We start from the raw sequence: 72089 nt of genomic DNA, 5'->3' as shown, positions 1-72089 counted from the left end.
TGGAAGAACCATGTCCGGATCACCGCGAAAATCTACTCCGGCATAAGGAAAATCCTGAATCGCGAAGACCTGGGTCTCCAACCAGTGAAAGTAACCAACAGGAAATCGAACAACTCCCACTCTCTCATCAGGATGCCGGGCCATCATCGTAACCCATCGTACCAACCTTGGCTCCCGAGGTGGCCCAACCGGAACAGTGAGATGCTGAGGGATAAGCATCGGAACTCTCTCTAGGGCAAAGCTCACAACTAAAGGCCCATACCCAAAGGTCTTTAGTTGCCTGTTCTTTACCCTAGTCAGTTGGCCCTTTATGTTGGCCAACACAGCATCGCACCAGTTGAAAATGGTGCCTCGGTAGCAATCTATCGCCATCCGCATTTGGGACCCGGTGGCAATGTGCAAGGCGGCTGCGCTGCAAAGTCTGGTAACTGTAAAGGCAATTACCATAAGTTCAGGCAGGGATATATATTTGATTTCTATCCCTCTCTCCTGGTTTTGATTATTGCACCACTCTAGCCGGAGGCTAGCAAGGGATTGGCCACCCGGCCTAGTCCCGGAGAGAGTCAGTTGCTCGCCCCTATTAGGCAAACCAGTGAGAAAATATATGTTAGAGGGCTCTATCTTGAGCTGGTGCCCTCCGATGTAGAAGCATTGTTCCTGGATGTTCCACCTTTCAACCAGCCACTCTAGGAATGGCACTTGGGCCCTCATGCCAGCTATGGCCCAGTACTTGTAGAGACCGCATGCCTTCAAAGCATCAATGGAGGGTTGATGATTTATTGCGGCCAAATCAACGTCCTCGTGTTCTCTTTCATGCCAATCAAGCATGTTGTGCACCCTGCACATCATAAAACATCTGTTAGAGTCCATAAATTTTTAAAATTTTGGTCTATTTTGGAGAAATAAGGGTTTCAAAATGCGTTTTGCGCGGTACGCACCCTGGCTTTTAGGGACAGAGCGTATGTACGCAGCTGCCCTTAAGGCCGGGTGCGTACGCCTGATATTTTCCCCATTGAGAAAATATCGGGGTACGCAGGTCAGCAGTGCATGACCTGCGTACCCCAAAGGGCGCATCTTGAAACCCCAAGGCCTCCAAAAAATCAAATAAAAACCTAAAAATGAATTCTAAATGGATGGAAATTAAGAGAAGGATGTTGTAGAATACCTGGTGAAACGGCGTTCGATTCTGACGGTCAGATTCTCCACAAAGTCCACGGGAAGTTTCTTGTCAAAAGCCCTTTTCTCTCCCTCAACAGTAAAATGGTAAAAATGACATGGTAAAAAGTCTTTTTATAGGTTTTTTGGGTAAATAAATGCTAGGTTTGTTTATTTTTCACCATAAAGAGATATTTTTCAATGTATTTTTTCCTATCTTAAACAGGTATGAGTAATGTGTTGTTTTTGTGCAGGACAAAGGGACTTTAGGGTAAACTATCATTTTTCATGAACCAAAAATCAGAGTCATCTTTTAAGCCCTTTTCTGACTCCTAAAACATGAAAAGATTGCCGAGCGTTTCTTTTACACTCGTTAAAATGGAATTAAAATACGGTCCTCTTATAGCCCTTTTCTGACCGTAAAAACACGAAAAGATTGCTGGGTTTTTGTCATTTCAAACTAGATATCGGAAATAAAATGACTTGTCCTTGATCGCTTTTTACTTTTCAGGTCAACGGCACTAAACATGAAAGTACTCCTTGGTCGCAAGATCAAGCGGTTCTCTCAGGTATTATTTTATACTTTTTCGGGCTTGGGAGACACAAATTTACGAAAAAGTTCACTATGGAGTCTTCTTTAGTTTTTTCAGACTCTTTAAAATTGAAAAACGCCGAGTTTCTCCTATACTGGACTCGTTAAAATTTCACAGTAAAGGACCTGTTCGATTACAAACAGGAACGGACCACTCCTTCTTAGGGTCCGAATCTAAACTAAGTTGGACTCATCCGAAGGATGAACTTATAATCAAGCATATGGTATCCTCCTCAAGCTTGTAAAAAATAAAGAGGTACTTGCCAGAAATGGTGGGGGAAAAGAGAGAAGAATGAACCTATTTGTTATCCTTTGTTACAGAAGAACCTTATCACCACTCTTGAACACGACACTTTTTATTCACCTGGGTTGGGAAATCCTTTGCCTTAAAGTTGATCAAACCACTTTGAAAGACTTCAACCATTTCTGGGTATTAACTTTGGGTCAATCGTTACCACACCATCTGTCGTGTCGTTATGTGTTCAAGAGGTCTCTGCAAATAAACCATTCATATGCAAAATACTTGTCATCCATTTTGACCATCCCTGAGTCAGTCCTTACAACAACATTTCTTCAACTTGAACAATGATTTCGTGTTGTGGGTTTGCCTGCAACGGGTCGCTTTCTATCGACATCAGCACATTATCTAGAAAGATGACTTAGAGATCGTCAGTACCTTGAGGTCTACATGCATCAATGGCAGGTTTCTCGCCTTTGACGACAGTTTACATCATTGACTTTTGATCAAAGGACTCCGTGACGTGTTCGACAACAACCCATTCATTCACATTTCATGGATTGTACTGGGTACTTTGAGAACCATTGACATCACTGGTGGTCTCTCTCACACTTGTTAACAGTTTACATCATCGACTGGTAATCAAGTGGTTTCTACCATTTTCGACATCAACTCATTTATTCGCATGGATAGAATCGTACCAAATCGGGAAGTAGAAATGAAGACCCTGGATCTAGTTTCCACCATCCAGGCTGCGAGGAGTTTTGTATTCATTATATAGTAGACCAATCATAAACAGATGGCTGCGTCCATATTGTGTCTACAAAAGTCTATAATTATGATGTACTGCAAAATCATTCCTGTATCAGAGCAGTAGTTAGATTGTTAGTTAAAGTTTTCAATCTGAGTATGGGAATGCCTACCTCAGCGATGATATCATCTTATATATGTATTTTGTGTTGAATATTTGCAGGTTATGAACGGGCCCTCCGCAAGATACTCCTTGAAATGATAAAGTACTTCACCCTTCCTAGATCATATAAAACTCTAATCTACTACAGGCTTCGCACTTTAGGGGGCAATCTGTTACACTAAAAAATGTCACCATGACTATTTGCAGTTTATATGGCTCCATCACCTGTCATACTATCCTCCTTGGCAAGTCTCATGCCTCTGCTTTCCATGTCAAACTCAAAGAAAGAGAGAAAAGTCATTTAAAGTCAAGTTATCTCTGGTACGCAGTTTCTCTCAGCCTTACCTGCGGGTACGCAATAAAAGTTCACAATACCTGCGTACTTGTACGCTCTGTCTGTAAAGCAATGAGTGCGTACTCCTGTAAAGGTCAATAAGCGCAAGTTTCACTCCAAAAACGTTACTTGTGGTTATTTCTAGAGCATTCTAGAAGCTTGTTTGACGTGTATGGAGCGCCTCCAGATGGTTCATGTATCCCTATAGAAGAGGAACTTATCCCATCAAGAGGGGAGCTAACCCACCCAAAATAGGGGCTTATCCCATTGATGGTGGACCTGATTAACTTCCTCTACAACACTATAAATACATGCATTGGACCAGAGGGAGGGGAGGTTGAAAGCTGAACATTCCTAAGGGTAGATGTTGCTGGAATTAGGACTTCCTTGTAAAAGCTTGTGAGGAGAGATTACCATCTTTACTTGTTTCCATTGGGAGGTGGGTGAGCTGATCAGAGTAAGGGAGAACTCTTGTGGACCCTGGGAGGAACTTGCACAACACCAAGGCTCAGGTTGTAATGGTTCCTTTTGTTACCTTTTAATACAAATTAGTCCATTCTTCTCAACAATTTGTTATTTATGAGTTGTTTCATATACTCCTTGGTCTATATGTTAAATATGTTTTATTTTATGTGATATTCAGGTGCTATTTAATCATTTGATTGTTAGTGAATGCAGGTTTCGAAGAGAAGGAGGAGCTCATCCGGATCAACGAAGCTGGACTACTACAACAGCGTTGGATTACAGGTAGGATCTAAACACTTGATTTCTCATATTGTAAAAGCATATTTAGGGAAGGATTGCTCTTATTTGTCTTGTTTGTCACTAGAAAGTCTTAGGCTTCTAGGAAGGTCGGTTGTGTCCACACTAACGACTCTTTCCGCGTGACAGTCAGGGCCCATCAAGCCAATAACCCTGGAAGGTGTTACACCATTCATGGGCCTACTAAGGCTTGTTATTATTCCCTTCAAATTATTTTTTCTATAAAGGTCGCTCATCCAAGGCCAATTTTACCCCGTATTTTAGTACTTTTAGAAACAATGTTTTGATTTATTTCTACTTGGTTCCTACCTCTAATTTTCTTCCTAACCTGAATCTATTAACCAAGGGTAGGCACCAACACAAGTTTCTTTTTACCAGGGTACGTGCATAGTTTCTTACCTTTTATCTTCAATATCCAACCCTCAAGCAGTCAGGTATGCAACTAAAGATAGTAGCACTGTCTTTTGAGAACCTCCCCGACAATGATGCCAAAATGCTAGGACAATTGATTATTACTAAAGAATCAACTAACTACCACACCTTCAATTAGCAACCTAAGGATTTGTCTGGCTATTTCAAGGTTGTCAACAAAGTATATGCAATATATGGTTTGGGAACTAATACTAACTAATTTTCTAACAATAAGCAGATTAATTAGAACGAAAGAATCAATTCCTAACTTGAGGCATACATTCAAAAGATGTAGCTTTCAAGTAGACTGTATTATCTATAAATCATTCAAAAGTATCGAATTTTGATCACTCTTCATAGGAAACAAGAAGGAAATTTATCAAATGTTAAGATACTACTTACAAAACAACAATTGCAAAATCAAAGGAACAATGCTACGAAACCATACTCATGAAACAAAAAAGAAGGAATATCAAGGGGAGAAGTAAAACTAGTATAAAAGCACCAATAATTAAGAGATAACATTTAGGAAACGACAACAAAACAAAAACAATTACAAATCAACTATTAAAGAACAATATCTACAAATGAATATCACGACCATTAATATTATCTCTACTCAAAAGAAAGCACATGATTTGCAATTAATCTAGCAGATGAATGATCAATGGAAAGAGATAAATGCAAATTTAATAATGAAAATGAAGACAACGCCTCATCTAAGATTGGGCCCAAAATACTAGAGTCAGACTGTCTTGTAGAAAATATTAGAATGGTGGATTAAATCTCAACACTAAAAACTTGCATTGTATTATAAAAAAAATTACAATCAACGCTTTTAATGAGTTTATCAAATGGATGAAAAATTATCAAAAAGCTTCCTTTCGGGATATAATTCCCTATCTTTATGTCACAGTCGAGGGAGATAAAAACAATATATATTTTAACCAAGAGAAATCATAAGAATCTAAATATTCTCAGGGTTCTTGTTTTTAGTTACAAAGAGTCTTCATATTGTCGTGATAAGAAAATTAAGGGCTTTATCCCTAACAAATTTATTTAAATAAGAATCAGGCTCACTTGATCTGCCATGGTTGGTTGAGAGATCATCATGCTATCCTGATTTTACCATGAACAACTCTAGAAACAACATCAAGTGTCATCTGTCCTCGTTATATCACAAAACCCTCGTTCATCGAAAAGATTCAACCATGAATAAATAACGCTTTTGTAATCAAAATAGTACATGTAAAAGGAAAAATGGTAAAAGTAAATAATTTCTTTTAAGTATTATGTTATATGAGTTAATATATCATAAATATAAGAAAAAGACGAGAAGAAAACATTAAAAGTAAGGAATAGGATAAGGGAATCATGACAATTGTGGCCTAATGATCTCTATCTCTATGAACTACACAAGCATTATCATCAAGGACTGCGAAGCACTGTCATCAAGGATTGCACAATCACCCTCTCTAGAGACTGCAAAGTCACTCTCATTAGGCACTGCACAATCACTATCGTTAGGCACTATTCAGTCATTGTTATTAGGCACTGCACAATCACTGTTATTAGGCATTGCGTAGTCACTATTATCAATGATTGTTCAATGCTTTACTTACAAGGATACACATTGACTGCTAGGCTTGCTTAGAAGAAGTTCTCTATGTAGGTATCACAAGATAAACATGTAAAAGAAGGTCACTTCGATACTTAGAATTATTAAACGAATATTTGAACATTTGAACAACATGACCGAGCACAACTTTAATGGATTGAAACGAAAGATGTAATGACCAAAAGAAGTCTCCAAATTTTCTATTTAGTCAAAATTTGGAGGGTGTTGTAGTAGCAACAACAACTAGCTAGTCAAGAATGTAGATATTATAGAAAGACAAATTTTCACCTCCTGTGGAATGTTAACTAGTTCTTGAAAGGAAAAATACCTCCAGGGTATGTATAAACTATCTAAACTAAAACTTGGGTATAATAATTAGTTTGTTAACAATTTTGTTCAAGAGGAATGAAACAACTCTCAAAAAGAGCTTCCCGATTAATTAATGAGTGGAGGAGAGACCCCAAAAAACATAGAGAAGAAAAATCACATACATATTCTATACAATCCATAAATCCTCCTTTCTACCATGTTTCCTCTATGCTATGTAAACTTTTTTCCTATTAAAATGTGTCACAATTTCAATTAGACTAGGTCCCTCTAATCCATAGGGTTGTTGATGGGTTTCCTTTAAATTGGACCAAAATGTTGTCTGATAATGTTCCCATTTGTTGGGAGCGCTATCCCCCCCCAAGGCAAGTTTTGGGCTTAAAGCCCAAGTTTTGACTAATCCGATGTAAAGACTCTGCAATTTTTGGGCGTAGAGCGCGAAGTTGTAATTGAGTCATAGGGTTTTCCACCCTTACTTTCGTAATGTAGTGTCGGCTTGAGAAGTTCTACCCATGGTTCACGGACCATGGGATTGTATAAATAGAGCAAGGATCTAAGTGTAAAAGAAGAATCAATAATCAATAGGAGATCTATTGATGAAGCATTGAGTCTAAGTGTAATGTTGCGTCTTTGGGTCGTAGAGTAGGAGAAGGCTCTGCAGCTGAGTGCGCAGAGGTCTAGTAGTCTGCAGCTGAGTGCACGGACCCCTGCAACTAAGTGCGTAGGGCAGGCTGAGTCCGTAAGAAATTGAAGCATTAATAAAGAGAAGTTTTACAATAATTCTATGTATCTTTTTCTATTTATGCATTGAAGTATATTGGGTATGAATTGCAAGTTTATTGTTTATTTGCTGCGCGAAATTATATGAATGTGCTAAATAAGTGAATATACTATAAAATATCTGTTTACGCGAAGATAACTAACTGCTATAAGGGGATAAGTAAGATCTGCAGTGTGACTTGGGGAAATAGCACAGATCGCTACTTTAGCAGTGTGAAAGCTCCTCAGCCCCTAGTTAGGGATGCGCGAAGTCAAGTATAACAAGGCACGAAGGCCTCGCAGGTCAGGAAAGTACATGAAGTGACCTGCACAAAGATATTCACAATCGAACTAAATTGACCCCTCAGACATCTCAAGGGTGCAGAAACTTGGTTCCAGCATCCACCCATACTGCTTCGGGTGAGACCTCAGTATGTGCTCCACGAGCTGTTGCCGAAAGGGCCAGTAGTACAGGGATTTGTTTGGCTAAATAACTCCAAACCTGGGTCAGGCCCCATCAAGCCAACAAATGGTTTCGTTGTCGGGACCGAAATCTGCATAGAGATGTCTAATGTCATATCATTGGAATCCAACTAAGAAGGAAATTGAAGGTTGGTTGGAAAGGAGGATTCACGAGTTCGAGGTGTAGGAGAACAAAAATCCATGACTATCAAAGGAAGAGTCGTTAGAGTGCTACATGTACAAAAAGATCCGTGAAATTTTCTTTGCATCTTTCCCTACTGAGCTATATGAGTGGATAGTTGAGCTAGAATATATCCAAGGAAGGTGGAAGCTTGACAATCCTATTGTGTGGACCCCAGAGTTGGTGCATATATTGGAAGCATCAGAGGATAAAATTGTGTGTGCTGTTGATCACTAGCTCGATTGAATTATAGGAGGATTCATTACTGAGTTTGCGGTAGATACTTTAGTTAGCTATAGTGAGGCTGAGCGACGCTTTCTCAAAGGACCTTGAGGTAAGTACATAAAGTCTCTGAATACTTGGATTAAAATGTTATTGTGTGAAAAGAGGGTTATTCAATTACCTTGATGTTTGGAGCCATGCGAAGTGGAAAATCCTATAGAAAGGAAGGAAGTAAGGGACCAGAGAATAGCCCTTTAATTTCACCTCTGCGAGGGGACGAGGAAGAGCTCGCAAAGGTCTCACCACGAAGTTCGATCAATTTGATAAGGTAGAGGATTCCGCGCATACCACCTCCACCCACACCACCACCTGCTTCACTACCTTCACCTCCATCTTCACCTGTACCACCTCTGCCACCACCGCGAGTCAATATGGAAAGTGCGATAAAGTTGCCTGTGTTCAAGTGATTAGGAAATGAAGATCCATACCAGTTTTTCTTTGTGATAAGAGCCATATGGGAAGCGCAAGGGGTTATAGATGATAATATAAAGAAAGAGACACTAGTTAGCACTCTGCAGGATCACGCGTTGACCTGGAATATTAAGCATTCTAATGACAATCCGAATGCAGGGATCACGGATATCCAAATTAGGTTGAACAGAGAATTTATCAAGCCGAAGTTAGAGGTGCAGTCGATCATTGGGTTCAAAGAGATCACAATGCTACCAGGCGAGACTTCTTGGGAGTTTGATCAGAGACTGAAGTGCACAATTCACGAGGCTAACATGACTTTGACAGATGGATAGCATCGCGAATGGTTTGTTGCCTCACTAACGCCGCATTTGAGGAATTCATTATCGCAACAAAGGTTAATGACTCAGGTAGAAGCCTTGGAGATCGCGATGAGGCTACATGAGACCCCGATATAGGATCCTAACTTGGGAGTTGAGCAGATCCACGCACAGTTGAAAAAATTATACCTTGAGATGCAAAATCTGAAACAAGACAAGACAGCTTACCCAGAAGTGTGCGAAGAAGTATGGTTCGTAAAATGCAAGGGTCAGGGTCATGACAAGGACCACTGCACGGTTTTCGTGAATTACCTCGCGGGAGGAGGACCGATGCCGTTAAGACCGGAGGTACAAGCAATATCTAGTGTTGCGCCTGCTTTGTGGTGCGCAATTTGTCAAATAGGAGGAAAGGATGCTACAGACAATTTCCATTTATTACAGAAGTACACACAGAATTTGCAACAGTTGTTTTGTAATTTTGTAGATCAGTTGGACATGATAAGTGCACTTGTAGAAGCTATGAGTTGATGATGGATAGAACTCCCACCTATAGAGTTCAGGCCGAAACACGACCCCTAGACCAGAATGCAGGAGTGGCGTGAACCAGATTTCAGGGGCGCGGACGAGGCCGAGGTGGAGGAGGACCTGGAAGAGGTTGCGGACAGCTGATATGCTACAATTGCGGAGGGCCAGGACATTATGCCCGTGATTGTACAAATCCAACGCGTCCATCATGTCTGTATTGTACCTTGTTTGATCACGAGACGGAGGATTGTCCTACGCTAATAGCTAGGCTACGCGACAAGGGAGCGCTCCAACCTCCCCCAACTCAGAACCTGCAGATGATGAGGTCTGAGTCGTGCGAGGAAGATCCAAATGTGAACATTGTGCTCCAAAGTGGAATTACGATGGGAGATGATAAAGGAAAACAACCTGAAGATAGTACTTGGGTTCGCAAGGCTCCGATGAAAGAACAAGAGTTTGATTTGGAGCACGCTAGGGAAACCTTCATGGAAGCTAAGGAGAGCTTCACTGATGCCTTCACTTCAGGAAGCAAAGATAGATCGGAGTCAGAAATGGACCCATCTATGCTTACAACATTTCTAGAAACATGCATGAAGCTACTGCGTGACAGTAAGGCTATAAATGGATTGCAGGAACTCATTAACAGATGCGTTGGGACCGCGCCAGGAGAGCCACGCGTAGTCCAGAAGATTGGAAAGAATGCGATGAGGATGGGAAGAGAAATGAGGTTGACCACATAGATTGGAGAATATGAGATGGACCAAGTAATTCTAGACCTAGGATTGGACACGAATGTTCTGCCGAAGCAGACATGGGAGCACATGGGAAGGCCTACACTGCAATGGTCTCCTATCCAACTGTGAATGGTGAACCAGCAAAAGATAATACCTATGGGGAGATTGCAGGGAATCACTGTGGATATTGAAGGGGAAAGCGCACTAGCAGACTTTGAAGTGATAGAGATTGTTGATGACAGCAATCCCTACCCCGTGCTCTTAGGAATCGATTGGGCCACTGACATGAATGGGGTGATTAATTTGAAGAAGCGCAAGATGATTTTTGAGAAAAATTCTCTGTGCATAGTCGTACCTTTGGACCTTGTAGAAGAATCGTGCTACATAGAGCCAGTGCATGACTATGAAAGCGACGACGATTTGAAATACATCTACAAGATAACCACGCAAGAATAAGACTGGGTAAATCTCACCGTGGATGGGCGAATCTCATGGGAGCATGAAAGCTCCTGTATGTCAGATTCGGATGAAGAGATAAAGCGATGGCAGAACCGGTTACATGAGGTAACGATGTTGAACTGTAACATGATGACATGGTCACTACACTGCATCTTGACAAAAATGAGAGATTTGCCTACTTATGATGGATTAGGTGAGGTAGATTCTTTCTTTGATAGATTTGAAAGAGAGGTGTCGAAAAAGTAACGTTTCTAGGCTTTGAAGTGGGTACTGCCCGCTACGCCCGTGAGGTGGTGGGGTACACACCAAGGAAGCTTTGAGGACTGGCGCGAATGCTGGAGAATGATGCACATGCATTTTGGGAAGACTAAGTTGCAACTAACAGATAAATACAATGTAGGGGATGGTCCGCATGCGCATATGTCCAAATGGGTATAGGCATATGGTAAACAACTTGCGTGGATGCACATGGACTTCACATTGGGGAACACGGTCAATAAGCATTAGCTAGGGAGGAAATTGCATGAACGGTCCCTCCATTTGGAATGACAAAGTGTGGAAAGAACGAGTGTGCAGAAGGTTACCCACGCTGAAGCATTTAATGAAGTGTGAAGCACTAAACATGGTATACAATGCGCAACGAAACAACGTGCAAGAAACTGACAGGATAGACACCTTTTAGGCTGGCCTATGGAGCAAACACTGTAATTCCAATGGAGTATATTATGCCTAGTCCGCGCATAGCAACGCCCATGGATATGATGGTTCGCAGAGCCTTAGAAGAAGGTATTGCACAATTGAACATAGAAGAACGCTTGGGACCTGATGAAGAGATCCAACAGAGTAATCTCAGGCTCCAAGAACTAATGAATGAAAGAGCTTGGTTAAGGGAGAAAAGTGCTCTAATTGAAGCAGAAGTTAAGAAGCTTGAGGAAGGAATAAATAAGGATTTTCTCGAAAAAAAAATTGTGGTAATAAAATGAGATGCGCATGATTATGTTGACAAATTTGGGGACTACCGCCAAGAGTTGATCAACTTGATGCCTTGGATTGGACCATATATTACTAGAGGGATCACCGATGGTGGCGCGATGCAAATGGTGAAGTGCATGGTGCAGACATTAAAGATAAAAGGCGGATTTTTTCCAGGAAAAGTGATTGATGGTCGATTGAAACCGTATACAGGTGGTCTAGCCACCTAACTAGCCATGGGAAGCACATTATTAGCACTCCACGTAGTTGAAAGGAGGCGCAGGACTATAAACTACTCTACCCAAGAGCAGTGCGATGTCAAGGCTGCTGGTGGGCTCCAGTATTGTAGCAATAATGCTACAACTCCTGGAACTCCCTTCTTTAATTTTATCAACCCGGTAGTTCGTAACAAACTTGGAAGCGACGGTGCTGTATGCACAAGTACTAGCTCTTGTCGCAGCTGTCACTTGGTCAGCTGGCACAAGTCCACTAGGAGCTTAAGCCAACTTCTATGAGCTCTTAGAAGAAGCTTTTTAATTGATGGATGAAAGCTAACTTGAAGGAAGCTAATCTAATTGCAAAAAGAAACTGAAAGCCAAAAAGAAACGCAAACCCTAGCAAACCCTAATTCTACCAGCTAGTCCTACTGACGCAAAAGAGAGCATGCAAACTACTGAAAGAGATTCTATTACTTCTATGAAGGTAAAATACATGTGTCTAGACTACCTCTATCTGAAGAAAACATCTTTTTGTATTTTTGATTAAGTTGTTGGAATTATCATGCATGTGCTTCTAACTATTTTTGACTGTGCAGAGGTGGATCAAGGAGGAGAAATGCTTGGGAAAGGTTGGGAAGGTTCAGAGAGGGTCTAAGGGGTCCCTGACACCCTTCCAGAGAGTCTCACAAAGTTTGGCTGCCAAGAAACCATGTTTATGAGCTTCTACAGGAAGTCTGCAGGGGTTCTACAGGATGTTTAGGATTTCTACAGGATGTTCTGCAATTCTTCTACATGATGTTCAAAAATGGGATTTTGGAGCATGGATGGAGGGAAAAAGATGATGGAATGAGTATGGAGGTGAAATAGGGGTGTGAAGAGGTCCAGGACTTGGGGAATGGAGTTGAGGAGAAGGTGTAGATGTTGAGATTTGTTCAAGGAGGGATGAGATGATGTTGCACAAGAAGATGAGAATCATGGCAAAGTAAGCGAATGAGGTAAATGTAAGGTAAGGGTTCTGAGTGAAGGATGAAACAGGTAGGTTGGATGGAGTATGGGCAGGTAAGGAAGGATAACAGGTAGTCTGCAAGTGGTTTTTTAAACTGAACAAACAAAGACATGCAAGAAAACAAAGATCTAGTTATAAAACCTATGACCTAGTTACTTCACTCTAATCTGACCTAACAGCAAAAGGAAATGAAAAAAAGTTTATTTGTAGTGAAACCATGTGAAACAACTATGAGACTAAGTGATCATAAACCTAAGCATGCATCCAAACTGATATCAAGTTCTACGAACGAGATTCAAACACTAATGATTGCATGGTGAAGCAAATAAAGTGTTTTTGTTTGGGACAGCATGGTTACTTCAACTCCAGCCCTTGATCCAATAAGGAAGAGGTGAAACCAAAAGCGTTTGCTGACCCTTTTTTGGAGCTTCTTCCTGTTATTATCCTACCAATATATTCTAAACATAAACAGCTACTTTAACCATCAAAAGAAATCTAAATAACGAAGCAAGATCTAAATCTAAATAGCAGATTTTATTTTAAGAACGCAACAAACACATAAAGATAAACGAAGGAGGTACTGGGTGCTTGAGATGGGCCCAACCCCAAGAGCTACAGCCTCCTAAGAGAGATTTAGAGCTGGTGCAAAGCTGGATTCATCTTTATTGATCAAGAAATGAAGAGTTACATCAAAACTATCCACAAGAAGAGCCTGAACATGAGCTGAAAGCAAAGCTAATCTATTGCATAAAAATCGAACTACAAACTAGCTAACTAATGGCTACAAAATGACTAACCACTAGCTCCTATCTACTGGCTAACTAGCTAACATCCACTGGCTAACCAAAATGAGGCCCTAAGGCTTCTTATTTATACAATTTGGGGACCCAACAGTCCTCCTAAAATTTAGGGACTCGGCTGCCCAAGACTTGTAGTTAACAGCAGTCCTACTTGACTTGCTTGGCTGCCCTTGTGTTGACTGATTCGGTGGCCCTTGAACTCCGAGCTGATGGTGGAGAATTCGAGGTAAGGGCCCATAAATGAAGGGGACACCTTCCTACAAATCCTCTCCCTTGTCTTCCCACGAATTTGGCTGCCAAGTGCTCATTAAGACCTTCAATTTTGTCTCCAAATTGACCAAAAAGGCTACACAAAGCACCCATTAGACTTGTTGGCATAATGACTAACCAAATTCACTCTATTAGCATAAATATAATAAAAAACATGCAATAAACTAATGAGAATGGTGGATTAAGTCAAATTAGGAGGTTGAATGAGCCCAAATAATTATCCATTTTTGGGGCTCATCATCACCCCCCTACTGAAAGTGTTGCTCATCCTCTGAGCAACTAATCTCTCTCCTCATCTTTGATGGCCCTGGTGGCTTCTTTGGCTAACATCTCAGCCGATTCCTCCTTTGGCTTCCCTCTTTTCAAACTTCCTGTAGAAACAGTTCGCTGGCTTCCTGTAGAAACAGTCTGTTAACTTCCTGTAGAACCAATTTTCTCTGACTTTGCTCGCTTGGCTGGGGGTGCCTTCTCCTTGAACTGTGTTGCTGCCTGAAAGCTGACGAATCCAACACAAATGGAAAGTCTAATGTATTATAACAGCACACAAGTACAATGAACTTCCCGAGAATAGATATTGCATGCCAAAGCTGGATGGGAAAAAGTGTTTCCAGGCCTTTAACTGAATCAAATGGCATTCTCAATCTTGGATTTGAACTCTGCTAAAAATTGATAACAGAAGCAGAACAGAACATAAGATAGATCAAGGGAAGAGAAAATATGACTTGCTCACATATCACTGCTATGAATCAGCATTTCCCTTCAATCTGAAATTGCTTCATTGAGATCTTGATCTTGCTATGAATGTAATTATGCCAAGACTTCCAACGCTGAGACTGAGGTTGTCCTCATTATTGCACCATTATTACATCATCATTGAGACCCTCATTTTTGCTTCTTTATCATATCCATGAAGTCTACCTGAAGGTTAGATCTCCATGTGTGTCTAAACTGTGATTGCAACTGTGGAATTTTATTTCAAATACTCATTGAGAGATATCAAATTACGATTCACACTGATGTATGCAGGTAATATAAATTGTATGCTGAGATCCTTGATCATAGGACAGATCCTTCAACTTCATCTCTTTGATGAAAACACTTGCAGGTTGACAAGATGATGTTCATACATATTCCTAGGTTTATACATCCATAGATATTTCCTTTAATCATAGGTATGCTGAGTATCACATATATTCGTTGTGATATGTCTAGACAGATCCGAATATAGATCCGAGATGTAACCCTTGTTATTTCTGCAATATATATACACAATCTTCTCTGTCCCTCAACTGCAAGTTTCACAGTAACAATCCTTCCATCAATGGTTTTGTTTGGTTCCTCACGAGCTCACTTAGTAGCCTCCACAGTCTTGAGAGTCACAAATGCAAATCCCTGGTTGGTTGCTTCCCTGCAATGCTATAGAGCTCTGTCTAACCAACGCTAGGAGACCTTTCAAACAAGTCAAAGCCACAGATGGAAGTCTTTTAGCACATCATCCAATTGCAGAGACTGCATCTGCGGCAAACTTTCTATCTGGATCCCTAATATAGTCCTGAAACTCTAGCAATATTGTATGAATAGATGATTCTGTTGCAATGAGAGACAAGATCTCCAGCTTGATTGCTCGCATATGGCATGTATCAGAAGATTGAACAAAGAAATCTTCAAAGAATGGCTCAAATAAGGAGGGCATTGCTGCAACAAATGTTGCCAGATTTGATAGTACCACATACTGTGAGTCATAAGAGGACCTGAGAAGGAACAAAAGCAGCTTCACAATTCTTTTCACATCCTTGACTGGAGCCATAAGCCAATGGACATTCTTTTGACTCCATAACAAAGGCAATGTGCATTGCAATAGAAGTTTCAACTCACTATGTAGCTCAATAGTAGGAGTAGCATCATCTGACTCCGATGAATCACTGCTCAAGGAAGTCGTCCTTTATAACTTACGTTGATCATTTCTCAAGTAGCTTGAAACCAGGCCCTGTCCTTCCATTTTTTGACCTTCCTCTACGTTAGAGGCACTGCTTCTGCCATATCCGTGGTTCATAAAACCCTCTGATGAACTATCAGAATTTTCTGTTTCGATGTTTAGTCTCTTTGAATAACCTGAATTGAATGCGGCAGACATTTTTGAAATTTCATGTTTTGCAACAGCATAACGTAATAAAATCTCAATCAAGATAATCTGGCCCATATGAACTGTTGTGCTATCATGAACTGCAGTGGTTAACTATTTGTTCTCTGCTTGAAATCTCATCCATCAGTTGCACTGGAGTTTAGACTACCCACACTGTCTGTGTTTTTTTTAATTTCACGTGCATGACTATCCACGCATGCTGCGTGATTTGCTCGTGAGTGCTAGAGAACTGGACGTCAAGTTAACCTTCCTATATTCGTGGCTTAATTTCACCATTCCATTCGTTCATGCAATGCTTAGACTAGATTCATGCAATAGATGAACAAGGTTTAGTCACGTACCTGGAGTCAAACGGCTGCTTGTGAAGCTTTTTGCTGCTGCATGCTCATGGTCTGCTGATGCATGCTTGGATCCTTTGGTTGCATGAGGGCTTGGCTGATGATTTTTGATTGCTTTTCCTTGTGAAGGTGTCCTCTGACCAGATCTAAGCTGCATGCATTTGTTTCCACGTTCAGATCTGCACGTTCAAGCTGCTGCTGCTGCAATGACACAGAACCAGAACTTGTTTTCGCCATTGCTCCCAAACGGTAAACCGGATTGATCTGAAACTTGCTGAGCATGTTCCTATCATCATTATTCATCTCCCATAGCAAAATCGTGATCAATGGATGCACGGATTTCGAGAAAAAATGGAAAATGGCTGAAGATTTCAGAGATCGATTTCTCGGAAACCGTGCATCGGAATCGGCTGAAACTGCTTGGGTAGGTTACTATCACCCATGTGCATCTCCCCATGAAACAGGTTTTGAAATGGATGCACGGTTATGGAGAAAATGCAAAAATGGCTGATCGTGATGGAGGCTGATTTCTTGGAAACCGTGCACCAGAATTGGTTGAAACTGCTCAAGCATGTTGCCATCACCCTTGTACAATTCCCCATAAAACGGTTTGTCAAATGGATGCATGGTTTTCAAGTTGTGGCAAAAACAAATTTTGTTCTATGGATTTTTGCCTCAAGGCTTTTTGCAAATGTTTGCATGGAAGGAAAAACTGAGCTTGGGCTGTGATGTAGGTATGGAGATGATGGAGGAGGAGTTGGAAGATTGCATGAGGACTTCTGAACCCTTGAGGAAGCTACCATGTTCGCCAAACCACTTTTTGAAATCCATGTCTAGTTTCCCACAATTTCTACAGGAAGTTCCTGTAGAAGCACAATGAGAAGCACAATGAGGTGGAAAAAATGATGGAGAAAGGCAAGGGATGGACACACAAGTGCTTGTAGGCCTAATCAACAGATTCCCACCATCAGATTCCATTTTAGACTTGAATTTGGTTCGTCCAAAGGTTCTACAGGATGTTTCCTGTAGAAATATAGAGCTTCCTGTAGAAGGCACAAGAAAAATTCCTTTAACCTTGATTTGAGTGCTCCTCCTGTCATGAAACGTCCTTCTTGCAACTTGCAATTAGCCAATGGAAATTAGTTTTATTTTTCTTTTTCTTTTTCTCTTTTTTTTTTGAAAAACAACTAGGGCGCCTCATGGAGGTTTTCACCCTAATTGCCTGCCCTGGGCGCCTCCAAGGAAGGTTTTCACCCAGGGATCTTATTCCTTTTTATTTTCTCTTCTTTCCAACCCATTGAACGCCTCATGGAGGTTTTCAATCAATGAGCCAATCTGAGGCGCCTCCGAGGAGGTTTTCACCTTAGATTTTTCCTCTTATTTCCATTTTTTTCATTTCTTTACTTTTTTCCTTTTTTTTCTTTTTTTTTTTCTACCCTACCCTACTTGAAAAACAAAATCATTTTCAAGTATAAGAATACTTCCAATGGAGCCATGTGCACATCGAGATTAGAGAAAAAATGATGTGAAGGCTTGAAATGCATGCTTGGACAACTATCCGGACTTTAGAGACCAAATGATCTGACTTTGAAGGGATCAAACATAGCTGAGAAAGAGAGTACCGTTGCAACTTAGTGATCGTCTGAAACCATATCTCAATATAGCTTTGATATCCTTGGTTCTTTTGCTGATCTGGATCATTCTTCATGTCACCTTCTAACATGACTTTCTCATCTTCCTCTTTTTGCTGATCTTTATCTTGAGTACATGGAGGGTTTGATGGTAACCATGAAGGAACTCTCTCGATCTCTGATTCTGATCTCTTCTCTTCATCAAGTGCAGCCCATGGTTCTTTGATCTCCTCTTTGGAATCTTCTTTTTCCTTTGGTCCTTCAATGTTGTCAATATAATCTCTGTTTTGCAACACTCTTCCTGAGCTTTGGTGAACATCATTGAGCTCAAAAGGAGTCATTTGCACATGTTGTGCCTCAGCTTTGCAATTGGGTTGAGCTACTCCATTGTATGGCTTTGGAAATGGTACGGGTAGTTGAGTGGAGGTGTGAAATTGAGATGGAGATGGATGGCATTGTGGTTGGGTAGGCATTTGGGGTTGCCTTGGTGGAGGAGGAGGCGATGGTTGTGGATGAGCAGGTGGTGGAGGAAAATGAGCGGGATGAGAGTTGTACTGGGGCCTCCACTCCTGATAAGGTGCATTCCACTGAGGCTGTGGCTGAGCATAAGAGTGAAATGAATGAGCAACTGGTTGGGCATAATATGGATCTATGAAGGAACAAGGAGGAGGTGTGAACCAGGAAGGATGAGCAGGGGGACCCCAAGAAGGCATGAAAGTGGCTTGGTAGGGGTCATAATAGGTCTCAGGTGTCCCTTGCAGCTCCTGCTGGTAAGATCTAGGTCCAGGCGGCTTCCTTTGGTTCATATGATAGAGTGGTTCAGTGGCTCCTTTAACTCTTTGATATGCAACTTTAAGTCCAGGCAAGGAAGGGCACTGATTTGTAGGATGGTATTCTTCACAGAAAAAACACACTTCTAGGGAGTGCATTGGACATTCGTTCCTAGGATGCTTTCTAGTGCACCTAGGACAAAAGATGACCAAAGCCCTCTTGGCTTCCTCTTGCTTCTTTTTGATCCACAGGGTATCCAATTGCATGGCAAGAAACTGCCTCATATCACTCTTGAAATCTTCTATCTGATCTTCAAATTCATCTTTGGACAAGGGACTGCTCCCAACATTTCTGCTTGTAGCCATTTGCTCCAGAGGAATGGTTTCTTCTTCTTCTCCCCTAGAGGTTCTTCAAATATGTCTTGCTGTCCACCTAAGGGTTCTTTAATCACAGCCATCGAAGAAGAGAGAATGTTGGCTGTGTGAAGCAGTGGGGGTGTTGTGCAATCATTTTTCTAACTTATCTCTACTCCTACAAGGCATGAAATGAAATATTTTTGGTTGATTTTTGCTTTTTTCTACTTCTACTTGCAAAACTGAAATAAATTGAACTGCAACTAACTATCTTGCTAAAATGAACATGCAGAATTGAAATGAAAGCAGGAAAGGACTAATCTATTTTGCTCAAATGAAATTGCAGGAATGAAATTCTAGTCTACGCTTGCGGAATTGAAATGCTAATCTACGCATGCAGAAATGAAATTGCGGAATTGAAATGCTAATCTATGAAAGCAGGAAATGCTAATCTACTTTTGCATAAATGAAATTGCATAATGGAAATGAAATAAACTACTTAGCAGAAGATTGGAGTGGAAAATAGAAGAATAGCAGCAATCACCAATACTATGACGCTTCCCCAGCAACGGCGCCAAAAAGATGGTGGGCTCCAATATTGTAGCAATAATGCTACAACTCCTGGAACTCCCTTCTTTAATTTTATCAACCCGGTAGTTCGTAACAAACTTGGAAGCGACGGTGCTGTATGCACAAGTACTAGCTCTTGCCGCAGCTGTCACTTGGTCAGCTGGCACAAGTCCACTAGGAGCTTAAGCCAACTTCTATGAGCTCTTAGAAGAAGCTTTTTAATTGATGGATGAAAGCTAACTCAAAGGAAGCTAATCTAATTGCAAAAAGAAACTGAAAGCCAAAAAGAAACGCAAACCCTAGCAAACCCTAATTCTACCAGCTAGTCCTACTGACGCAAAGGAGAGCATGCAAAATACTGAAAGAGATTCTATTACTTCTATGAAGGTAAAATACATGTGTCTAGACTACCTCTATCTGAAGAAAACATCTTTTTGTATTTTTGATTAAGTTGTTGGAATTATCATGCATGTGCTTCTAACTATTTTTGACTGTGCAGAGGTGGATCAAGGAGGAGAAATGCTTGGGAAAGGTTGGGAAGGTTCAGAGAGGGTCTAAGGGGTCCCTAACACCCTTCCAGAGAGTCTCACAAAGTTTGGCTGCCAAGAAACCATGTTTATGAGCTTCTACAGGAAGTCTGCAGGGGTTCTACAGGATGTTTAGGATTTCTACAGGATGTTCTGTAATTCTTCTACAGGATGTTCAGAAATGGGATTTTGGAGCATGGATGGAGGGAAAAAGATGATGGAATGAGTATGGAGGTGAAATAGGGGTGTGAAGAGGTCCAGGACTTGGGGAATGGAGTTGAGGAGAAGGTGTAGATGGTGAGATTTGTTCAAGGAGGGATGAGATGATGTTGCACAAGAAGATGAGAATCATGGCAAAGTAAGCGAATGAGGTAAATGTAAGGTAAGGGTTCTGAGTGAAGGATGAAACAGGTAGGTTGGATAGTGTATGGGCAGGTAAGGAAGGATAACAGGTAGTCTGCAAGTGGTTTTTCAAACTGAACAAACAAAGACATGCAAGAAAACAAAGATCTAGTTATAAAACCTATGACGTAGTTACTTCACTCTAATCTGACCTAACAGCAAAAGGAAATGAACATAAGTTTATTTGCAGTGAAACCATGTGAAACAACTATGAGACTAAGTGATCATAAACCTAAGCATGCATCCAAACTGATATCAAGTTCTACGAACGAGATTCAAACACTAATGATTGCATGGTGAAGCAAAGAAAGTGTTTTTGTTTGGGACAGCATGGTTACTTCAACTCCAGCCCCTGATCCAATAAGGAAGAGGTGAAACCAAAAGCGTTTGCTGACCCTTTTTTGGAGCTTCTTCCTGTTATTATCCTACCAATATATTCTAAACATAAACAGCTACTTTAACCATCAAAAGAAATCTAAATAACGAAGCAAGATCTAAATCTAAATAGCAGATTTTATTTTAAGAACATAGCAAACACATAAAGATAAACGAAGGAGGTACTGGGCACTTGAGATGGGCCCAACCCCAAGAGCTACAGCCTCCTAAGAGATATTTAGAGCTGGTGCAAAGCTGGATTCATCTTTATTGATCAAGAAATGAAGAGTTACATCAAAACTGTCAACAAGAAGAGCTTGAACATGAGCTGAAAGCAAAGGTAATCTATTGCATAAAAATCGAACTACAAACTAGCTAATTAATGGCTACAAAATGACTAACCACTAGCTACTATCTACTGGCTAACTAGCTAACATCCACTGGCTAACCAAAATGAGGCCCTAAGGCTTCTTATTTATACAATTTGAGGACCCAACAGTCCTCCTAAAATTTAGGGACTCGGCTGCCCAAGACTTGTAGTTAACAGCAGTCCTACTTGACTTGCTTGGCTGCCCTTGTGTTGACTGATTCGGTGGCCCTTGAACTCCGAGCTGATGGTGGAGAATTCGAGGTAAGGGCCCATAAATGAAGGGGACACCTTCCTACAAATCCTCTCCCTTGTCTTCCCACGAATTTGGCTGCCAAGTGCTCATTAAGACCTTCAATTTTGTCTCCAAATTGACCAAAAAGGCTACACAAAGCACCCATTAGACTTGTTGGCATAATGACTAACCAAATTCACTCTATTAGCATAAATATAATAAAAAACATGCAATAAACTAATGAGAATGGTGGATTAAGTCAAATTAGGAGGTTGAATGAGCCCAAATAATTATCCATTTTTGGGGCTCATCAGCTGCGCACAGGAGCGAAGTGTCTTGGGGTCCGCGACAACGCAAGGGTGGCTGCACTGCCATGCGGGTTGGCTGGAAAGTGGCTATTGTAGTCACTATTCACGATGTGATGCTTGGTTTGAGACCAAATGGAGCGGGAAATAGGAATTTAAGGAGAGATTTTGGGAAAATCTGTCGCTAAGGGAGCATTAATGGACCAGATTTGGGGGGAACGGTCGAATTTGAATTCAAAAGGCACTATAAATTGCAAAGGGTTGCCCAACAAACAACACTTGGTCATTTGAGAATTGAGCTATCGTGCACCCAGAGTATTCTGAATCGAGACCTATTTAACCTATTGAGAGCATTGTTTGAGCACTCGGTTGAGCAGTTGAGAGATTTCTGGACAAACAAAATGGCAGCGTCTGAAGAAGCCAGGGAAATTGGAGAAATGACCGCCAAAGAGGCCGCACAGGCCATGATAGTAGAGGATGCCCCTGAGAGCACCAGGATAGTTGCGGAAATCCCTAAATCACCACGCATGCTGAGACCCAAGAAAGATAAGTAGCCCATGATTTCGATGCCCATGTCCCCTCAAAACTCGCCGAGAACTAAATTGACCATGGAAGAAAAAGGGAAGGCGGTTAATTTGGAAATTAATGAGGAGGAGGACGAACTTGAGGACATCCTAATAGAAGAGGATGAGGACGAAGACATGGAGGAAGAAACTGAGGGCGCAGACCCTCTAACCAGGTTGTCCACGTATGTTCCTCCGCGGAAGGGGAAGGAAAAGGTGCCCAAGGACCTAGATGAGAGCAAGAGCTCTCTACAGACTCCGCTACTACCTGACGATATCATTTTTGAAGGAGCGCACTTGGGACAGGTGCCAAGTCTGAAGTTTGAAGATTGGGACCTCGCAAACTATTGAAAGTTCCCACACTTGGAAAACACACAGCTCATGAAGCCAAAGCAAAACATCGCGGTGGGAGTCATAGAGTTGGAGCCATGCAAGTGGTTATGTGGAGTCAAAAAGGCAGGGTTGTTGAACCTGCTCTAGGTGCCACATTACCATCGCACCCGAATAACTATCTTTGTCATCAGGAAACTGCTTTTCCTTGTGCATGATAGGTGTTTGTCACTGGAGGAGCCCATCCCCATCACGAACCACCTAATCCATAGAATTACCTGACTCCCTTGTAAAGGGGAAGACATAGCAGACATTTCGGAGGGTAAAAGTAGTGATTTGGCTATCGCGGAGGCCATGAAAAAGAAATATAAGTTGGAGAAGAAAAATACGGGCTACGTGATCTCCAGCATCAAAAACAAGGCAATCAGAGTTTTGACTCAGATACTAGCATGTAAGGTCATGCAGAAGTGCCGCGCGGATGAGGTGCTCGCGTTAGTGGTTGTACTTGCCGAGCAGTGCGTAGAAGGGGTCCAGTTTAACTGGTCTAAATTCTTGTGCAAGGAGTTCCTGGAGAATTTCCGCGAGGCATAGGAACAGGGGAAGACCTTCCACTATGCATGGCTTTTGCTATTCATAGTGTTGGTGGCTGGGGAATTGCCTGAGGATAACCAGTTCCCCACAATTGCGAGGGATTTCCCAGAGGCCGCGAAGTACGCTTCACTGTGGGCCACTAAATACGCACACCAAATCTGAGATAGTAAAATATTCTAGGTGTTCATGGAGATGAACATGAGAATGGGGATTAACAGCAAGCCGCTATTATTGCCCACTGTCTACAATAGCCTACAAATATTCATGGAGTTCAAGGCAAACTTCCATCACGTCTACATCAGGGCACATAAGGACCCCGTGAAGAAGTCGAATGAACTACCATATCGTGCCACAGATGATGTTATCTTCGATGTAATTGAGGCATGGCCGCCGGTGTGGCGTGCTCCAGCCCTCTCCATGATGGAAATGGAAAAGTTTGTTGCACAACGGGAGGAGGAGGAGACAAAACTGTGGATGGTGTAGTTGGCAGAGAAAAGAAGAAAAGAGGCAGCGGCAACATAGGTGCAAGAGGCACGGGACACTGTGAAGGCTGCATCAGAAGTACAGAAGGCAGCAGAGAAGGAGCGCGAGGGTTAGAAGTCGCCTTCACCTGAGCAAGAACAAGAAATAGAGACAGAGACAGAGGAGGGTGGTGCGGACTTAGAAACAACATCTACACAGTTAAAGCGCCAACGCCCAAGAGAGGAGGTGGGGTCGTGAAAGAAGTTGAAAGCGTCTAAGATTTCTTTCGAACCGATCACCCTCACTGAGGGAGATCTACACAGTATAGGGGAGACGGTGTGCGAGGTCACCGTGGAGGCCCTCCAGCAGTTGGTGGAGGAGAATCAGATTGCATTCGGGGCCCTGCGGGCACAGATTTAGGAGTTGTAGGCGCGCACTCCCTAGGTTGGTACTCTCTCGACTAGTCTCGCAGTAGGAATGGTCATGGCTGAGGAAATGTTGCGTGCCCACATGACCAACACAATAGTGTTGCCAAAAGGGGCATTGGTTACAGCAAATGAGGTTGACAGGCCTACGGTCAGTGCATTGAAAGGGGTAGGAATCAACATCGTTGCACTCCCTCGGGAGACACTCTATGTCCTACAGGACAGAGCAATTGCAGAACTACGGGCTAGGGAGGGCCACGTGCTACAAGTGTTGAGTGAATAAAGAATCAACATGGAGCAAATGAGCCTGTAGTGTGACGAGGTTGTGGCGAGAAACTGAGTTGGCCATCCTAGCAGAGGCACCAGTAAAGGCCCGCATCCAAAGGTTAGTAGCACGAGTGTACGAGGCACGAGAAGAGATGGCCAAGGTCCAGCTAGAGCAAAACCTCTAGATCGCAGAGCTGCGGTTGAAGGCACAACCTCCAACTCCTCCAGAGGTAAGGGAACATTGTGCCAGCGCCATTACATCGGGGATGGAGGAGATCAGCAATGCAGTGAAGGACTGCACCAAAATGTTGGAAGAATCGTTCAAGGTCCTCACCACTTTGCAGGAGGACCCGAACATACAATGCTTAGAAATAGAGGCGTGTGAGCTACAACAACAGTATGAAAATGTCAAAGGGACCACACAGATGGTGGCCCTTAAATATAGGCTCGCGTGGATGCAACAGGCCAAAGCGCTTAAGGAGAATGTAGATGCAGTGTGACATAGAGAAGCGGTTTTGAAGGCATGTGTCCAGCCTTGGATCGACGAGGCCTTCATAATCATAACAACAATTGAAGGCAAGCTCGCGTAGATGCAAGGGACATAGGAGCAGGTACAGGTAAGCAGTTCAGACACTGCGGTCTCTGAATAATGCGTCCAAGAGATACAGTAGGCAATCGCTCAGTGCACTGCCGACCTTGCAACAGTCCGAGCAAAGTTGGGGGGTCTCTGTGCGAAGATCTCCGCACCGACAGAGTGACTCAAGGGTAAGTCACGATGTTTGTGTTGGGGGCCTGTTGGGTGCGGGATCCCCCCCAAGGCAAGTTTTGGGGCTTAAAGCCCAAGTTTTGACTAATCCGATGTAAAGACTTCGTGATTTGTGGACGCAGAGCGCGAAGTCGTAATTGAGTCATAGGGTTGTCTGCCCTTACTTTTGTAATGTAGTGTCGGCTTGAGAAGTTTTACCCATGGTCCGTGGACCATGGGATTGTATAAATATAGTGAGGCTCTAAGTGTAAAATAAGAATCAATAATCAATATAAGATCTAATGATGAAGAATTGAGTCTAAGTGTAAAGTCGAATCTTTGGGTCGTAGAGTAGGAAAAGGCTCTGCAGATTAGTGCGTAGAGGCCTAGCGGTCTGCAGCTGAGTGCACGGACCCATGTAACTGAATGTGTAGGTTAGGTTGAGTCTATAAGCAATTAAAGCATTAATAAACAGAAGTTTTACAATAATTATGTGTATCTTTTCCTGTTTATGCATTGAAGTATATTGGGTATGAATTGCAAGTTTATTGTTTATTTAATGCATGAACTTATATGAATGTCTTGAATAAGTGAATATAATATAAATTATCTGTTTACGTCAAGATAAATAGCTGTTATAAGGGGATAAGTAAGATCTGTGGTGTGACTTGGGGAAATAGCGCAGATCGCCGCTTTAGCAGCGCGAAAGCCGCTCAACCCCTAGTTAGGGCCGCGCGAAGTCAAGTATAACAAGGCGCGAAGTGACCTGCATGAAGATATTCACAGTCGGACTAAATTGACCCCTCAGACATCTAAAGGGTGCAGAAACTTGGTTTCAGCATCCCTCCAGACTGCTTGGGGTGAGACCTCAGTCCACGCTCCGCAAGATATTTTTGAAATGACTAGTAGTACAAGGATTTATTTGGCTAAATAACTCCAAACTTGGGTTAGGTCCCATTAAGCCAACACCAAGCATATTCTCTCTTTTTGCACAAAAAAGACATCCACCCATGATCATCTCATTTATATGTTAGCCTTCGTAATGGATGCCATATGTTTCTCTTTAGATTATCTAGAAATGGGATGGAAATGGACACTTATTGACCCTCTTCCCATTTACATTTATCACAATAAATTTTGGCAAGAGAATTACTTTGACCATTTTTACCAAATCTACCATCTTGTTGTGATTACTATTTACCAAGACATTTTTGGTTCCAAGCCTCCTAGAATTTCTTTAGCCACCATGGATTGTTTATTGAGAATTGGAGATTGGTTCTTTGAATAAAGTTTTACTTATATTAGATTTTGGGGAAGTTATGGTACTCTGCATGTTTTTCTGCTGTTTATTTCATATAAGCTTCTATGTAGAGAGGTTGCTCACCAAATTGTAGGGATATGGGTAGCCCTTGAATTAACAAAATCTTCCAAGAGAGTTGATCTGGGTGGATATTGGTGGCCACCCACCTATTTCACTTGGACCCCCACCGTTGTTTCTTTTTAGTTTCCTTAATTGTAGCACAACTTACTATTTTTGGTAGTTTTTGGGTCCTAAACTTCTGGAGCCATTTTGAGGGACTAAAAGACATTTTAGGGAAAACGATGAGACCAGAAAAGTCCCAAATTGGATTCACTTTTCATTTTTGGCCTCCTCTTTGAGATCTTAGAAATGAGGTATTATGATAGCCAAACAGAGATCGTATGCCAAAGTTATGACCTCGGGAAGTTGATGTACCAATTTATGCAAATGGGGCCCACAATTTTGGTGCTTCATCTCTTAGGGTTAATTTTTTGGATGTTTATGGTTTTCCATTTTTTCTCAATAATAAATAGGCCTCTGAGCCTTATTGTAGCATAGCTTAGAGACATGTAGCCACCACATATTTTCTAAGGGATAAGCTACCATCGTCTGAGTTAGTTTATTTCCATTTCTATATGTAAGCATATTTCATTTCTTTGATATTAATGAAATTACATTTTATTTCTAATGCATCTCTATGTTTATGTGTGTGTATATCTATATTTTGTTGCATTCCTACATAAATCCAAATTAGTGGTATTAGAGCGGTCTTCTTTTTCTCTTTTTTTCTTTGCATGTCCCTAATGAGGTCAGGGGAGTTAGGACTCGAACTCGTTGAACCTTTGTGCTTGGTCAATTTAGTGTTGTCTAAATTGCTATCATAAATTGTCAACCCGGGGCTCGTAAGCTGATGAAGTGAAGTGTACAATATATACTTAAGTAACCTTTCCTAGTTCTTTTTGTCGTTTCTAGTTCATGTTTGACTTATCTTCCTAATGTGATGTGATGAAGTTATAAACAAGTGAGTGAATGTGTGTGTATGTGGCGATTTCTAAATGCTTCTTGAAATTTAAAGAGAAAACTTGAACAATAACTTGGAATGAAATTAAAGCTTCAAATGAAAGTAAAGCATCAAACAAAAAGACCAATGGAACTAGTCCAATACCTTTACTGCTGATAAGAATGAAAATGACATCTACATTAACTCAATTGAAAGCAAGAACACTACTCTAACTCCTCTATTGAATCTAAAGCAATGCAAAAATTAAGTGACAAATCACACTACTTAATTCTCCCTTAACATTCTGCCTTTAGCTAAATTGATCATGTGAAAAAGAGTTAGGAGTGAATTAGCAATATGAGTCTAAAACTAAATAAACCAAGCTGCAATTAAATGATGTTTTGGTCCCATAAAAGTTAGTGAATTATGATAAAAAGAACCATCAAGAGATTAGCAACTTGACAAAACTTGATAAAGTAAACTAAGCAAGGAAACTAATGAAAATCAAAGCAAAAGTCAGCAGTTTAGATAAGACAACTTCAAATGCCACTAGTGATAAAAAGAAGGAAAAGCACACTGTCCCGGGCTCCTAATAAAGCTGCAAAAACACACACTGATCAGTCATGAAAAGTACGGAAATGTAAAGCAGCATAATTCAAACTGTACAATAATATACATGTCAAAAGAAATCAAAATTGCAGAAATCAAACTGTACATTAATATACATGGGAAATTAGAAAAAAGAAATGCAGGAAAATAAATTTAAAAGCTACTGTACAATGGTTGTAGCAGACAGGGGCCCTCCATCCACTTCAACCAATTAAAAAGATCAGCTACGCAGGTAAGAGCAGAACTGTCTTCTTGGTATTAAATCAGCACATAATAAAATAAAGTGGGGAGCGTAAACGCTGTGTAAAATAGTCTTGAAACAGAGTTTTACAAACTGAATAACAACAGCAAAAGACTAACTTAAAGGCTAACTAATCAGCGTGTGGAAACGCTTTATTTATAGCAGAAACACAAACTGTTCTGTGCGTAAACTAAGCTAACTAACAGCTGTGCAAAAGACACGTTCAGCAGCACCGTGCACGGATTTAGGAAACGGTCATCGTGGTTGATAAATCCGCTGTTGGATTCTTGTCCCCTGTAGTCTTCGTGGCTAAAGAAGAGGCCAGTTGTGCGTTCCGTGCTCCACCTGAACACGCAGAGCCGTGCCACCGTTTGCAACCTTGCCGTTTGACCAGAGTTACCTCCGTGTTGACCAGGGGTGTAGACGACCAGTTTGGCTGAGCTGACAGCACACGCACCATGTACACAGTCATACAAACTTGCCCATGTGGCTCTTTCCCCTGGAGGACACCTGGAGCATAGCAAATAAGAAAATGGCTGCGGAATCTGGGATCGGCTGTGGAATCAGAGATCGGCTGCGAAAACCCTGTATAAGCTGCGGAATTGCAGCACTTGAACCAAAAATCTAAACCAACAGTCAATCATTAGCACAATTAGCAAATCATGTTAAAAAGTCCTATAATGCAATGAATTGAACAAGTTGATGAAGGAAATGATGACAAAAGAAGGAAATGAGTAGGAAAAGGCTATTGGGAGGATGGGTAAATGAGTGCAGGTTTGAGGCTCAACATACCCCCACTGTGAAGGTGTTGCATGTCCTCATGCAACCAAAACTTTGTCATGATTTTTCAGTCCATATGCTCAGATGCCTCTGCCAAGACATCCAACCTTCTCCTTTTTCTTCTTGCTGCCAAATTTGTTCTTGGTTTTATAACCAAACACCTAAATTTCAAGTTAATCAAGGCCCTGCTCAATTTCTTGCATTTCCTCTTCAATTTCCTATTCTTTTTCTGCCAAAGACCCAAGTGAAGCATTGTGTTGTCGTGGACAACTTTGTCCACCCTGATCTGTTCTCTCAATGCTTCATTTTCCTGTTTAATATGGCGATTCAGGACTTCTAGCTCGAACACTTCTTGTTTTAGAGATTGAACCTGTTGATCAAGAGGCAAGATAGTGCTAGGATCGGCAGCTGATTGCTCTAAGGTTTCCAAGTAATTGTACACCTCCTGCTGGTCAGGGTCAATGTCAGGTGATCTTCTTGGACTTGGTTCATATTCAAACTCTGTTTGAGGGTCTTGCTGAAATGGGCTTTCTTCACGTGGAGGAGTGACCTCAACACGTGGGGAACTTGATTCAAAATCACGCTGGGTAGCAACCTTTTCAGGTGTACTTTCTCCCAAGTCAATAAAATGTGGTTGTTTGTCTTTAGTGACCCTCATTTTCCTTTGTAGTCTGCTGCTCCTTCTCACGGCACTAGTGCTCTTTTGCTTTTGCAAGGTACTTTGTTTTTCCTTTTGTTTTTTCTTTGAGAGGGCAGTAGCATGGAGTTGAGCAAGTCTATCAGCTAGTGTTTGGGAGTCTTCTTCAATTGAGGGCTCAGGTGAAGGGTATGACTCTTGCACAATGGCTTTCCCTTTATCCCTCTTTTGTCTTTTAGTTCTGCTTCCCTTTTTCCTTTCTTCTTGAGCAATTTCTTGGGCAGTTTCTTGAACAGTTTCTTCAGCAGTCTCTTGGGCAGTTTCTTCTACAGCAGTTTCTTGGGCAGTTTCTTTCCCTCTTCTCCTACTTCTCTTTGGTATCCTAGGAGAGCTGCTAGAGGCTTCAGCTACCTCTTGAAAATGGTTTCTAACTAGAAACTTCTCCCACGTATCCTTTTTAATTTTCAACTGCTCCTCAATTAAAATTCTAATGAGTCCATGATGATACAAGTGGGGTTCAATGTTTCCCACGTGTTTCTGAACAGTGGCACTCATCTTCCTTAGACTAGCTAACAAGAAATAAGGTAGGTTGATAGCATGGTCATCCATAAAGTGCATCATGATTCTTGCATGGTATACATACATGGTACCGAAGCGGCCTTCACATGTTAAAATTTTTTGAACAAGCAACAGTAATGAAGTCCACTCTTCCTTAATGACATGTACAGGGATTCCCTTAGTGAAAATGGAGGTATCCATACCTGGATTCTTGAGCATATTTTTCCACTCTTGATCTTCAATTGTTCTGTTTTTGAACCAGCGTTCTCCTGTTTGAGGCAAACCGGTTGCTGTGGCCAAGGTGCTCTCTGTTATGGTGAACTGCAGGTCTCCTACCTCCACGGTATTTCCATTATTTACATTAAATGACCGGGCAAATGCCTTTGTCACCTCTTTATTGTACCCTTTAAATTTCTGGATGAACTTCAACCATTTGGCTTTCTGCAGTGCTTCCTTTGTCTGTGGGTAACCCTCTAAAAATTTCGAACCCTCCGGTTCTGCTCTTAACAATTTCCCCATTTTCGGCTCTCAATTTTACTTGAAGCTCTGACAGTGGTATATGGACACTTGAGGAGAATGCTTACGGGAAAAACAGGGGAATTACGGCTGTAACAGAGTAGCCGTAATGTAATAAATGGTATGGTGCAGAACTTGTGATCGGGGTTTTGAACAGAGAGGTGAGGAAAAAGAAAACAGAGAGGTTTACAGTAAAAACGAGAGTGGTGTATGAAAACGAGAATGGAAATGGTGGTATGAGAGAGTAGAGAACAATACGGCAATGAGTTTATGCATGCGGGAAATGGAGATATGAGTAGATGAAGCAACGGCCAAATCCTTAAGCGTCGGGTGGCTACGTACACTTGGCTACGGAAATGATCACATGTAGAGCCGTAGTACACTGGTATACGTCACTGAGGTACGAGTAGTTAATGGAAGAGCAGCCGGTATTAAGTTTGAATCAATAGTAATTAGGGGACCGTTAGGAGGGTGATGAGGTGGATTAAGCGTGATTATGGATGAGGAGTGGACAAGGAGTGGGATAATCTTCTCAATCATTACATTAAGTGACTGCTACCACGATTTGAAAACCATGCATTAATGACATTAAACTGTTGGTTAAAGATTTGGAACATACCTTCATACGTTTGCATTTGATCCCTTTGTTGATTATGGTGGCTATCTTTTGATTGCTTTCTGACCTTGTAGGTGCTATGTATCCTTGCTGCCCTTTGATGATGATGATACCTCTGACTGTAAATTTTTCTTTTTGAAAACAGAGTTGCTTTGATTGCAGAGACAGAGTGTGCTGGCTGCGGAAACTTGGTATGAGCTGCGGAAACGGTTTCCTAGCTGCGGAAACTGCAACAACACTTTTCTGCCTGCACATAGATGATTAGAACAAACTTAACTGAATGGAATAGTCCTGAGAGGGACTTTATTGGTGGAAATGAGATGGAATGAATGAACTGGAAGGAAAAAAATGAAGTTGAATGGAGGTGATGAGATGGATGAAATGGCGGATGAGATGGACAAAATGGCGGATGAGATGGAAAGAGAAAGAGAGATTTTTTTTATTTGGAAAATATAAAGTGTCAGGTGACCCTGATTTTCACCTTATATTTTCTGCATAAGACCGCCAATCCAAGATTGGTTTTCAGGCTTATACAAGAGATTTTTTTTTCTTTTTTTTTTTTTTTTTTTTTTTTTCTTTTTTTTTTCAACTGAAAGAAATAAAGACTAGGCTGATGGAGGAGAAGAATTCTTCTCCACCAGCCTCATTGCAGAATCTTCTTGGAAGATTTTAACAAATTCCTCCTTTGAGAGTGGCTTGTGGTAGACTTTCAATCGGTGGCCATTCACAATGAGAGGAGTCTGAAGCTCATCAATAGTCTTTACTCGAACTACTCCATTGTTAAAGACTTCATCAATCTCATATGGTCCAAGCCAATGAGTTTGAAATTTTCCTTTGAAGTCCTTAAACTTGGAATCAAACAATAGTGCCCAATCCCCCTTTTGAAACTTTCTCTCTTTGATGTGTTGATCATGCCACTTAGTTCTTTGGTGTTGAACTAGATCAGTCCTTAAAATTGCATCTTGTCTTATCTCATCTAGCTCATTCAGCTGCTCCATTCTGTGCTTTTGGGCTTCTGATAGGCTCATCCCCAATTGAACTGCCATCTTGAAGGTCTTGACTTGGAACTCAATGGGGAGCAGGACTTCTTTCCCATAAACAAGTTCATAGGGAGAATGTCCTGTTGTGTTCCTCCATGTAGTTCTATAGGCCCATAAGGCTTCAGGAAGCCTTTCTTCCCAATCTCTTCTGTGGAGATGAACAGTTTTGGTGATGATGCTTTCAAGAACTTTGTTTGTAGATTCCACTTGACCATTTGCTTGCAGATGGTATGGAGTAGATGTTCTGTGCTTGATTTTGTATTCTTCCATCAGCTTCTCCATCAAGTTAGATGTAAATTGACTTCCCTGATCTGTCACAATTTCTCTTGGGACACCAAAACGAGTAAAAATATCTTCAAAAAGAAATTGAACAACTGAATTTTCAGTGGCAGAAGGCAATGCCTTTGCTTCTACCCATTTAGTAACATAATCAATACAAACCAATATATGCTTCTTTTGCTTAGATGGTGGGTTAATAGGTCCAATGAAATCTAAAGCCCATTTTTCAAATTAAAAAGGATTGATAATTTATGTAGAGCAATTTAAGACATTAAATTGACTGAACATTTTTATGTAGAGAATTTTAATTGAGGAGCAGTTGAAAATTAAAAAGGATACGTGATGATACAAGTGGGGTTCAATGTTTCCCACGTGTTTCTGAATAGTGGCACTCATCTTCCTTAGACTAGCTAACAAGAAATAAGGTAGGTTGATAGCATGGTCATCCATAAAGTGCATCATGATTCTTGCATGGTATACATACATGGTACCGAAGCGGCCTTCACATGTTAAAAATTTTTGAACAAGCAACAGTAATGAAGTCCACTCTTCCTTAATGACATGTACAGGAATTCCCTTAATGAAAATGGAGGTATCCATACCTGGATTCTTGAGCATATTTTTCCACTCTTGATCTTCAACTGTTCTGTTTTTGAACCAGCGTTCTCCTGTTTGAGGCAAACCGGTTGTTGTGGCTAAGGTGCTCTTTGTTATGGTGAACTGCAGGTCTCCTACCTCCACGGTATTTCCATTATTTACATTAAATGACCGGGCAAATGCCTTTGTCACCTCTTTATTGTACCCTTTAAATTTCTGGATGAAATTCAACCATTTGGCTTTCTGTAGTGCTTCCTTTGTCTATGGGTAACCCTCTAAAAATTTCAAACCCTCCGGTTCTGCTCTTAACAATTTCCCCATTTTCGGCTCTCAGTTTTACTTGAAGCTCTGACAGTGGTATATGGACGCTTGAGGAGAATGCTTACGGGAAAAACAGGGGAATTACGGCTGTAACAGAGTAGCCGTAATGTAATAAACGGTATGGCGCAGAACTTGTGATCGGGGTTTTGAACAGAGAGGTGAGGAAAAAGAAAACAGAGAGGTTTACAGTAAAAACGAGAGTGGTGTATGAAAACGAGAATGGAAACAGTGGTATGAGAGAGTAGAGAACAATACGGCAATGAGTTTATGCATGCGAGAAATGGAGATATGAGTAGATGAAGCAACAGCCAAATCCTTAAGCGTCGGGTGGCTACGTACACTTGGCTACGGAAATGATCACATGTAGAGCCGTAGTACACTGGTATATGTCACTGAGGTACAAGTAGTTAATGGAAGAGCAGCCCGTATTAAGTTTGAATCAATAGTAATTAGGGGACCGTTAGGAGGGTGATGAGGTGGATTAAGCGTGATTATGGACGAGGAGTGGACAAGGAGTGGGATAATCTTCTCAATCATTACATTAAGTGACTCCTACCACGATTTGAAAACCATGCATTAATGACATTAAACTATTGGTTAAAGATTTGGAACATACCTTCATACGTTTGCATTTGATCCCTTTGTTGATTATGGTGGCTATCTTTTGATTGCTTTCTGACCTTGTAGGTGCTATGTATCCTTGCTGCCCTTTGATGATGATGATACCTCTGACTGTAAATTTTTCTTTTTGAAAACAGAGTTGCTTTGATTGCAGAGACAGAGTGTGCTGGCTGCGGAAACTTGGTATGAGCTGCGGAAACGGTTTCCTAGCTGCGGAAACTACAACACTTTTCTGCCTGCACATAGATGATTAGAACAAACTTAACTGAATGGAATAGTCCTGAGAGGGACTTTATTGGTAGAAATGAGATGGAATGAATGAACTGGAAGGAAAAAAATGAAGTGGAATGGAGGTGATGAGATGGATGAAATGGCGGATGAGATGGACAAAATGGCGGACGAGATGGAAAGAGAAAGAGAGATTTTTTTTATTTGGAAAATATAAAGTGTCAGGTGACCCTGATTTTCACCTTATATTTTCTACATAAGACCGCCAATCCAAGATTGGTTTTCAGGCTTATACAAGAGATTTTTTTTATTTTTATTTTTTCTTCTTCTTCTTTTTTCAACTGAAAGAAATAAAGACTAGGCTGATGGAGGAGAAGAATTCTTCTCCACCAGCCTCATTGCAGAATCTTCTTGGAAGATTTTAACAAATTCCTCCTTTGAGAGTGGCTTGTGGTAGACTTTCAATCGGTGGCCATTCACAATGAGAGGAGTCTGAAGCTCATCAATAGTCTTTACTCGAACTGCTCCATTGTTAAAGACTTCATCAATCTCATATGGTCCAAGCCAATGAGTTTGAAATTTTCCTTTGAAGTCCTTAAACTTGGAATCAAACAATAGTGCCCAATCCCCCTTTTGAAACTTTCTCTCTTTGATGTGTCGATCATGCCACTTAGTTCTTTGGTGTTGAACTAGATCAGTCCTTAAAATTGCATCTTGTCTTATCTCATCTAGCTCATTCAGCTGCTCCATTCTGTGCTTTTGGGCTTCTGATAGGCTCATCCCCAATTGAACTGCCATCTTGAAGGTCTTGACTTGGAACTCAATGGGGAGCAAGACTTCTTTCCCATAAACAAGTTCATAGGGAGAATGTCCTATTGTGTTCCTCCATGTAGTTCTATAGGCCCATAAGGCTTCAGGAAGCCTTTCTGCCCAATCTCTTCTGTGGAGATGAACAGTTTTGGTGATGATGCTTTCAAGAACTTTGTTTGTAGATTCCACTTGACCATTTGCTTGCGGATGGTATGGAGTAGATGTTCTGTGCTTGATTTTGTATTCTTCCATCAGCTTCTCCATCAAGTTAGATGTAAATTGACTTCCCTGATCTGTCACAATTTCTCTTGGGACACCAAAACGAGTAAAAATATCCTCAAAAAGAAATTGAACAACTGAATTTTCAGTGGCAGAAGGCAATGCCTTTGCTTCTACCCATTTAGTAACATAATCAGTACAAACCAATATATACTTCTTTTGCTTAGATGGTGGGTTAATAGGTCCAATGAAATCTAAAGCCCATTTTTCAAAGGGTTCAATGCATACCTGTGGCTGTAATGGCATTTCATTTGAAAGAGTTGGTCTCCCAACTCTTTGGCAGCTGTCACACCTTTTGACATATTGTTTTGCATCTTTGAAGAGAGAAGGCCAATAATATCCTAAAGAAAGGATTTTATAGGCTGTCCTCTTGTCAGCAAAGTGTCCGCCGCATGGTTCATCATGACATGCTTTAAGGATGTCAGGTATTTCATCTTCCCGAACACATCTTCTGATCACACAATCTGGCCCTATTTTGAACAATTCATTAGAAATCCAGGAATAATGTGAACTCTCCTGAATGATTTTCCTTTTCTCATTAGGAAATAAGTGTGGAGGTAGCTTCCCTGTAACTAAATAGTTAGCAATATCTGCATACCAAGGAGTTTTAGTAGTTACTGCAAACAAGTATTCATCTGGAAACTTATCCTCTACAGGAGAATCTTCGTTAATGTTTTGGATTCTAGACAAGAAATCAGCTACTGTGTTTTGTTTCCCTAGTCTATCTAACACAGTAATATTGAATTCTTGTAAAAGTAAAAGCCATCTTGTAACTCTGCCATTAGTAACAGGTTTGTTCATAAGATATCTAATTGCAGAATGATCAGTATGGACAAAAGTTTCATAGCCGGTTATATAATGTCTAAACTTGTTGATTGCATGAACAACGGCTAAGAACTCTTTTTCAGTCACAGTATAATTTAACTCAGTGGGAGTCAAATTTTTACTGGTGTAGTAAATGGCATAAGGGACCACATCCTTTTGTCCCAAGACAACTCCTAGAGCTGTATCTGAAGCATCAGTAGAAATGTGGAAAGGGAGTTTCCAATTTGGCCCTCTCAAAATGGGTGCTTCAGATATTCTAGTCTTTAAAGTTTCAAATGCAGATTGACACTCAGGCTCCCATTTGAATTCACAGTCTTTTGTAAGTAATTTGAAGAGCGGAGATGCTATCTTGGTGAAGTTTTCAATAAATCTTCTATAATATCCAGTAAACCCAAGAAAACTTCTAACATCTTTCTGACAATTTGGAATAGGTAACTTGGAGATGACTTCAACTTTTGATCTATCAACTTTAATTCCATCTCCTGAAATATGATGTCCTAAAACAATCCCTTCAGTAAACATCATAAAACATTTTTCATGACTTAATGAAAGATTTGTTTCTTTACATCTTATAAGTACTTTTTCCAAATTTTCTAAGGCTTCTTCAAATGTATTACCGTAAACTGTAAAATCATCCATATAGACCTCTACACAATCATGGATTAGATCTGAAAAGATTCCTAGTACAGCCCTTTGAAATGTAGCGGGTGCATTGCATAATCCAAAAGGAAGTACTCGGTAGGCAAAAGTTCCCCATGGACAAGTAAATGTGGTTTTGTCCTGATCTTCAGGTGCTACCTGAATTTGATTGTAACCACTAAAACCATCCAAAAACGAGAAATACTTTTTGCCTGCTAAAGTATCTAATACTTGATCAATAAAGGGCAAAGGAAAGTGATCCTTCAAGGTTGCTTTGTTCAATTCCCTGTAATCAATGCAAACCCTCCATTTACCATTCTTTTTAGGTACTATAACCAAAGGAGAAACCCACCGACTATCTGAAATGGGGTAAATGAAGTTTACATTGAGTAACTTTTGGAGCTCTTCTTTCACTATTTCCCTAAGATTTGGATTCATCCTTCTTTGAGGTTGTCTAATTGGTCTGCTATTTTCCTCAATATAGATGTGATGAATGCAAGTCTTAGGACCAATACCTTTGATATCGGTATACTCCCATGCAAATGCAGTAGAATGCTTTTGCAAGACTTTGGTTAGCTCTTCCTGTTGTGATTTTTCCAAGTTTTTGTTGATATTCAATGTTTTTCCTGGAAAATTTTCAATGGCAGAACTACCAAACTCTTCCATAGAGAAAAGAGACATCTGTCTAGATGATAGACACTCAATGTCAGAATCCAACTGAAATTGTGTGGAGTCATATTCTGAAGATGGTTCAAAGTTTTCTAATGTGTTCAGAATTTGACTATCTTCACTAATCTCAGAAATGGTAAAGACAGGTTGTATAGTATCTTCATCATCAACCCACTCATTATCTCCTATTTCTGTAATTGCTTTCGCTGGAGGATACAGATTGAACTTCTTTGTCGAATTACCATCTGAAATATACATGTCCCCAGACCTACAACTGATAAAAGCATCAGCGGTCGCTAACCAAGGTCTTCCTAAAATAAGAGGATGTCCTCCTAGATTGTTCTTGGGAGTTAAAATCATAAAATCAACTGGATATTCCCAAGAGTCTAGGGAGACTGGAATGTCTTCCAATACACCATCAGGTTTAATGATTGATCGATCTGCAAGTTGCAGTAAAGTAGGTGTAAAGAGAAGGTTAGGAAGTTTTAACTGGTCCATGGTCTGTCTACTCATAATGTTGATAGCGGCTCCTAAGTCAATCAAAGTATTTGGGATTTCAATCCCATTGATATGTGTTTTGACAATAGGACTACCGGGGTCTACATATTTCTGCATAGTAATCTTTCCCATCATGATGTCTGCAATTTTCCCTACCAGGTGGATCCTTCTGGTATCTCTTGGTTTCCTTCCTGGTCTTTTAAGGCTCAACTCCTTTATTGTCTTTGCTAGAATGGGAATCTCTTTAATGGCTTGTAACAAGGGAATCTTGATACAGACATTCTTCAATTCATCTAGAAAGTTATAGTCAGGCAACCAAATTTGTTTTTCCACTCCTCTATCTATTTGTAATTTTTCAGGAAAAGGAGGTGTGGATAGAGATGTAGGTTGCTCAACTATGGGAGTTGTGGGGGTTGATTATTTTTCTTTTTCTTTTTGAGTGTTTGGGTTTTGAAGAGCAACTTCAGAACCCTTATTGGCTTCAAGAGACTCTTCCTTAGAAATGCTTGGTTGTTGAGTATTTATAAAAGGTTTATCTAGAACTCTACCTGATCTGAGTTGTACTTCATTAAGAGGAACAATCATATAGGTAGGGAATGGTTGACCTTCCATCATGTAAGCATTTTGAGGGTTTTTATTATTGGGGTTTGGAAATGGCTGAGAAGGAAGTTGATTTGACTTCTGTTGGGATGGAAGCAAGAGTTGAGAATTTTGATTTTGTGGAGAAGGTTGTTGTTGTTGAGGGAATGGCAATGATAGTTGTGGACTTTGATTTGGAAGTTGCGGAGCTTGTTGATTTTGAAAAGATGGAGGATATTGGTAGAACTGACCAAATCTCCCATAAGGATTTTGCATACCTTGTACCCATGATTGAAAGGAATTTTGAGGTTGGGGCCAAGGTTGTTGCCAAGGATTCCAATTTGGTGGGGTTTGAAAATTCATAGAGTTGTTAAACCCTTGATTTTGTTGCCCTTGCCAAGGTCTCCTTGCAACAAAACAGAGAGATTCAAGTGTACTTGGATCTTCTTGAAAAACAGCTTTGAGCCCAGGGATTGAAGGACAATCCTTGGTCTCATGGTTCTCTGAACAGATTACACATGTTTCTACAACTTTTGCATCCAAGGGGCATTCCCTTAGAGCATGTTTCTTTCTACACTTTGGGCAAAAGATGGCCAAGGCCTCAGCTTCTACTTTCTGTTTATTGTGGATCTTAAGGGTGTCCAATTGTTTGCTAAGACTCCCTAAGATGTCAGTTTTGAATTCATCAAGCATATTGCCGATTTCAGCCCTACTTACTGATCCAGTTGCAGATTTGTTTACTCTGAGGAGAGAAGGATCTCTAGGCCCTTTTTGAGTTTTGGATTTCCCCCTTGAGATATGGACACATAATTCTGCTATATCAGAAAGTGGAAGCTGAGATATATCTCCCTTCCCCATCATATTCAAAAGATCTATCCATTCATCTCTAATGGCTTTTAGTAATAGGGCTTTCAAGGTTTCTTCATCCAAGTTACTCATTTTTGCTCTTTTCAGATTATATTGAAATCTTTCAATCATTTCCTCCAAGTTTTCATCTTCCTTTTGTACCATTTTGAATACCCCATCCTTATGATTGGTGGGCATACAATAGTCCAGGTACCTATCCAAAAATGTTTGTTTCATATCATTCCAAGACCTAATGGATTGAGTGAGTAATCCCATGAACCATTTCAAAGCTTGTCCTTTCAATGTTGAAGGAAACAGTTTGAGTTTTTGAGAGTCATCCAGATAATCATAAGTTCGACATACGACTTCAAACTCAAATAGAAATGTTTCAGGGTCCTCATTCCTTGATCCATGAAAGTTCGAGAGGACAGATGGTGAGATGTTCTTCATGGTGGCTCGGGAATCCTCATCGACTATAAGGAACCCAAATGAGTTATCCCCATCCCTATTTCCTCCAATATTACCTCTACCTCCTCCATTGTTTCCTCCTCCTCCTCTACCTCTACCTCTACCAAATCCAGGTGCTCCTTCCTCTGCCATGGTAGTTTCCCCAGAGACTTCAGAGTCTTCTGGTTCTTCTACTAAGGGTGTATGAGAAGGATTCCCTCCTTTTTCTTCAGGTGATTCTACTTCTTCAATTATAATTTGTCTCTCTGGAGAAAGAAGGAAAGGATCTCTCTCTAATTCAGACTCGATGGAAGGTATGGGAGAGTCGACTCCTGCTTCTTGAATTCCGGGAACCCTAGGGCTAGGAGTGTTAGTTGGAGATGAGGGAGGTGTCTCTTGTCTATCCCTTGAAGTAGATGGACTTGTAAAAATCAAACTCTTGGCTCTAGCTAAAAACCTTCCCCTAGAATCTCTAGCTCTATGCATGTCATTTTTATTTTTCTTCAAGTCCGGATACTAATTCTCTTTCTTATCTTCCAGGCCACTCTAGGTGCAAGAAGAGAGCATACTTAAGAAACTATTAAACCAATAACTTTCTCTTTTCTGATCCTCCAAGTCACTCTAGGTGCAAGAGGAGAGCATACTTTGAGAGGTTATCAATTTCCTTCCTTGAAATTTTCTTGTTTTTTTTTTTTTTTTTAAGAATTGGCTACCTAATTTCACTTCCCCGGCAACGGCGCCAAAATGTTTGGTCAATTTAGTGTTGTCTAAATTGCTATCATAAATTGTCAACCCGGGGCTCGTAAGCTGATGAAGTGAAGTGTACAATATATACTTAAGTAACCTTTCCTAGTTCTTTTTGTCGTTTCTAGTTCATGTTTGACTTATCTTCCTAATGTGATGTGATGAAGTTATAAAGAAGTGAGTGAATGTGTGTGTATGTGGCGATTTATAAATGCTTCTTGAAATTTAAAGAGAAAACTTGAACAATAACTTGGAATGAAAGTAAAGCATCAAACAAAAAGACCAATGGCACTAGTCCAATACCTTTACTGCTGATAAGAATGAAAATGACATCTACATTAACTCAATTGAAAGCAAGAACACTACTTTAACTCCTCTATTGAATCTAAAGCAATGCAAAAATTAAGTGACAAATCACACTACTTAATTCTCCCTTAACATTCTGCCTTTAGCTAAATTGATCATGTGAAAAAGAGTTAGGAGTGAATTAGCAATATGAGTCTAAAACTAAATAAACCAAGCTGCAATTAAATGATGTTTTGGTCCCATAAAAGTTAGTGAATTATGATAAAAAGAACCATCAAGAGATTAGCAACTTGACAAAACTTGATAAAGTAAACTAAGCAAGGAAACTAACTAAGCAAGGAAACTAATGAAAATCAAAGCAAAAGTCAGCAGTTTAGATAAGACAACTTCAAATGCCACTAGTGATAAAAAGAAGGAAAAGCACACTGTCCCGGGCTCCTAATAAAGCTGCAAAAACACACACTGATCAGTCATGAAAAGTACGGAAATGTAAAGCAGCATAATTCAAACTGTACAATAATATACATGTCAAAAGAAATCAAAATTGCAGAAATCAAACTGTACATTAATATACATGGGAAATTAGAAAAAAGAAATGCAGGAAAATAAATTTAAAAGCTACTGTACAATGGTTGTAGTAGACAGGGGCCCTCCATCCACTTCAACCAATTAAAAAGATCAGCTACGCAGGTAAGAACAGAACTGTCTTCTTGGTATTAAATCAGCACATAATAAAATAAAGTGGGGAGCGTAAACGCTGTGTAAAATAGTATTGAAACAGAGTTTTACAAACTGAATAACAAAAACAAAAGACTAACTTAAAGGCTAACTAATCAGCGTGTGGAAACACTTTATTTATAGCAGAAACACAAACTGTTCTGTGCGTAAACTAAGCTAACTAACAGCTGTGCAAAAGACACGTTCAGCAGCACCGTGCACGGATTTAGGAAACGGTCATCGTGGTTGATAAATCCGCTGTTGGATTCTTGTCCCCTACAGTCTTCGTGGCTAAAGAAGAGGCCAGCTGTGCGTTCTGTGCTCCACCTGAACACACAGAGCCGTGCCACCGTTTGCAACCTTACCGTTTGACCAGAGTTACCTCCGCGTTGACCAGGGGTGTAGACGACCAGTTTAGCTGAGCTGACAGCACACACACCATGTACACAGTCATACAAACTTGCCCATGTGGCTCTTTCCCCTGGAGGACACCTGGAGCATAGCAAATAAGAAAATGGCTGCGGAATCTGGGATCGGCTGCGGAAACCCTGTATAAGCTGCGAAATTGCAACACTTGAACCAAAAATCTAAACCAACAGTCAATCATTAGCACAATTAGCAAATCATGTTAAAAAGTCCTATAATGCAATGAATTGAACAAGTTGATGAAGGAAATGATGACAAAAGAAGGAAATGAGTAGGAAAAGGCTATTGGGAGGATGGGTAAATGAGTGCAGGTTTGAGGCTCAACACTTTGCAAGACCAACCTCACAAACCCTGACCACCTCCCATGGCGGAAGAAAAGAAAGACGAGGGGGTAGGAGATCATTTCAAAATATTTCTTGAGGAATCCCTTAAGTGACAAAGGTACACGATGATGGATAACTTTGCCTAGATCCTTTGGCGGCTACCCACAGGTGACACATCTTCATCCAACAACCACTCTGAAGGCACCACTCCTTTTAAGGTGCAAGTTAAATTTGACATTCCCATATTTGAAGGTCAGATAGATGCAAATTCTGTACATAGATTCTTAAATCTATTGGAAGAATATTTTTCAGTCCATGAATTTTCCAATCGAGAAAAGATTGCTTTTGGACTCCTCAAATCCACCCCACATATCAAGGACTAGTGGGAAACCTAATGTGAACAAAAGGACGAGAGGGAATCATCACTATTTTCAGCTTCACCCACTTGGAATTCTTTTCAAGACACCATCAAGGAACAATATTACCCTGTCGGGAGCTGTGAAGATAACTACATAAAGTGGACATGTTATGTCCAGGAAGGTACCAAGTTGTGCCAAAGTTCACAAATTATTTCCATACCCTTCACACAAAGCTGGGTATCAAAAATTCTGAGCGAAATTTGGTACCCAAGTACCTTGGCTACCTAATCAATTACATCTAGGATGAGATGGAGTTCTTGGAAATATCCTTGCATGGTGTCGCTTACCGATACACTGCCAAGATTGAGCATAAATTTGAATAGAAGAGGAAAGACTTTGGATCTGTGAATCCGAAGTAAGGGAAAGGCACCCCAAACCACATAACAAAGGATAAAGCCAAGGTGGGCCAACCAAGGACAACCTGCCAAAGTCGCAAGCAAAGAACAACGCCACAAAGAAAAAGAAGGACATAGGGAAATGGTGTGAGTTCCATAAGAACCCAACTCACAACACAAGTGAGTTCCGAGCCAGTGAATCACTAGTGGATGAGCAAAAGGCTTCTGAATCAAAGGCATGTTTCGACTTTGAGTCAAAAATCGACAAGGGTAATAATGAAGGGAAGAAGATTATCGATGTAGAACCTACTGCCACTGTTGCCACCACTAAGATCTAGAAGGATGAGCTTGAATATCTAGAGGAGGGGGACTGACTCTTGCACTCATAGATATGGGTGAAGGGTTCTCCACTATAGTTCATTATTCAAAATGAGAGCCAAAAGAACCTCATTTCAACAGAGGTCATAAAGCCCTTCACAGATGAGGTACTGTGTGATGTTTCTCCTCTTGAAGTTTTTGATGTATTATTAGGCCAACCATACACATGGAAGTGGCATGCTATGTATGATTCTAGGCCTCACACTGTTATTATTGCTTTTGGAAATAAGTTTTACAAGATACCGAAGATAGCACAACCTACTACCATTTATTTGATCACTGTGAAGAAATGTAGTAAGATCATTTCCCATACTAGGAAATTTGTTTTCCTTATGATTCACCCTTAGGGAAAGAAGAAGATTGTGGCCACAACCTCTAGACAGGGCTCCTTCGCATGAAAACATCAAATGGACAAGGTTGTGGAGGAATACAGGGACGTCTTCACCTCACCCACAGGGGTACCTCTACACTATTAGGTCAAACAATCCATCGATCGGGCCCATTGCTACCCAATGGACCGATCTATCAATGCTAAGTTTTGGAGAAAGATGAAATCAGGAGACAAATTCAAGAGCTATTTCAGAAAGGGAACATCAGGCAAAGTTCATCACCTTGTGGGAGCCCAATCATGTTGGTATAGAAGAATGATGGGACCTAGAGACTCTGTATTGACTATTGGGCGCTGAATAAGATCATTGTCTAGAATAGGTATCTAATCCCATAGATTGATGACCTTCTGGATCAGCTCAAGGGGGTCAAATATTTTAGCAAGATTGACTTGAAGTCCAATTATCACTAGGTACTGATCAAACCCTTAAATGTGTGGAAGACTGCCTTCAAATCTAAGAAGGGCCTTTTCGAATGGATGGTCATGCCTTTCGGGTTGACAAATTCCCCTGTGACCTTCATGAGGCTGATGGATGAAATCTTGCAACCCTTCACTAACTCATTCATGGTGGTGTATCTGGATGATATTCTAATGTTCAACCAAATTTGGGAAGAGCACCTCCACCATATTTGACAGGTCCTCCAAACCCTGCAGAAACACAAGCTGTGTGCCAATTTTGAGAAATGCACTTTTGTTATGACCTAGGTTCAATATCTAGGGTACATCATTGATGAGTAGGGTGTGCATGTGGAGCCAACTAAGATACAATTCATTCGAGATTGGCCAGCCCCAACCACTCTAACAGATCTCCGCACCTTTTTGGGTCTGGCCAACTTCTATTGTAGGTTTGTGTTGGGGTTCTCTCATATCACTTGGCCTTTGATTCAAGTCACCAAGGGAGGAGTGAAAGAAAAATTATTTTGGTATGAATCCCAACAAAAGGAATTTTTTGAGTTGAAGCATCACCTATTCTATGCACTAATGCTCATATTACCAGACCTACAACAACCATTTGAGATTGGGACAAATGCCTCTGACTATGCTATTGGTACAATTCTGACTCAATAGGGGCATCCCATGGCATATCACAATGATACACTTTTAGACATAGTTTGAAATTATCCCACCTATGAAAAAGATATGTATTCCATTGTGCATGCCTACTGAAAATGGAAGCATTAAATTATGGGAAAGGAAACGATCATCCACATAGACCACCGACCATTGCAGTTCATACATACATAGGGGAAGTTGCAAAATGATCCCCATCAAAAATGGTCCACATACCTGCAATAGTTCCATTTGAACATTAAGTACAAGAAGGGAAGCACCAACAATGTTGTAAACTGCCTCATCCAACCACCGGTCATGCCGCTGACCACTATGCTCAACTCTTGTGGGCACGAAACTTCGGGGTGGCCGCATTTTTACAAGAGTGATCCAAGATTCGACAACACATAAAAAACACTCTTAGAAGGAAAGAAAGTTCCAATTTTTCACCTCTAGGATGCACTGTTATGACACTTGGGACACCTATGTGTTACTTCAAGCAAGCTTGAAAAGATTATTTGGGAGGCACACTACAGTCAAGTTGCTAGACATTTCGAGGTATAGAAAACAGTGGCAATGTTGCAGAAGTATTTTTATTAGCTGAACCTTTGACAGAATGTTGGGAAGTACATCAGATCCTGCACTACCTGCACCATTTCCAAACCAACCATCAAGAAACAAGGCCTATACACTCCTCTGCCTACTCCTAATCGACCTTGGGAATCCATCTCCATGGATTACATGTTGGGCCTTCCTTCTACTAAGCATGGAAATGATTTCATTTTCATGGTCATTGTCAGATTCTCTAAGACAGCCATTCTGGCATCCTGCAAGAAGAGTATCACAACATAAGCCACTATTAAGATCTATGTGTACACTTTGAGATCCTACATTCCATTATCTCAGATCAGGACAACAAGTTCCTAAGTACATTTTGGTCAAGTCTTTGGTTGATGCTGGATACCAAGCTCACTAAGTCAACAACCTTTCACCCCAACTGATGGCCAAACAAAGGTCGTCAACAGGATGATCGTACACATTCTGTGTATGTGTTGTGGTCACCAACAACCCCCTCTTTGTTTGATATTAGTAATAACACCAAGCGAAAGGGGACCCTTAACCAAAAATCCAAAAAATATTTTGTTTAAAAAAAATCTTTTGTATTAACTCCCTAAGAGCTATATCGCGTCGCAAAGGTAGAGAGAAGCATTTTCCCAAAGCGCATAAATACACTGAAAAAGAGCGACGCGAGAACCCATCACATCGCGTGCATTAAAAGCACTCAAAAAGGGAAAACCTAAGGAATCACCGACGGCCGATATGCGACGTCGCACGTCGCAATGTCGCATAAGCAGCACAGAGTGATAAAGCGAAAATCTTGCGATCTTGCGATCTGCGATCATACAAAACTGCGATCTGCGATATTGGCAATTTGCGATAACACTTAATGACGTCGCAGTCCTCGATACTGCGATTCCAATCGCAAAAAGGACTCATCGTAAGAATTCTCCGACATAAACGGTAAACCCAAAATTGAGCGCGCACCTTAAGGGAAATTAATGATTGCATGCTTGAGTATCCAAGAATGATTGTATTGCATTTTTCGAAGAGTCAAATCATAATGAGTGTCAGAATTATGCATTCATTAGAACTTAATGCTTTCATGTCAATCTTTTCATCATTTCTCTTCTTCTTTGTGTAAACTGCAAGACATGTAACTGATATAAATCTATATGCAGGAAACATCTAAGGAAAAGAGGAAAGCGCCAATGGGGTAACAGAGAGAAGATGCCTCCGCAAATGGATGCCGCATGCAGCAGGACCGCAGATTCCAGAGTATCACCCAACAGGCGCTGATGAAAATAGACTATCTAAGACTCAGAGTCAAAGGCACACAAAAGCAGCGTGTTTGCAAAAGATCTTGAAGATCAGACTGGGTAAAGAAAAAAGAGAAACGCAAAAGAATGAGGACGCTCCAGAAAAACCTGGAACAAAGAACAGAAGCAATTCTCGATACAGGGGATTGTCCATACAACGCGACTTCTAACTCATTGAGTCATTCGCACGACCGGAAACCGAAATAGCAACAACAAAATCAGTTCGAAAGGAACCTGGGTTGTACTAAGTGTACGCACAGCGAATACACCCAGCTAGAGAAAGGTTTTCGAAAATATCTTCTAGTCTATCAGAAAGAGGTGCCAGCTCTTGTTATTTATAATTTTCAAGCTCGAACAAAAGGAAAGGACAACCAGCCGACTCTTTCACGGCGAATAGCGCATTGCTTACAACACTAAGGAGCAGATACAGAAATGGTTAGAAATTAGATTTGATTTTTAGAAATAAATTTGCTTTTAGTAGAAGGGCGGTCATTTGAAGCCATTCCCTAAATTTGTGTAATTAAGATTAATTAGTTAGTAGTATTTAACCCTTCTCATGGAATTTGGAGAAGGGTCCGGAAATGTGTCAAAAAACTTGTCCTCAGAACATGCACTTTTGCACCCTCGGAGGGGGTTTTTGATGAATGGATGGATCGAGATTTATTTATGTTTGCATTTTAATGTCTGTTACTGATGTTGCACTTCTGTACTCTTAGCAGATATTAGAACAAGTAGAAATAAATCGTTATTGCTTGAAGTTTATTAGTGAAATCAGTCATAAATGGTACTTTTATCTCTTGACTAATTTCTGCTTATATTCCTAAAGTGATATGCAGCTGAGTTCTTTATATGTTAATGTATGAATGTGTGTATTACCATTTGGCACTTCTGTACGGTGGAGTCATTTATTTGTGCTTGACATATGAATAACTAATTATGCGATATGCTGTTCACAACTGTTTTGCCTAACTTTTTATGCAAAATGGTTTATCTTAATGGATTTCTATTCTTATGATAGCTGAATGATCTTTATTACCAGCTATTGTTCGAAATCTTTTTAGATCGCATAATAGAAGAAAAATACCCCGGGTTAGCGTAGATTAGATGTATTGTTTTTCATTAGATTACAATAGCATAGAGTTAGTTTAGAAGTTAGAATTAAATTAGCTTAAAATACCCCTAGATCAATACCATCAAACTCTACACACACACACACCCCTCACATTGGGAAACTGGTCCCATTACCCCCAGTCGGACCCGCTACACCAAACGGGCACGGAGCCGCCAACCAGGTTCCCGACCGGGTGGGTATCCCCCTTGTTGTCGACCCGATTTCGGGGCCCTCAACATATTTGGCGCTAGAAGGAGGGCACGAGCTATGAATGGCGCATAAATCAAAATCTAAATACCATTCTGAGAGAAAATCACCCTCACCAACTCCCCCGACTTCTCCGGTACGATTAAACTCGGAGCTAGAAGTCGCTCGGGCATCCACCGCTGCTACACACTCTAATATATCAGACCAAATTATCATTGATCCCCCTAAACTTCAAACTTTAATTCGTAAACTCCAGGGATTCTCTATTTTTACTCAGAGGTCTGATAAATCTAAAGGCAGCGTGACTTCGCAATACAATCCTACTCATCCCTTGACCAGATTGAAGAGTGAAAATTTTTGCATCCAGCCAACTGAAATCCCTCTCCCCACTAGGAAAAGAGCAAGGAAAGCACTTCCAGAGTCTGACAGAGAGACTCTTTCATCTACCTCGTCCATTTCAACTCCCTCACCGTGAAGTCAGCCACCCACATCTTCACCCCAGATCACTCATCCATCTTCCGCAACCCTTCCTCCGCGATCATCGAAGATCATAATATCTCCATCTTCTCAGCATCAGAGATCATCTTCTGCACTTCTATTAACTAGCAGCTCAACGATGGCCCAGTCTCCATGGAACAACCCTGGGGCGGTTTTAATGCCTCCACCCCTGAGTCCAATACCGGCCCATCCTGAGAAATGGCTGCCTAAATTCAATCCAGAAACAGGCATGCTAGCTGAAGAACATATCAATAATTTCATGCTTTCTGTTAATCTCAATGGAGTTACCAACGAAGATGCTGTTGTCCGGCTTTTCCCCTGTACAGTGCAAGGAACAGCCGGGTCGTGGTACTTTTCGTTACCTTCCGGATCCATCACAAGCTGGGATATTTTTCAAAGTCAGTTCCTCACCAAGTTTGGTGATGACAGATCCACGGCGACATTGATCAATGACCTATCTAATCTTAAGGCTGAGGCTAGAGAACCCATTAAAGATTTTAACTTATGGTTCAATAAGATCCTCAACAAAATCCCCGCTGCTTCACAACCCAGCGAGGAAGTAAGATGTGAATGGTACATCACGGCCTTACCATCTAACTTGGCTATCTTCGTAGATAGGGCAAGCAAGAAAACCTTAGTTGAAAATTTAACAGAGGCATTAGCAGTTGAAAAACGCGTAGTAGCCCTTGAAAAGAGATCTGCAATCGAAGAACGTAAATCTAAGAAGATCTCTTTCAAAGAAGACACCAAGAAGAAGCAAACGAAAGATCCTTTCGATATGGAAGGATTACAAAAAGTATTAAAGGCCATGTCCAATGAGATGATTGATATAAGAAAACAAGTAGCAGAAACGTCTTCAAGAAAGCCTTACAGGACCTTTAAAAGAAGCCCTCCCATGGAGACGAAGCCACCCAACGCTGTCTCAAACATTGAATCTGAAGAAGAAGAAGAAGAGAATACCATCGAAGCACAGACCGACGATGAAGAAGTGGTGGAACTACAAGGAATGTGGGATTTCATCCTCCCACAAGAAGAGGATCAAGAAGCATTTCCGGTTAGCACGAGAAGCAAAAATCAACTTGATCCTCCCCAAACTATCCCAAAACAAAAGGGCGCAAGCCCTGCAACAAAAGATAAGGTCGCAACAAAAAAGACAACTGCTAAAGCGACCCAGTTTAGCCCAGTCCAATCTGATCAAGCACCTCCATCAAGAACACTGATAGTGTCGGATGAAATGGAGTATAACATCATTGATGACATGAAGAAGACTAGGGCTAACATCACTCTTTATGAATTGAGTAAATTGAAACACCAGCAGAAAATCATGATGAAAGAGTTACATGCTGTGCCTACTACATCTTTACCTACAGCTGTAGCTTCCCACAATCTGGGAAGGCCTCCAACCAACGCAATCAATAAGATTGATCCAAATGACATCACCTTGATTGGGGGAAGATCAAGATCCCATACCCCTCCTTTTCTTCTCACATATGAAATCTTCAATAAAAACGTGCACAATTGCTTGGTCGATTCTGGTGCTTCAACGAATATTTTACCCAGGTCAATATGTGCCAAATTGAATGTGCAACCTCAAAAATCCGCAGTACGTATAGTTCAACTTGATCGATCCCAAGTCGAAGTGATTGGTGAACTTAATCAGGTGACCATAAGATTTTCGTCTAACCCAAAAGTGTGTCAGGTTATCGACATTCTAGTAGTTGATATCCCTGAGTTCTATGGTTTGATTCTTAGCAGGGATTGGTCAGAGAAACTCCACGGATATTTCTCAACTGACTGGTCGCACATGTGGTTACCATACAATGGTAAACCAAATCAGATAAAGGTTGAACGAGAGTTGCACCAAAAATACATAGTGACAGAACTGGAAGGAGAAAATGAAGCCATAACATACAATAGCAGCATTGTAGGCAATTACGCAGTAGATTCTTTCCTCGGCAATTTCAATGCTCATATTTCACCTTACTTAGAGAATTCAATTTTATCCCAAGTTGAAAATTTCTCCCAAACTGATGACTCAAAATGTTTTAGTTTTTTAGATAATTCTGTAAATACATCTTTATTTTGGAAATTATATTTTGACGGGTCTAAATCCAATGAGGGAGCAGGAGCAGGATGCATTCTGATTACCCCGGATGGGAACAAGATTATGCTCACATGCAGACTTGAGTTCGATTGCACGAACAACACAGCGGAGTACGAAGCCTTGGTTCAAGGCCTATACAAAGCAATCGGATTGAATGTTAAGTATCTTCAAGTCTTTGGAGATTCTGAGATCGTCGTAAAACAGGTACGTAACACCATACATTGCCTGTCAAGTCATTTAAAGCACTATCAATCATTAGTTCAAGATCTCACTGCACATTTCATAGCATTCGACATCTCGTCAATTCCAAGAATTCAAAACGCGAGCGTAGACCTATTAGCTAACGTAGCCTCTAGACTTATTCCTTCCGAAGATTTTAGTCCTGATAGATTTTCAATAGAATTAATCTTTAGACCATCCATCCCTGACAACATCACCAATTGGAGAGTATTCAACGACGATCCTGACATCGTAAATTTCCTTACTTCTGAAGGATCCTACTCAAACCAGATAATCGACGAAGACTGTCATGATCATCAAATACAACAAAGTAGCACTGACAATGCTATACCGAAATCAGTGGTCAAGTTAGAAGATTTATATGATTTGAAAAGTCGGTTTAAAAGGTCCGCCAATGCTAAACTTTACAGTTCTACCCTAAACTATGAATTAGTAAACCTAGGGACCGATCAGAAGCCACAAAACGTTAACCTAGGCCACGGCCTAGCCCCTGAAGAGAAATCAGCATATATCCGTCTTCTGAGACAGTACAAAAACGTTTTTGCCTGGAATTACGATGAGCTGAAGACTTACAACACTTCTATCATTCAGCACACTATCCCTATGATTGACAATGAAAAACCTGTCCAGCAGAAGCTCAGAAAAATACACCCTAACTTAGAAAATCAGATAAAAACTGAGCTTAATAAGTTGTTGAGAGCCACAATAATTTTCCCCGTCGGGCATTCCAAATGGGTATCCAATATGGTACCCATTAGGAAGAAAAACGGAGACATTAGAATCTGTATCGATTTCCGAAATCTCAACAAAGCCTGTCAGAAAGATAACTTTCCCCTACCACCTATGGAACAAATATTACAGGAAGTAGCAGGCTCAGAATTAATGTCTTTCCTGGATGGATTTTCAGGATACAATCAAGTACTGGTGCATCCCGATGATCAGTTAAAGACTACGTTCTGAACCAAATGGGGCACTTATGCATATCGGAAGATGCCATTTGGTCTGATCAATGCCAGAGCTACCTTTCAGAGAGCCATGGACATCGCGTTTAAAGGGTTAGTCAATAAATCGGTAGTGATTTACCTGGACGATATAACAGTGTACTCCAAGAACTGAAGCGACCACCTCAAAGATTTGAAACAAATCTTTCAAAGATGTTTAAGGTATGGGATTTCGCTCAACCCAAAGAAATCTTTCTTTGCATTAAGCGAAGGGAAATTGCTAGGATTCATAGTGTCAAAATATGGTATTCACATTGAACCTGACAGAATCAAAGAAATTTCCGAGATATCCATGCCCCATAACAAAAATACCATGCAATCCTTCCTTGGACAGATCAATTTTGTCAAAAGATTTGTCCCGGATTTTTCACGTATTATTTCTCCCTTACAAAATATGATAAAAAAGAATTCAAATTTCAAATGGGGTCTAGATGAGCACGAAGCATTCAACTTAATCAAACAAGCTATCATCAACGCTCCATCTTTAGCAACCCCAAATTTTTCAGAACCTTTTATCTTATACACGTTTGCCTCAGAAAAATCTTATGCTGCGATTTTAGCTCAAGTGAATCAAGAAAAGGCAGAAGCTCCAATCGCATTTTTTAGCTTGAACTTACAAGGTACTGAACTTAATTACTCAGATGTAGAGAAACAAGCATATGTCGTTTTCAAAGCGATCAAATATTTCAGACCTTTCTTGCTAAAAGCCCATACCAAAGTCATAGTACCGATCCCAGCAGTAAGAAACTCCCTGATACAGAAGGACGTGGGCGAAAAGAGAGCGAATTGGATCACCGCCTTACAAGAATACGATCTTGAGATCAAGCCAGCACACATCGTGAGAGGTCAAGGCTTCTGCAAGATGTTAGCTGGAGCATCGCAAATTCCTGAGAACTCATCTGAAGAGGTACACACGTATGAGGTAAGCTTAAACGACGCAGAATCATTATATGCTGACACCATTTATTTTCTTAAGAACGAGTATGCTCCATTTCACCTGGATCACACCAAGAAGAGAGCCTTGAGATTGAAAGCTAAACAATACCAGCTCATAAATGGTGTTCTGTTTAAAAGAAATTACGATTCTGTGCTTCTTAGATGTCTTGAGAAAACTGAAGCTGAAAAGGTTTTGCAGGAACTTCACGATGGACCAGCAGGTGGACACTATGCTGGAGAAGCCACCACACTTAAAATCTTGCGTACAGGATATTACTGGCCCACGTTGTTCAAAGACTCATACAATTACGTAAGGAAATGCCAAGTCTGCCAGACTGCTGCAGGGAAACAAAAGAAGTCATCCATGCCACTGCAGCCGGCTAACATTGAGCAACCGTTCAGTCAATGGGGCCTGGACATAATAGGTGAGATCGTTCCTCACTCTTCTAAACAGCATAGGTATATCCTCATGGCAACTGACTATTTTACCAAATGGGTAGAAGCAGTTCCTCTCAAGACAACTAATTCTGAAAACATTATTGAATTCATAGATCAGTTTATCATCACTAGGTTTGGATTGCCAACGGCCTTAATGTTTGATAATGCATCATATTTTTCTGGAAATGCAATGACTGAGTTTGCGCTCAAAAGAGGGTTCAAACTGAAGTATTCTGCCAACTACTATCCGCAAGGTAACGGGTTGGCCGAATCAACAAACAAGAACCTAATAAGGATTATTAAAAAGACAGTCGACCAAAACCAAAAGAATTGGCACAAAGCACTGGTAAATGCCTTATGGGCAGATAGAATTACAAAGAAAGCTTCTATCGGCACTTCTCCCTTTAATTTAGTTTATGGGAGAGAAGCGGTTCTTCCTACTCACTTAGTCATCCCCTCTTTGTCCTTAGTTCAATACATCGATGAAGTACCTACTTCTTCCTTACAATTAAGACAAATGGAAATAACCAAACTAGAAGAACGACGAGAACAAGCTAGGAAAACCCATGCTCATCACCAAGCGCTAATAAAATCCTCTTTTGACTCAAACATAATGACCAGAAAAAACTTTCAGATGGGAGATTTAGTTTTAAAATGGGATAAGGCTCATGAAGAAAAGGGCAAACATACGAAATTCCAGAAGCTGTGGCTTGGTCCTTTTCAGATTGTAGAGGTCATAGGCCCATCGACTTTTGTGTTGCAGGATTTAACAGGAAGGAGAGATTCTCTGCCTGTGAATGGACAAATTCTCAAAATGTATTTTCCATAGAAGAGAAATCTTCTAATTTTTGTAGGATAGATTTAATTTTTAGTTTTTGTTTTGTTTTGTTTTTCTCTTTTTATGAATAAAACCCGTTGTAAATGATCATTTAAAAAGGATTCATGAAAGAGCACGCCAATTCTCTATCAGATTTTGATTTCGCTTGTACAAATAGCAAAATTTTTGAAAATCTAAATTTTATTATTGACAAATAGAGTTAACTTCACCTTGATTACGATGCTAGTTTCAACCTCTAAAAAACTTTGACAAAAGCAACCTTTGGTAACGAATTGTTTTGTATCAGCACAATGAAAGGTATCATCAATAATAAAATAAGTATTCTCTGCAAAACTGTTGTTTTCAAAAACTCTATTATTGTCGTCCAGAGCTTTCTTAAGGAAAAACAATGACTTCCTCCCTGCTAAAAGGAAATTGCAGCATTCAAAGAAACAATCCAAGGAAAACACTATATCTCAAAGAATAAGAGGTCTCATCACGAGCCGGCTTATCATGATCACAGATATTATAACTTGCTGACTTTGCCAATACTGTCTATCAAAACAGGGCAACGACTTAAGATTGTTGCAATCAAAAGACAAGAGGTCTCATCACGAACTGGCTTGTTCAGCAAAAGTGTGAATCAAGTGAATGACTGTGTCATAATTTGGCCACCAAACCAAGACATTGTTCTTTAGAGAATTAAAAAAAGGAAAAGTGTGTCAAAAAGGATTTTTTTTCCTCTGGAATGTTGCGAGTAACCTCAAGCAGGAAAAAGGATCATTGCTGGATAACATGGTAACCCTGTCAAGGCTATGGACGCTTGCGGGCAGCAGAGGCTCTACCTACGACAAATGAGCATACTTTTAAGCCAGTACGCAGAGAAGACCTTATTTTATCTTTAATCAAGACCAAGTAATGTCTGGTGCGAATGCAAGAAAAAGCCTGAGGAAGCAAGCAATTGGGATAAAAAAAAAAGGGGGTTGAGACAAAGTATCATTGACAAGGTGAGGGGTAATCTACTCTATCTGTCCATAACAAAATTTAGACATATAAAAATTTTGATGTTTCGGAAGTGAATGGTCAATAGAAAAGCAGAGATAACTGGTTCTTCACAGTGAATCACCATTGTTGTGGTCACCAACAACCCCCCTCTTTGTTTGATATTAGTAATAACACCAAGCAAAAGGGGACCCTTAACCAAAAATCCAAAAAATATTTTGTTTAAAAAAAATCTTTTGTATTAACTCCCTAAGAGCTATATCGCGTCGCAAAGGTAGAGAGAAGCGTTTTCCCAAAGCGCATAAATACACTGAAAAAGAGCGACGTGAGAACCCATCGCATCGCGTGCATTAAAAGCACTCAAAAAGGGAAAACCTAAGGAATCACCGATGGCCGATATGCGACGTCGCACGTTGCAATGTCGCATAAGCAGCACAGAGTGATAAAGCGAAAATCTTGCGATCTGTGATCATACAAAACTGCGATCTGCGATATTGGCAATTTGCGATAACACTTAATGACGTCGCAGTCCTCGATACTGCGATTCCAATCGCAGAAAGGACTCATCGCAATAATTCTCCGACATAAACGGTAAACCCAAAATTGAGCGCGCACCTTAAGGGAAATTAATGATCGCATGCTTGAGTATCCAAGAATGATTGTATTGCATTTTTCGAAGAGTCAAATCATGATGAGTGTCAGAATTACGCATTCATTAGAAATTAATGCTTTCATGTCAATCTTTTCGTCATTTCTCTTCTTCTTTGCGTAAACTGCAAGACATGTAACTGATATAAATCTATATGCAGGAAACATCTAAGGAAAAGAGGAAAGTGCCAATGGGGTAACAGAGAGAATATGCCTCCGCAAATGGATGCCGCATGCAGTAGGACCGCAGATTCCAGAGTATCACCCAACAGGCGCTGATGAAAATAGACTATCTAAGACTCAGAGTCAAAGGCACACAAAAGCAGCGTGTTTGCAAAAGATCTTGAAGCTCGGACTGGGTAAAGCAAAAAGAGAAATGCAAAAGAAGGAGGACGCTCCAGAAAAGCCTGGAACAAAGAACAGAAGCAATTCTCGATACAGGGGATTGTCCATACAACGTGACTCCTAACTCATTGAGTCATTCGCACGACCGGAAACCGAAATAGCAACAGCAAAATCAGTTCGAAAGGAACCTGGGTTGTACTAAGTGTACGCACAGCGAATACACCCAGCTAGAGAAAGGTTTTCGAAAATATCTTCTAGTATGTCAGAAAGAGGTGCCAGCTCTTGTTATTTCTAATTTTCAAGCTCGAACAAAAGGAAAGGACAACCAGCCGACTCTTTCACGGCGAACAGCGCATTGCTTACAGCACTAAGGAGCAGATACAGAAATAGTTAGAAATTAGATTTGATTTTTAGAAATAAATTTGCTTTTAGTAGAAGGGCGGTCATTTGAAGCCATTCCCTAAATTTGTGTAATTAAGATTAATTAGTTAGTAGTATTTAACCCTTCTCATGGAATTTGGAGAAGGGTCCGGAAATCTGTCAAAAAACTTGTCCTCAGAACATGCACTTTTGCACCCTCGGAGGGGGTTTTTGATGAATGGATGGATCAAGATTTATTTATGTTTGCATTTTAATGTCTATTACTGATGTTGCACTTCTGTACTCTTAGCAGATATTAGAACAAGTAGAAATAAATCGTTATTGCTTGAAGTTTATTAGTGAAATCAGTCATAAATGGTACTTTTATCTCTTGACTAATTTTTGCTTATATTCCTAAAGTGATATGCAGCTGAGTTCTTTATATGTTAATGTATGAATGTGTGTATTACCATTTGGCACTTCTGTACGGTGGAGTCATTTATTTGTGCTTGACATATGAATAACTAATTATGCGATATGCTGTTCACAACTGTTTTTCATAACTTTTTATGCAGAATGATTTATCTTAATGGATTTCTATTCTTATGATAGCTGAATGATCTTTATTACCAGCTATTGTTCGAAATCTTTTTAGATCGCATAATAGAAGAAAAATACCCCGGGTTAGCGTAGATTAGATGTATTGTTTTTCATTAGATTACAATAGCATAGAGTTAGTTTAGAAGTTAGAATTAAATTAGCTTAAAATACCCCTAGATCAATACCATCAAACTCTACACACACACACCCCTCACATTGGGAAACTGGTCCCATTACCCCCAGTCGGACCCGTTACACCAAAAGGGCACGGAGCCGCCAACCAGGTTCTCGACCGGGTGGGTATCCCCCTTGTTGTCGACCCGATTTCGGGGCCCTCAACAGTATGTAAAACTCGAAGCATCCACACACATGGAGTTATAGCCTCCTGTATCTCTAGCACAACTACAATATAGCTCTACATAGCTTAGTTAGCCACAACCCCTTTTAGGTGGGGTTGGGATTCCAACCATTATGTCTAGTTGATGTGGCTATACCATTTGTAGCTACTCATGTAGATTTGGCACATGTCCAGTTCGAAGCTGACATGGCTAACAACTTCATTGAGTGCATTCAGCACATTCTCCAACAGGTCCATGACATATTTGACAAAGCCAATGCTAAGTACAAGCAAGACCATGATCAACATTGGGTGCCACAGAAGTTCTAGGTGGGCAACAAAGTTTGGTTACATTTGTAGAACTCTCGCCTCGTTGGGCCCCACCTTAAGCTTTTCCCACTCCAATATGGGCCTTACACCATCATTAATGTTGTAGGGGACAATTCTTTTGAACTCAACATTCCACCATTCCTTGGCTTGCACCCAGTGTTCAATGTGAACCGCCTTCGACCATACTTTCCATAATTACTCGACACATAAGACATTACAAAACAAATCACACCAACAGAGTTAAACCCAGACTGCATGGAACATGAAAAAATTGATTAGATCATGGAAATGTAGATCAAGAACACTCACCGGCAGAATATCCAATTGCATCGGGTTGTCAAAGCTAGCCAACTCCTACACCAAGGCAAGTGGTTCACTAGGGACCAAGTTCAGTTGAATTTTCCCCATCTCATGGAGGCAGTCAATGCAATGGGGACCACTGCTTCTTAAGGGGGGAGGACTAATCCAGATGGATATTGGTGTCCACCCTCTTATTCCACTTAGACCCCCACTACTTTTTCTTTTCAGTTTCCTTAATTGTAGCACAACTTGCTATTTTGGGCAATCTTTTAGGTCCTAAACATCTGGAGCCGTTTTGAGGGACTAAAATAGTTTTTAGGGAAAACGAAGAGACTAGAAAAGTCCCAAACTAGTTTCTATATTTATTTTTAGCGTTCTCTTTGAGTTCTTCGAAACGAGGTATTATGATAGCCAAGTGGAGATCATATGGAAAAGTTACAACCCCAGGAAGTTGATGTACCAATTTACCCAAACAGGGCCCACATTTTTGGTGCTTCATCTCCTAGGGTTAGGTTTTTGGATGTTTAGGGTTGTCCATTATTTCTCAATAATAAATAGGTCTTTGAGCTTCATTGTAACATAGTTCAGAGGCATGTAGCTGCCACATCTCTTCTCAGAGATAATTTACCATCACCCGAGCTAGTTTATTTCCATTTCTGTATGTAAGCATATTTCAGTTCTTTGATATTAATGAAATGAAGTTTTATTTTTGTTTCATCTCTATGTTTATGTGTGTATATGTATCTTGTTGCATTTCGACATAAGTCTGGATTAAGAGTGTGGCTTGAGTTCCCCTTACAAATTGTTATTTATACTTTGCAAAACTATGTCCATCCTAAAAAAGAGTTAAAACCCTTGTATGCTTTAAAATTGGCTACCATTCTTGTAAAATAAATGATCCTAACAAGATAATTGAGGACATAACTACTACTGCAAACATTAAGATATATGTTCATGTGACTAATCATTATGATGAAATGTTCTCTCAAGTCTCTTCTTATCAGTATGTCTACAATAATGCTAAAAAATTACCTACATATAACTATCAACATTTTCTAGTCTACAAAGACAGAAGAAGGTCTCCCTTGCCACTAAATATGCTACAATTTTTAGAAGAGGAATATCATTAAAGGTTGCAGGTTCTTCAACATAGAAATTCACTCCACCAACAACTATACATGTTCAAATTTATTCCACTAAGTCCCAAGATCAAACACCTTAAAAAAGTGTAGAGGTTAGCAATATTTTCAAGGATCGAAAAATGTTTGAAAAAATTACCTCAAATCCTATTAAGAAAGTAAAAAAAAACAACCATGCTTGAAACAAGTGCAAAGACTACCATTGGACAAAAATATGTTGCTCCCTCCCCTAATTCCTCTAAGAATACTGTTGTAGAACCGAATGTTATTGCTAAAACACCTATTAGTACTAGACTTAGTGTAGAGATGATTCCAACATCTGATAATCCTATTATTAAGTTGGATATAGAATAAATACCACCTATAGAGGTATTTTATAGCCCAAATCACATGCCCATTCTCAAAAAGAGAAAAAAGAAGAGAAAGGTAGCCGAGACACAATTATTGACAATAATTACTATCTTGCCAGAAACTCCCTTGGAGTTAATTTGGGAAGGTATGTTGACAGAACTTGATAAAGAGTATGAATAATTGGCCCAATATGCCAGGGATTATGATATTTCTAGTATGGAAAAGCAACAAAATTTAGGGAATTTTTCAGACACAAGGACGAAAGAATACATCAACTAGAACAAAATTATTCACAGGTTGAAGCTCAAATGCAAGCTCAAGTTTCCCTAGTCAGGAGCCAATATGAGTTTGAAATTAAACTAAATAATATCAAGATAAATGAGTTACATGAGAAGATAAAGCAAGCTAAGGCAAATATTTTATATCTTGCTAAATTTAAGCATGAAGCGCATGAATTAAATCAACAACTTCAACATGATCAACAACTTTTCTGTGACAAATTAGGCATAACACTAGCTCAGGAAAAATTGGTCAATTCTTTTCTTGATGATTTGATTGATATTGAAAATCAATATGATGAAACTAAGCACAAGATCAATGATCTTTTGAAATGGAAACATGATCTGAAAAGGTTATTTCCAATCCTAGTTTGATCCGAATCTTGAGGGGAGGCCCCCAAGATCTAAAAGATTGAAATGGATCTTGGGGGAAAGACCCCAAGATCTGAAAAAAAATTGAAATTCCAGAAGAAAAAAAAGAGAGGAGAATGCCCAATAAACAAAAACCACAAAGAAAATTTTTGTTAAAACCGATAATAACTGTAAAGTCTACATTGTGGCGGATAATCTATCCTTTTACAAAATGTGACTTGTTACTTATAGTATTTTTCAGTTACAATACCACGGGTCAATTCCATGGGTGAATGAATACCATGGGTGGATTTTACAATACCATGGGCAGATGCCATTTACAATACCATGGGTAAATTCCATGGGTCAATGAATAATATTGGTGGATGAGTACCATGGGTTGATGCCATTTTCCATTCGGATCATTCCTCCCTCCATAAGAAGCAATGGTCCCCATTGCGTAAAGTTCCCTCCTATGAAGCCTTTGTTGAATATGAGGAGCCACTGAAGATAAGGGTTTTATGTGGTTAACCCATAACCATGATAAACGAAGATCTGAGGATAGAGATACTCTGTAATGCTTGTGAGCAACTGTGATGCTGACAGTGTGCAGCCTAGCAAATGGACTTCGATGAAGTGTGGGTTTGTAGATGACACATAACCATGACAAATGAAGATCCGAGGATAGAGATACCCTATAATGCTTGTGACCAACTGTGATGATAACAGTGTGCGGCCTAGCAAATGGACTTCGATGGCAAGTATTTTGTGCGGTTGACCCATAACCGTGATGTTGGTTACTCATGAAGTAGCAGGTGCCTACATAGCCTAGGGTGGGAGGGCACATCTCCAAATAACCCAAGCCAAATGATGCTATGTTGAAACTGATGAATGTGAAGTAGGTGCCTACTATAGTGGGGTGGGAGGGCACGTCTCCAATGGGAACCCACTCCGAATGCTGCTCCATAATTAAAATGGACACAACTCGGCCAAGATAACTCAGAATATTTATTATAACCTATTTTTGGAAGCAGAAGGATCATTTTGCATCTTCCCACGTGTTGGAAATCCTTATCTGGACACTCTAAAATCTCAGATTCGCGTTGCAACAGTTCCGGTGCCACAAAAGTTCTGAAAAAACTAGCTGATTTTAAATCAGTGATATCTCCCTCATCCGGACTCCGATTCGACCCATTTTTTTTTGAAATTGGGTGATTTTTCGCACGGAATCCAGATCTGGTATTTGTTTTTTTAAATTTTGTACCAAATGTTTCATATCTGATCTGCAAAGTCGCCGCCCAAGAACATTCCTGCAAAAAAATGAAAAAAGAAAAATTCTTCCCGCTTGGCACAAGAAAATGCTCTATGGAGGACGTAGCACATGCCTGAAGTTTGTTGAATATTTCTGCAAAATTTTAAACTAAAATATGCATCAACCCTCAGTCCCATGGAATCATAACCTGCTCTGATACCACTGATCTGGATTTAAAAAGGAACGTAACTAATTACAGAGAACCATAAACATAGATATGCATCGGAAATAATACTTCATTTCATTAATGTAAAATACTAAAATATGCTTACAAACAGTGATGGAAATAAACCAGCTAGGGCGATGGTAGCGTATCTCTGAGAAGAGATGTGGTAGCTACATGCCTCTGAACTGTAAAGGTTACATTCTGGCGGAAAATCTATCCTTTTACAAAATGTGACTTGTTAGTTATAGTATTTTTCAGTTACAATACCAGGGGTCAATTCCATGGGTGAATGAATGCCATGGGTGGATTTTACAATACCACGGGTGGATGCCATTTACAATACCATGGGTAAATTCCATGGGTCAATGAATAATATGGGTGGATGAGTACCATGGGTTGATGCCATTTTCCATTCGGATCATAGTTAGAATCAATGAAATGCATAAGTCTAAAGTTTTTCATGTTTGGAAGACCAATATATGCTTAGCCAATGAAATTATAAAAGATGCTGAGAGAATTCCTAATTCTATTTCCCAATCTATAATTTAATTACTTAAGGAGGCCAAAATGCTAATAGGCGATTTTGAGAAAACTCACATAGAAGCAGAAGTATTGAAATCAAAAAGGAAAAGTGAGAGAACAATTTCATGATAGGATTGAAAAGTTGTCAAAGGTAAACTTCAAGTTGACCTGGGAGTTCCTCACCAAACCTCATGGTTACCTTCAAGTAACTAAGCTATTAATGAACAACCTACTCAGTCACTACCAAGCTTACAAGCTCAAGTGTACAACTTTCAAGTGAGCATTAAACTTCAATCACCTCCCGAGCTAGTTGCACCCCACTCGTTCTTCACCATCAAATATTCCTTCGAATTGAAAATTTCATTTTAGTTTTAAAAGTTGTGACAAAATTTCTATTTTTCTCAAGTTTTTTTTTTTTTTTTTTTTAGTTGAGAAAATTTCAAATATGTACTTCTTTTCTTTTCTACTTCCATTTGTATTTCTTTTGTTTTCTAATATAAGTTTCACCACTTTTGATACCATGTCTCAGAGAATTAGAGCATAATTGCTATTAATATTGGTTTTGTCTTGCTTGGTTTTATAATTGGAGCCATTTAAATATATTCTTGTTTGTAAGTGAAGGATTTAATAATTCATTTTTGTCTTATTGTATCTGCATTTGTAAGCATAAAATTCAAGGCCATATGTGAATATTGTTCATATAAAAATTCAAATAACTATTTAATTAAATTGATTATCATTTACAAGTTGTTTTAATTAAATGATTTCACAAAGATATATATATATATATATATATATATATATATATCTAGTTATTGAGTTATCTTTTAGATTCACATATAAAATTTTACCTGGGTTATATATTAAACAATATATCTTAATTAGAGTTTATTTATTTTTCTTTACTACTTATATTTAGAATCATGATCTCCCTTTCATTGTTTCACTTGCAGTTTCTATATTTCTATGTCTCCATTCATTAGAGCATATTTCATAGGGGTAAATGCACCCATTCAAATCCAATCGAAACCACCATCCCAAATACAAAAGATTCTAATTTGGGGCTATGATCGAGTGGTTTCCCAAATGTTGATGAGGTCAATTTTGGGCATCAATATTTTTGACACTAGAAGGAGGAAAATCTCACTATGAATGGAAAGAACATCACATCAAAAAACTACCAACCATTCAAAGAGTTAATCTCTTCCCTTGACCTCTTCTACAACTTCCAGATATCCTTCACCATCTCCTCCCCCATGATATGAAGTTGTAGAACCTTCTCACACACTTCCTAGTATAGTTCGTAGATCTTCCAATGAACCTTTAATTAATACACATTTGACACAAGATCCACCTGTATCACCTGAAATTGATATCATTATCTAGAAGATTGAAGGACTCTCATTATCAAAAGATCAACCCCAAGTATTTGAAGCTTCAAAAGGAAGTGTTACATCATCACTGAAGAGTTTTTCCATCTTGACTTAGGCTCAAAGTGAGAAATTAGGAGTAAAACCCTTTGAGTTTCCACTAGACACACACCATTAGAATAATCTTTTCTCAAGTTTTGATTGATAAACTAGTGAAACTATTACCCCTATTTCCCCTCCTCCTACACCTACCATCACTCCAACGACTGCACAATCATCTCAAACTCTTTCTCTCTCAACCTCATCTACATATACTTCTTTAACTCAACCTATAACATCTTCTATTGTTACAGATACAAGTGTTACCTCATAATCCAAAATCCATCATCATCTAATACACCGACTTTTGCTACTATAACTTGTACATTCCCTTTTATTACTAAAATGGCATAAAGACCTTGCGAAACCCTTGGAGTTGTCAATGTTTGGCGTTAACAACATCCTCTCCCTAAATATCCTAAATAATGGTTGAAAAAATTTAATCTTGATAATGGTGTACCTCCTAAAGAATATTTCAATAGTTTCAGGTTGGTTATCAATTTAAAATATGTTTTGGAAGAAGATGTAATTTGTAGACTTTTTCCTTATAATTTTGAAGGAAAACCTACTTCCTAGTACTTTACTCTACTTGCTAACTCTATAACCAATTGGGATACTTTTGAGTACGTATTTTTAAAGAAATTTGGTAATGACATGTCACCAACTTCATTAATAACTTAATTTTCCAATATAAAGATGGGTATTGATGAATATAAGGAAAAATTTAGGGGCGATATTTTGTAACTAGGCTATTTTTTGGACATTTTCTAAACAAATATTCTCCAATTTGGTTAAAAATTAGCCTTCTGTTTACATATATATGATTAAATGGATGATATTCGCCAAAAATTTACCAATTTTAATACTAAATTACATGTTTTTTTTATTGAATATTCGCGAACATTCTATACATATGAATTTTCAAACAAGAAGACTCGCCTACAATACTATATATAGGAAAATATTTAAATCCTTAAAAAATACTCTAGATGAACAAGTCAAAGATTTCAATTTATGATTTAATAAATTTTTGAATAAGATACAAGGTACGTCCAAGCTAGGTTAGGATGTTCAAGTTGATTTGCATATTGGACCTCTTCCCTCTTCAATGGCTATTTCTGTAGACAAATATGGAAATACTACCCTTGTTGATAACAAGAAGAAGTAATAGATGTTGAGAAACAAATTCTAGCCTTGGTTAAGAAAGCTCCCATGTAAGATAAGAAGATTTCCTCTCAACCATCTAAGAAAGTGAAATTTAAGGATGAGAATAAGAAAAAGAGCACTAAAGACGAATTTGATATGGAAGGCCTTCAAAATGTTATCAAAACTATATTAAAAAAGGTTTTTGACCTCAAAAAGCAATTTTCAAAAGAATCATATTCAAGAAGACCTTTCACACCATTCAAAAGGTCTAAACAAACTCCTCCCTCTAGATATATTTTAGCAATTGATGAAGAGGAAGATAAGGAAGAGGATCCACAAAAAATTGAAGATGATGGTGAAGAAGAATAAATAATTGATGCTAATGTGACCTAGGATTTCATTGTCACTGTATCAAATGACGAGGAAGAAGCTCTCCCTGCAACAAAAAGAAGAAAAATCTCTATAGGTAATTTTGTTGCTAATAGATGACCTACTACAAATTCTTGTCCATCCAATAAATGCTCTCTTGCAAGTACCACTTCAGCTCTAATGAATACAAATCCCACTCCAACTCCTAACACTCTACCTCCTGCCATTGTAAATAAAGGTTATACTCCAAATAATTTTGCTTCTAAAACTATTGTGATTTCTGATAATATAAAATATAATATTATAGAGGACATGAAGCAGACCAAAGCTAAAATTTATTATATGAAGTTAGTATGCTAAACCAACAACAAGATATTTTATTAAATGCTTTGAATGCTACTCCAAAATATCCCCTACCAAAAACTAATGTGACTACTAAAAGAAAAACTAAGTCGAAGCCCCCCTCTTCTTCTGATAGAATGAAACAAGTAGATGCAATTGTAATAGGAGATAGGTCTAATTCACATACCTATCCTTTTCTGTTGACCTTTGCGATCTTTAGTAAGAATTTACATAGTTAGATCTTAAACTTTTGTAGTAGAGATGATCTGGGTCAAGAGCTAGCTGTTGTAAATTAGCTGTTAAGAAATAGTTATTAGAATAAAATTAATATTACTTAGGTATAAAAATATATTAAATTGAATAAATAAAAATAAATAAAGTTTAAATGTACATAGTTGCTTGGTCGATTTTGACGCCTCTTCTAACATTATGCAATATTTTGTTTGCTTAAAAATAAATGCTAGGCCCCAGTAATTAATCGTCCACTCAAATTGTACAACTTGATATAATAAAGGTCAAAGTTTTAGGTGAATTGAAGGATGTCTTAATTAGATTAGCTTCCGAGCCTAAAATACTTTAGATCATTGATATTGTGATAGTTCATATCCCCGAGCCCTATGGTCTTCTCTTGCGTAGAGACTAGTCAGAAAAATTAAATGGTTACTCTGAAACTAACTGTTCACACCTCTAGTTTCCATATAATGGTGAACCTAATCAGATAAGGGTTGATCAAGAAAAACATATGAAGCACACTATTATTGAACTGGAAGAAGAAAACGAGCCAATCACCTTATATCTTAGGAAATTGTTGTGCATAATCATATTTTGGAAATTTTATTACACAATTATCTCGTTTTTGTTAGGAAATTTCTACAAATCCAGCTCCGATACCATGTAGAAAAATTTCTACAAATCTAGCTCGGATACCATGTAGAAATTTCTAATGTAGGTTAACCTAATAATGCAATATAAATCAAAGAAGAATACCATAACCTACTTCTACTATCAATTTGTGGAAGCTTAAAGATCGAGCTAAACAATATAACCAGAAGAAGAAGAATAAATGCACAATACACAGGAAAATACTTTGGGGGAAGCCTCAGCTAAAAACCCCACTATCTGTATTATCATACAAGGTTTAAATACATAGGAATTATACAAAGCCTTAGCTCTCATAGCTAGCCAGCTCTCATTATAATCCTCACAGATGCTCACAGGAAATCTTGGCTTCTCTTCATCCTTCCTCTCTGCCCTCCAAGCTCTTATTTCCTTGTGTTGTTCTTTATGGATGATTCACCTTCAACCAAGTGGAAAACCTCTCTCACACACTATCAGAACTGCGCAATCCTCAAGGAATGATTCCTTGATTGCATGCATGAGTTTTATTTATAAGAAAACACATGAAATTGATAGTACATTGTTCTTGACTTTACTCTCAACTAGGTCTTTCTCAGAATAGACATGCATGAGTTTCTGATGATGGAATCTTCAATTAACTGGAGTAGCACTAGTTGAGTGCATGCATGCATCAACTAACTGTTAACTCTCTATTAGTTCCTCAAATATTTTGGAACTAATTTAACTGGACTTAACTTGGTAAACTAAGTTAACTAATTACAACTCAAATATAACTCAATCTTATCTCCTTAATTTAAGGGATAAATCTTACATGACTTTAGAAAGACTTCTAACTTGAATTTCTCCAACTAATTAATTCAGAATAAATTAATTAATTAATTCCAAGTAGCTGTTAAGACTAAATTCAATTTTAATTCACAATTTAATTCAAGGACAAATTAAATTGGAACATTCTTATTTCCATATTTCAACACTCCCTCTCAACAAGAAAGGAATTATCTGCCACCCTGATCTTGTCTCTATGGAACTCGAATTTACACTTTGACAATTCCTTTATCAAAATGTCAACATCTTTCTCCTCTGTCGAAATATATTGCAACAACATGATCCTCTCGACTTGTGAAAAGCCACAGGCAACAAATCTTGCCTTATGCTTCTCCACACTACCATCAATAGCTTGCTTTACCTTGTAAAGCTAATGGGAACTCACAACTGACTTGTTCTCTGGTCTCGGAATCATGTCCCAAACATTGTTACGAATTGTGGAGTCATAATCCTCCACCATAGCATCAACCCAAATTGGCTGCTGTACTACTTCCTCAAAGGAAGATGGCTCGGTCTCAACACATTCCCCAGCAAGGGCCATGTATCCAGTGTACCTCTCAGGTGACCTCCTTTGTCTGCGCTGAGAATATGGTGCTCCCACATTCTCTCTTGCATCCTCCAACAATCTGTCAGCTTCTCTTGTGTGCTTTTGTCCATCTTTGGAAGACTCTACTTGAGTGGATGTCTCCACTCCTGGAACCTCTGCATGTGCCTGCTTCGCATCAGTCTGAGACTTCTCCTCCTTAGGAACCAACAATTCCTCCATAGACTGTAGTTGGAGTTCCCTTTCAAGGGAAACGTGCATGGCCTTCTGCTCATCAAACTTGAGATCTCTATGAACCACTGTCCTCCGACTGGTAGGTAAGTACACTTGATAGTTGTGAGGTGTATCAGTGTACCCCACAAATATCCCCAACTCTATTGTCAGCTCAAGCTTCTTCCGTGCATCCTTTGTCACATGGTAATATACCGATGAGCCAAAGATCCTGAAGTGACCCACATCTGGTCTCTTACCGGACAAAGCTTCCTCTAGTGTCTTCATCCCAAGTATTCGGTGCGGGCTTATATTCTGCAAATAGACCGCTGTGTTGCGTGCCTCAGCCCACAAGTGAAGTGGTAGGCCTTGGTCATGCAGCATTGCCTGTGCTGCCCCTACAATAGTTTTGTTCTTCCTCTCGGCCACCCCATTTTGCTATGGGTTATGATGTGTCGTCAACTCGGTTTAATTCCTTCCACTGCACAGAAGTCCTTAAACTCTTGAGAGACATATTCTCCACCATTATTTCTTCTCAAGGCCTTGATTTTCTTCCCTGACTCTTTCTCGATCAAAGCTTTGAACTCACAAAAATTTGTGAAGGTTTGGTCCTTCTTTTGCATGAAATAAATACAACATTTACGAGAATAGACATCAATGAAAATCACATAATACCTTTACTTTGCTATGGATGACATCGAGAATGGTCCACACAAATCAATATGAACTCGCTCTAAGATAGCCTCTGCTCGACTGTCTCGATCATGAAAGGAAGACTTGGTGTACTTTCCCAAGGTGCAACCTTTGCATGTGTAAAATTTCTCAAGATTACCTTTGGGAAGTCTTGTAGATATTTGTTGCATTATCTTCAAATCCCCATGATGCAAATGGCCCAACCACCTATGCCACAACTCGCCAATGTCTTGGCTTTGCACCAATCTGCTTCCGTACTCAATGTTGCACAATAATCTACCTCTAGTTTATAGAGATTCTTCACCTGAATCTCTATCCTCTTGGTCTGAACCATGGCTATGTGTCTTAGGAATTCCTTTCCTTTATTGAAGACAACATCATAACCTTTGTCCTCCAACATCGCGACCGATACCAAGTTCTTCTTTAGTCTAGGCACATACTTCACATCTGTAAAGGTGATAGGAGCTCCATGCTCCCTCTGAAAAGAAACTGTGCCCACCCCTGAAACACTATACCTTACATTGTCACCCATCTCTATGCTCATCTTGAGGTCTTTCTCCTCCAAGGCACTAAATAAATTTTTATCACTAGTCATGTGGAATGAGGTTCCACTATCAAGATACCAGACACAACCCATCATCGATGACACCATGCATGTGATGAGGGTAAAGTCCATTTTGAACTAAGAGGCTAATGCCTCACCTTCCAATCCTTCTGAGGATCCTTTCTTGGACTTCTTCAATGGGCACTTAGTCGAATAATGTCCCATCTCGTGACAATTAAAGCATCTCACTTTAGACATGTCACCCTTCTTCCCTCCATGAGAAGAATTCGATTTGAAACGGGAAGCCTTCCCCTTCCCTTTCCTTGCCTTACTTGTTAAGGCCAAATTTTCTTCATCATCATTCTTGGATGAAGAACCATCTCATGTGCTCTTCCCGATCTCCTCCTGCATAAGATCCGACCACAGTCGTTCCCAATCCGGCAGTTTCTCCCTTCCATTCACAGAGTCCTGGTAGGTATTCCAACTCTTTGGAAGGTCAACGAGAGCAAGGCTCACCATATCATCATTGATAGTATTTATTCCCACACTGCCAAGCTCATCTCTGCAGGTGGTGAGCTTGTTCAGATATGTGGAAATAGTATCGCCCTTCTCCATCTTGATTCTTCGAAGCTTATCCTTGAGTGCTAATTTCCTCTGGTCGCTACTATTCTGGTAGAGGTCCTTCAATGTTTTCCACATTTAAAATGGAGTATCCTTCTCATGGATACTCGAGTGAATATGGTCTCGAACTCCCTCAAGTATGATCTGTCTTGCCTTTTCCACACACTTCTTCCACTCAGCCAACTCTTGTGCATTAGTTGAAGCTGGATTTGGGATTTCTTGATCAGTGAATTCCTTCAAGCAATTGTCTTCTAATACAACCTCCATTCTATCTTTCCATGCTATGTAATCAGAGCTACCTTCCAAGGCATACTCGAGTCTCAAGCCATAGAATGTCATTGGCCATCCTTGAAGTATGACATGAATTCAGTTTGCACCTGCAACCCCAAACTTCAAACTTTGAATTCCCTTCTCAGTATACTGTTCATAGCTCTGATACCATGTAGAAATTTCTACAAACCTAGCTCTGATACCATGTAGAAATTTTTAATGTAGGTTAACCCGATAATGCAATATAAATCAAAGCAGAATACTATAACCTACTTCTACTATCAATTTGCAGAAGCTTAAAGATCGAGCTAAACAATATAACCAAAAGAAGAAGAATCAATGCACAATACACATGAAAATACTTTGGGGAAAGCTTCAGCTAAAAACCCCACTATCTGTATTATCATACAAGGTGGAAATACATTGGAATTATACAAAGCCTTAGCTCTCACAACTAGCCAGCTCTCATTACAATCCTCACAGATGCTCACAGGCAATCTTGGCTTCTCTCCAGCCTTCCTCTTAAACCTCCAAGCTCCTTTTTCCTTGCGTTGTTCCTTGTGGATGATTCACCTTCAACCAAGTGGAAAACCTCTCTCACACACTATCAGAACTACGCAATCCTCAAGGAATGATTCCTTGACTGCATGCATGAGTTTTCTTTATAAGAAAACACATGCAACTGATAGTACATTGTCCTTGACTTTAATCTCAACTAGGTCTTTCTCATAATAGACATGCATGAGTTTCTCATGAGGGAATCTTCAGTTAACTGGAGTAGCACTAGTTGAGTGCATGCATTCATCAACTGACTGTTAACTCTCTATTAGTTCCTCAAACAGTTTGGAACTAATTTAACTGAACTTAACTCAGTAAACTGAGTTAACTAATTACAACTCAAATATAACTCAATCTTATCTCCTTAATTTAAGGGATAACTCTTGCATGACTTCAGAAAGACTTCTAACTTGAATTTCTCCAACTAATTAATTCAGAATATATTAATCAATTATTTCCAAGTAGTTGTTAGGACTAAATTCGATTTTAATTCACAATTTAATTCAAGGACAAATTAAATTGGAATATTCTTGTTGCCATATTTCAACACTTTTCCATCTCCTACTAGCTCAGAAATTGATATTTTTTTGCAGACTGATACATCTCATTACATAAATATTATAGATTCCCCCATAGAAAAACTTGTAAATAAGCAATTTTGGACTACGTATCTTGATGGGTCAAAATCTAATGATGGTGCTGCTGCATGATGCAATCTGATCAATCCCAATGTGGAGAAAACCATGCTTACCTGTAGAATTGTGTTCAAATGAACAAATAATGTTATTGAATGTGAAGCACTTGTATATGTTGGAATTATGGATAATGTGTTGTCCTTGATGGAAATATACTTGATGAATATGCTCTTGATGTCAACTTGCCTATAATATGATGGTCATGGAACTAATGTAGATGACGAGAATGTTGGAAAAACTATTTCAAAAATGAGGATGTATGTTGGCAGTCTTGGTACATGTTTCAATAGAGGAAAGATGGGAATTTTGAAGTTTTAAAAACATACATGACCCTTGTGAAGGAGAGTCACATACATATGTAATTCTAGTGAGAAAAAATTGCGTACATAATCCAAACCATGGAAAAATAGATATCGGGGGCCATTACCATGGTAATTGCCCATAGTATTTGTGGCAACAATCTCTATTTGATCCATTGAACAAATACCATCAACATTACCAAAAT

This window comes from Pinus tabuliformis, chromosome X, assembly GCF_031772625.1.
Source record: "Pinus tabuliformis cultivar Carrire ecotype Pingquan chromosome X, CPIR1, whole genome shotgun sequence".
Lineage (NCBI taxonomy): Eukaryota > Viridiplantae > Streptophyta > Pinopsida > Pinales > Pinaceae > Pinus > Pinus tabuliformis.
Note: the sequence above shows the minus strand (reverse complement) of the source record.